Source organism: Mirounga leonina, unplaced genomic scaffold (genome assembly GCF_011800145.1).
Source record: "Mirounga leonina isolate KUSES-001 unplaced genomic scaffold, KU_Mleo_1.0 Mir_114, whole genome shotgun sequence".
Classification (NCBI taxonomy): domain Eukaryota; kingdom Metazoa; phylum Chordata; class Mammalia; order Carnivora; family Phocidae; genus Mirounga; species Mirounga leonina.
Window position 1 is genome coordinate 46161716 of NW_023270265.1, and position 71113 is coordinate 46232828.

At 52.5% G+C, this 71113-nt stretch overlaps 1 protein-coding gene across 1 annotated transcript; it reads right to left on the reverse strand.

Moving 5' to 3' along the window:
* Positions 1-24977: 24977 nt before the first annotated feature.
* On the reverse strand, positions 24978-60354 carry CHST15 (carbohydrate sulfotransferase 15). The gene is made up of 7 exons (XM_035030824.1): positions 58740-60354; positions 57707-58046; positions 55549-55695; positions 52333-52489; positions 37284-37440; positions 29463-29610; positions 24978-27847 (listed from the first exon to the last, which is right to left on the reverse strand). Exons 1-7 carry the CDS (start codon positions 59283-59285, stop codon positions 27657-27659), a joined length of 1686 nt encoding a protein of 561 aa, XP_034886715.1. The 5' UTR covers positions 59286-60354; the 3' UTR covers positions 24978-27656.
* Positions 60355-71113: the final 10759 nt, after the last annotated feature.

Genomic DNA, 71113 nt, shown 5'->3' on the forward strand with positions numbered 1-71113 from the left:
GTGTAGGTTCTAACCTTACAGGATCACCCACACCCCCTCCCAAGTTGTCCCCACCCTCCATGACCACAGAGGCACTCGTCTTCCAAGGGGCGGAGCCAAGGAGGCAGGACGGAAGCTGTGGGGTTCGCCTTCTGTGGGCCCTGTCTTCTCCGGGGACACAGCATACTCTCGGGCACAATCAGTTAGGTCTTGGTCCCCCACAGTCCAGACACTTCTGTCTTCTTGATGCCAAATGTCCCTACGTCAAACTTCCAAGTTACACGGACATACATTCTAGTCAGGGAGAGAGTCGGCGGTCTAATCAGCGGTCCTCAGGCTTGAGGATTTCAGGAATCTGAAATTACTTCTCATTTTAAGTTGAATCAGGGACTGATACTGGGTTGTCAGCTTAAAACAAACAAATATACTAAACAAAGCAGAGCAAGAACGGCCAGAGCGCCATCCCATCACCACAATTCCACTAACCGATGCCCATCTAACAGCGACGGAGAAAGGAACAGTGCGCTCTCCACGCAGAGGGCGCGCCTATAAGTTGGAAAACTCAGCTTTATGAAAAACTCATTATATTTTCTCTATTTTTCACATTTTGCCTTCGAGCAGGAAACGCTTGATTCTTCATTATTCCCGCATAGACCACTGTTTGGAAGTTACTTCTTTAAAGCATGAAAGAGATAAAAATTCCCAGATTCCCAGGGCCGTGATAGAGCAGAGGGGAAAGAGGGGAGAAGAGGATCTGGAAGGTGCGCCCATGGCCGTGGCTTGTCCCAGTTCTGTTGGAGGATCCAACCACCACCGGCTCAGACTGGCCCGTGGTCCCGGCTCGCACTCGCTCCCGCACTGGTTTCTTTTTTTTTTTTTTTTAAGATTTTATTTATTTATTTGACAGAGAGAGAGAGAGGGAACACAAGCAGGGGGAGTGGGAGAGGGAGAAGCAGGCTTTCCGTGGAGCAGGGAGCCCAATGCGGGGCTCGATCCCAGGACCCTGGGATCATGACCTGAGCCGAAGGCAGACGCTTAACCCTCTGAGCCACCCAGGGGCCCCCTGCACTGGTTTCTAAGCTCATCTCCCCCAGGTGGTGTCTAGATGGTAAGCTCTTCGGAAGGACAGGCTTTGCTTTGCTTTTCTTCTTCTTGTCCCCAAGGCCAGGACGAGGGTGGAGTTCATCTCTCATCTTAACTTTGGGCCTCCGCCCCTTCCTGCACTCCCCCGGCCACCTGCCCAGCCTGCACGGCCCTCAGCGCCCTCCCTCCTGCCTTCCCAGATGCTCCGGAGCCCAGCCCGGGGCCCCTCCCCAGGAAGCCCCGGGAGCCTCCCTGATCCCTGAGCCAGCCCCCTTTCCTTCTCAGCTACCTCCAGCCATTCTCAATCGCACCTCAAGTGTGTCCACCGTGCTAGTGAACTCACGCTGCCTCGTAGATGTGGTTTGCGCTTGGGGAGTGAGATGCTCCAGGGTTTCCTGGGGCCCGGGCTCCACTTCCTCCCTGGGGCAGGGCTGGGCACGATCAAGCTCTTGGACGAGAGAGAGACCCGGGACCCCAGATGGGGTCCTAGCTCGGCTCCTTGGCGTGTGGGGCCCGCTGTGCCCCCTGCACCCTGCCCAGCGGAGCTCTGCCGCTGTGGGCCGCACCCCACCCCGGGCCACGGCTGCAGGCTCTCTGCCCTTGATTGCTGCGCACTGATAAATATGCAGCCCCGGGGCTATATTAAGGTTTTATGAGTTTCTTTGTGAAACAGATTAAGAGATTCAGTGTGAAATTCTTCTCCTTTTTAAAAGTGGCCCCTTCCCCTCCGCTCCCATCAGTCACACCTACACGGGCTCCAGCTGCCTTCCCTCTGTGTTTTGCAAGTTAAAATAAAAGCTTCTTTTTCAGAAACAGATGGGATGAGCTTCCCTCCCCTTCCCATCCAGTGTTACTACTGGATTGGGTTACTGGTCCCATTTTTCTTGGCACATGGGCATCAAGGAGGCTTTCTAAATGGTGTGTCTTTCCCTCCCCCAAAGATAAGCTGCTTCAGTAAGGACATGATAGGGTGGCCAACTGGTCTAACTTATCTAGAACATTCCAGGTTTCAGTACTGAAGCCTCAGTCCTGGGAAAACCAGCATGGTTGGTATCCTAGAAGGAGGGCTTGCAGGAGAATCATCGAATGTTCGAGCTCTAGATGCGAAGATGTCCAAATGATACGGAGCTGCAGAATCCTTACGTCAAACGCAAACTTTCTGGAGCACCGTGGGTGGACGGCAGGTAGGCGGCAGCCTGCAGCCCGAGGTGCCTTCGTTCTGTGCTCCCGGAAGAGTAAGCCTGGGACTCCCAGTCTCCCCTGCCATCTCCCAACCCCATCCAACCCCATCCAACCCCTAAGAATGTGGGGGTCCCTCCTCACCCCAAAGCACACCCCTGGGAGAGCCTTTGCCGTGGCTGTGATGAATGATAGCAGATGAGAAGTGGCAGCCCCAGGAGGGAAGTGCCTCTCCGAGACCACACGGCTGGCGGCGGGAGGACTCGGACTAGAACTCTTCTTCCTTAATTTCCAGAAGAGGCACCAAGATGCACCAGCCCACACCTTCTGGCAGCGCCCCCTTCATCCTTCACACATTTGCTTTCTAAACTTGGAACGGTCCCATGTGTTCCAAGCCCAGTCTGGGAAGCACTGTCCCCTAAAACACACACGCACGCACACACACACGCACGCACACACACGCGCGCGCATGCACGCGCACACACACACACACGCGCCCACCCGCGCCACCTGGGCCGTGGCTATTAAGGGAGGGAGGCCGCCCGCCCGCTATCAGGCACTCTGACCTTCCACGGCTTGCACTGAACAGACAGAAGGAAATGCAGCGCTGAGGGGCATGCTTCGCGTGTCGATGGGCCCTGCACACCCTGCATCTCCAGGATCAGCACCGACCTCTTCGAAAGGCCGTGGGTATTTACTAGCCACTACTCACACCTGGTGCCCAAATCCCCACATTCTCACCACACAGAGCCTCCGCGTGGGGCTGAGCCTGTTCTCCCCGAGCCTCAGCAGTGGCCGGGCTCAGTTTACCCTGAACCTAGAAGCCTCCACCCTCAGAAACTTGGGTTCCACTCCCCAGCCAGACCTGCAGGCCCTCGGTGACGAGAAATGGCCTGATTCATTTTGGGAGGAAGGGGCAGGTCTGCGCATCTGCCATCCTTCCTGATGCTGGAGGGGCCTGGCATGTGAGGGGCCCCCTCGGGCCACTAGCTACAGCTGCCCCCGGGGAAAGAGCAGGTTTTCGAGGGCGTTGTGCACAGGGGGCTGAAAACCTTCTCAGTCCCTGAGCCACTTGCCTGGGCGCCCCCTCCCCGTCTTCCCCTGGAGACCTGCTCTCCCCTCAGGGACTGCGGGAGGCTGACGGTGGCATGCTGTGCGACGTGCTTAGTGGTAAAAAGATAAACTGATGCACGTTTATGTGAGCATACGTTGATTTGAATCCAAAGGTTAGGAATACTTCACTGATAGGAGCTGGGGAGAGGTTTTTACAGAAGACGCCGAACAAAGCAAGGAAATGTATTTGATTGGCTATAGCTTTTTTTTTAAGATCTTATTTATTTATTTGACAGAGAGAGAGACACAGCGAGAGAGGGAACACAAGCAGGGGGAGTGGGAGAGGGAGAAGCAGGGAGCAGGGAGCCCGATGCGGGGCTCGATCCCAGGACCCTGGGATCATGACCTGAGCCGAAGGCAGACGCTTAACGGCTGAGCCACCCAGGCGCCCCAGATTGGCTGTAGCTTAAGTGGCCGCCTTCCTGGGGGAAAGCTAGTTGCCCGTGATCCACTGTTCTCAAGCTTCATTTTCTCCGATCGAGCGCACTGACTCAGCTCCGGTTTGGGTTAGCTTGCGGAGGCTGCCAACGTGCCAGAGCCACCCAGCCGAGCAGCCTCCTTGTTTGATACTTTAACGCTGGTGACATGGCTCTTTCATTCCCCACTCTCACCAGCCAAACCCACAGGACCTGTGCGCTTGGGTCATGAAAAAGTCATTGTTGGCTCCTCTTGGACCTTTCTTGCTAGTAAAGGCTCTCAGAGATTCAACGTTATCCTTACAACACTGTGAAATAAACTGTTAGCATCGCGGCCCCCTTCTGTGTGCAGATGGGAAAACTGAGGCTCTGATCTGCCCAAGGGCCCCGGGCACAGCCATGAGTACTGCTTTCCTGGTCCCCCGTCCTGCATGGGCCAGCGTGGCCACTCTCCAGCGGGGGCACTGGCCGCCAGCGCCCCTCCCCTTTCTGGTCTGAGGGCAGCCTCTGTGACAGCAGAGCCCCGATGTCACCCATCCCCCCAGGGGGGTCAGGGGCGCTGGGATTCCCACTCAGTGAATGACTGAAGCAGGAAAGAAAGAGCTCTGTGCCCCCTCCCCTTGTCCCACACCTGCAGCAAACAGTGGGTACACGCCACTCCAGACCTCCTTTCCAAGAAGGCCTGAGCTCCTACTGGGGCCTCCTGAGTTCCCGGGTCATTCTAGTGCTTTGCTACTTGCAGGGAAATCAGTGCTGGAAATGCAAGCTGAGTCAGCAGCAGCATAGAAGAAAGCCCTGGGGACCAAGGAAGGGGCTCGGGAGACCTGGATTCAAGCCCCCACCCTCCCACTCTGCCAGGGTTGGCAACCTAGGGCAAGTCACTCCTTGGGCCCTTTTCCTCCTTGTTTATGAAGGAGCCAGACCAAATCACCTCCATCCAGCTCTGTGCGCTGGGCCATCTTTTTAGAATTGACATTTCAACTGATGACATGAGTCAGAGGAAACCCAACAAAATGAAGATGATGAGCCCAAAGAGGTTTTGTATGGGAATTCACACGACGCACACATCCTATTAAGCTACAGGGAGACGCCACAGAAGCCGGCCATGCTGTTGAAGCCAGAAAGAAAGCCATTCCCAGTGGACTTCGTCGGAAGGAATGGCCTGCAGGATGGGCTGGGGTGGGGCGGGGGCCTGGGGTGACCTGGAGCAAACTCGGGGCTGGGGTTAAGCCTCGTGCAGGGGCCGATCTCCTGTGCTGTGACCCAACCTGGGGACATGAGTGTGCCCTGGGCAGTGTTGTGTCCTCCGCAGCCCGCCCCCCTCCTCCAGCCACATGCGAATCCGGGCTCAGCATCCGCCACCTGTGCCCGGGCCGCCAGTGAGGGCCGTGAGGAGGCTTTGCAGCTCCTGGTAGCTCTCTGCAGTCTTGCATATCTCTGGGGGCTTCTGGAATGATCCAGACCTATATAGAATTTCAGGGTTTCCTTACTTTTCCAGGCTGGCCCTGAAACTCAACCTCTAAGGATTTAAAAGAAAGAGCTGGAAAACTCAATACCCTTTCCTTCCACAGCACTTTGCAGTTTCATGTCTCTTCCAAAGAACATAGAGCATGAGACGTGGGCCGCCGAAGCCGAGAGATCCAGGAGGGCTGCGACGGCTGCCGGCCCTGCCTGCTGACAAAGCTCGGACGCAAGCAGGTTTCTGGGCCTGGGCAGGCACCTGGCCTTGGGACACTGAGGTCACTGAAGGTTTCAGGTGGAAAAACAAAGTGCCCCACAGCATAAGAAAATTATGTGTATCATCTCTATTGCCTATCATCTATCAGGTATCTATCTCAGACACTCTTCTCAACGGTTCTCCAATATTAACCCATTGAGTCCCCTTTTACAGATGAGAAAACAAGGTGTGGAGAGCCAAGGTCACTTAACACTACCTGGGAGAGCCCGGGCTGGTCTAGAATGCAGGTTCCTCTCCTCTGTGCCGGGCTGTCTGGGCAGGAAGGCGGGGAGCTGAGGTGGGCTATGAGATGGCCCAGGGCTGCCGTGTGGGCTCAGCAGGCCCGGAGCTAGCTCCAAGAGAGCTGGCCCTAATAAAGCAGCAGGAAGGAGGGAGGGAGGCAGCCTTCTCTCAAGACCCGGACTCCAAGCCCCCAGAACCCCAGCGCCCAGGAGACAGGTGAACCAGGACATTCCTATTGATGGAGCAGGGCAGGGCAGTGTAGGAAGGGAGGGGGACCTGGCTGAGAACTCCCAGAGGTCTTCTCTTTGATGGGGAGTAACTTCGGTCCTGGCAGGGCCCAGTGGGGAGACAGCCTTTGGAGGGAGTCACAGATTCAGGCTTCCACGGGCTCCTGCTTGGGAAGCTGGCGCCTCCCATTTGGAGTGCCTCTAGCGCATTCCCAGGGCCAGCCTGCCCTCTGCTGGGCCTGTCAAGGGACCGGAAAATGGAGTCCACATTCTCAAGCTGGGGACTCAGGTGTCCCTTTCAGGTCCCCGCTCCTAACCTGGGAGCGACAATTCACCAAGTCAGTAAGAGAGTCCCGCGTATCCCTGTGCCATCCATTCTACCCACGTATTTGGACCGAGAACGTTCGTTCATGTCCTGCTTGTTAATGAAATCGCTGCTTGCTTGAATTGCACATGCGTGAGCGGCATAGCTGGGGGCAGGGAGGGGGTGCGGAGGGCTGGGGGTGAAAGGGCTGGGCTCCAGGTCACCCCATCCCCGCACACCAGGATCCATTCATGTGTACGCGGCAGGTAAGAGTGTTGCTCTATTTTCAAAGTTAGAGCCCCTTGGCCAGCTGCCAAGAGGTCCTTAACAAGGGCCTTGGGATACAAGCCGTAGCTCAGAGTCCAGAGGCCACTTGGAACTCAACACTCAAGACCAAAATGCCTAAAACATTGGACTCAGGGCTTAACGGAAACCCTCAACATTTAAGAACAAGTGTTGAAGTGGGTTGAGAAAACTGCACGAAGAAAACTGTTTTTTAATGAGGGGTTTTCCCCCTCTGCTCATCCCCCTCTGTCAGTCAGTCTAGATATCTTCAAAGCCTTCATCGGCTGCCACAGACATGCTCTCTGACCCCAGAGGACAGCGACAGAGGCTCAGAAATCCAGCCAATTTGCATCTTTCCATGACCCCAACTTAATCACCAGTAAAATCCCAGCCTCCGGTCAGACTGGCTTCTCATCAGCGGCTTTTCCTGGAGTATTTGTGGGAGAAAGTCTGCTCTCCCCCAGCCGGGTTTTGAAGCTCGTGGGCCACCATCTGTAGCAAGGATGCACCTGACAGGCCACAGCCCAGGGGGCAGGATAGGCATTAGCTCTCTGCCTCTGGACTTACCTTGGGAGCCCAGCCCCCCTTCCCCTAATAACAGCGAGTGGAATCCAGACCTCCCTGCAGGCGCTCCAGACCCGTGCAATAGAACAGAAGTGCCGTTCCCATCCACAGCCCTCCCGCTAAGCCCTCCCTGTCTGACGCTCAGGCCAAAGCCTCCCTCCCTCCGCCCGAATCCAAGTCTCTGGGGTCCTTCTCCCAAATGCATCGCAAGTGTGGCCTCCTCCACCGGCTGCCCTGTTTCCACCCTTGTCCAAGATTCTAGAACTGCAGTGTTCATACGGAGCCTCTAGACACATGTCGCAATTTAAATTTCAATGAATCAAAATAAAGTGAAATTTAACACCCAGCTCCTCAATCACACGAGCCAGGCTGCAGTGCTCAGTGGCCGCAAGTGGCCGGTGGTCACTGTTCCGGACAGCACGGGTACAGAACATTTCCACCCTGGCAGAAAGTCTGTGGGAAGCGCTGCTCCAGGACCTCCCAGGGAATGAAAATGGCCAGGATCCCTGCCTGCTCCTGGGTGTCCCGCCTCCACCCCAGTCCATCTTCCACATGGCAGGCAGGGTTCTTCCTAAAGCATAAATCCGCTCGCATCACACTTCTGCTTAAACCCTCCTATTGCCGATTGCAGTGGCCAGAGAAAAATTCAAGTTCCTTCCGTGCCCAACCAGGGCTCAAGTTCACCCAACAGTGAGCAGCATCTATGGAGCACAAACTATGTGTCAGGCACCAATCTGGGAGCTTGCGATAGGACACACAGGGAGCAAAACCTCAGAACTCCCTATGTCCCTGGAGCTATTTAGGGGGAGGTAGGAAAATAATAAGCCAACTGAATAAGTAAATGATAATTGTATGGAAAATGAAAAGTACCATGAGAAAAAGAAGAGCAGGAGGGTCACAGTGGCTTCCTTGCCAGGTGATGGGAGTGTCCCAGGCAGGAGCATCCCAGGGCAGAGGCCCCCAGGTGGGGGCAGGCCTCGGGTTTGAGGAACAGAGAGGGTCCCGTGGGACTGGAATGAGGGAGCAAGGGGACATGGCAGGAACCAGGTCACAGAGGATGAGAGCTGGCCACGTAGGGCCTTGGGAGCTGTGACAGGGACTCGGCGTCCATCTGAGTAGTGGAGAGTCTGGGCAGGGTTTGAGCAGAGGGATAGCCTCTAGCTCATACTCAGAATGCCTCTTCTGTAAGGAGTCCGGGGTGAGGGCTGAGGGTGTGGAGACCATTGTCCAGCCACTCACCAGGAGGATGGAGGCGTGCATTTGGATAGCAGCCACGGAGATGGTGAGGTGGCCAGAGTCTGCATTTAGTCACCCAATGGAGTGTGGGTGAGAGAGCCAAGCCGAGGATGGCTCCTGGCCGGGGACCCAGGCCTGGGGGAGGACGGAGGCATCGGGCTCTAAGGCAGGGAAGGAGGTGGGCAGCAGGTTTCCAGAGGTGGTGAAGGTCAGCCAGGTCAGGAGTGTGAGGTGCTCATGCACATGCTAGTGGTGAGGGCAAATGGGCTGCTGGATGTGACAGTCCAGAGCTTTGCAGAGCAGTCTGGCCGGGGGAGTGAGCTGAGGTGATGCCCCCTCCTCTCTCACCCTCGGCGTGACCACCCCTGCCCATGCTCATTTCCTGCCCTGGCCTCTCCAGGCAGCACTGCCAGCCCCCCCCCCCCAACACTACCCTGTCTCACGCTTTCCGTGGCCCAGACCGGCCCTGAAAGGACCTCGACTGGTTCTGCGTTGTCCAGCCTCTTCAGGAGGTGCCCGGAGCTCCTTGAGGACAGACACTCATCTTGCTCGGGGCTACGCTCCCAGCACTAGAACAGTCCCCGGCCCTGGTGAGCACTCAGTATCTGGAACACGGCTGACCAGCCCCCCATGGGCCTCTTCCGCCCTGGGCCCCCACAGCCACTTGCAGCTCTGCTAACACACTCCGAAGGTGGCAGTGGGGCCCCACTATCCGGGGGCCAGGGATCCAGGCGCTCTCTGCTGCTCTGGGGGACCCTAAGGGAAAGGAACATCCTTCCTGCACCTTGCAGGACCCAACCCTGAAGCCTCAGGGTACAAGATATTTGCACACGCGCGCACGCACGTGTGCGCGCGCACACACGCACACACATGCACGCAGACACACGTGCACGCGCGTGCATGCACACACACATGCACACAGACACGCATACACACATGCATGCAGACACGCGCACATGCGTGCATGCGCACACGTGCACGCAGACACGCACACACGTGCGTGCGCGCACGCAGACATGCACGCACGCACACATATGTGTGCGCTCATACACGCGCGCGGACACGCACATGCATGCATGCAGACACGCGCACATGCAAGCACACACATACGCACACACGTGCGCGCACACACACATGCACGCAGACACACGCGCACGCACACACATGCATGCAGACACACGCGCACACAATGCATGCACACACGCACACATGCATACAGACACGCATACATGCACACACATGTGCACACGCACACATGCACGCAGGCACACGCGTGCATGGACACGCACACACATGCACGCAGACACCCGCGCACACACATGCACGCACACACGCACAGAGGGTTTGACTCTTTTTCTCCTCCCTCCTCCCCCCCATCCATTCCTGGCTGAGAGTTTTAGGCAGGGAGCCCAGGAAAGCCTGAAAAACCAACTCTGCCTATGTGTACTTTTTAAAATGCCCTGCAGTATATTAAGTATTGATTATGAATATGATTTGTGATGAGGAGCGACTCTGAGACTTCCTTTTTAAGCAGCGGGACCAATCAAAAGGGATATAAGGGAAGGCACAAGCTTAGCTCATAGGAAGCACATCTTGTCCTGATTCCTGAGCCAATCCCACGAAGCTCTCAAGTTGTCAGGAAAACGCTGAAAAATGCTGATAAGTACCATAAGGCACAGTGGCAAGGTGTGCGTGCATTTGTGTGCGTGTGTGTGTGTCTGCATGCGTGTGTGCGTGCCTGCGTGTGTGTGCATGTGTGTGCGTGTCTGCGTGCATGCGTGTGTGCATGCATGTGTGTGTGTGCGCGTGCATGCATGTGTGTGGGTGTGTGCGCGCGCCACGTGTCTGCGTGCGTGTGTGCGTGCATGCATGTGTGTACGTGTGTGCGCGTGTCTGCGCATGTGTGCGTGCGTGTCTGCGTGCATGTGTGTGTGTGCGTGCATGTGTGAGCGTGTGTGCGCGCGTGCATGCGTGTGGGTGTGCGCGCGTGCACGTGTCTGCGTGCTTGCATGTGTGCATGCCTGCATGTGTGTGCGTGCATGCATTGTGTACGTATGTGCGCATGTGTGCGCACCCTTTGGCGGTGGGGGGAGTGGAAATGACTTTCCTTTTGGTGCTGAGTTTCCATGTCCTGGCCTCACTGCACACCCCTGGCCAGGCAGGGAAGGAGGCACAGCGCCCAGGCATCCCGCTCCCAGGGAAGGAGCACTCCCTGGAGGAGGCTCCGTGCCCCTCAGCTCCTCCCCAGAGGTCCTGGCCACGGCCACGCTGTAATAGTCGGTTGCTCCCTGGAGCCCTGAGGTCAGTTCCCTGCGGAGAGTGGCCTGGTTGGAGGACAGCGGGCTTCTTCATCTTCTCTGCGGAATATGGATGGATGGTCAAATCGTTTGTGTGCTATTTTAATATTTTTAACAAACGTCCTCTAATTCCCAGTCCAGGAAGCAGGGTGGGGGGGGAGAGGCAGTCAAGAGGAAGGGGTCTTCACCATCCCCCCCAGTCCGTCCGTCATGCAGGCACGCTGGAGCCGCAGTGGGGGGGGCGGCTGGCACGGGGCGCGGTGGGGGGTGCCAGGCTCCCCACCATCAGCTGCACCCGGGGAGGGGTCCTGGCTGCAGACCCCCCACCCTTCTCCCTGCTGCTCTGTGTTTATGGCTGCTTCCCATAGCGTTCCTGTCCCTCTGAATATACTTGGGGGCCACAAAGGTTTTCCTCCAGGTGTCAGATTGGAAACGGCGGGCCACAGGAAGGGGAACCTCTCTCTCCTGTATCTCAGGGACCAGGCTGGCCCCGCAGACACTGCAGGTGACCCCAGCTGTGGGGTCTGCACGGAGGCCTCACCCTCGCCTCCCGCCCCACAGCTCAGGTGAGCAGGACTCAGCGGAGGGACAGAGTTCAGGCCCCCAGCTTCTGGCTCACCCTGCAATTCCAGCCCACCTGGCCAACTGCGGAGCCCAGGACCAAGGGGCGGGGTGTTTCCAGAAAGCAAGACTTTCGGTGCTGAAATGAGGGAAGTCCTACGTAAATCAGGACCAGTGGGTCACCCTGATAAGGTCAGCCCCACCTCCAGTCACCCCAACGGCAACTCTCCAGAGGTTTTAGTTCGTTGTCTCCTTGTGTGACTGTTTCTGGATCTTGACATACTCTTCGGGGGGGCGGGGGGGGGGCAGGAATATGCTTTTGATTCTTGTAAACCCAGAGTTGCTTGTGAATTCCTAATTTGGGGGCCAGCGGGTCTCCAGGGCCGCTACTGGCGCCAGGCCAGGTCAGCACCTTGAAGGGCAAGGTCACCGCAGACGGTGAAGGACAGCCACGGCCCCGGGCCTTCTTGCTGGGTTTTGGCAAGTTCTCAACCGTGCTTCTCCCGAGTGCCACACACCTTGTCACCGTTCAGATGCTGCTGCTACCTTTTGTCTTCAGTGCTTTGGCTGATGCACTTGGAGGAGCTGAGGCTCGGTCCGTGAGCACCTGCTCCCCACTCAAGCTCTGCTGCGGCATATTCCTCACCCCACGCCCCCCAGACGCTCTGCTCCTGGCCATCTGGCTTTGCCTTAGCTGGAAGGGAAGGTACTGTTCATGACGGAAAACATTTTTGCAGAGCCTTCGGAATCTTTTGTTTAGCATTAGACCTCAGCTCTTGAAGTTACAAGCCAGGGACAGGCCACCTTCCAACTTTGTTTAATTTGTGACATTCTGTCCCACTGCCCCAGAATGTGATGGTCCTCCTAACGAGCAACCCAGTTAAAGGGGTTTGTGGAATTAGAAGGAGCCCATCAGTTCATTTTTCCCAGGTCATCCTGCAGGGTTAAGGCAGGTGGATTCTGCTTGGTCCGCCCTCCTGGCTAACTGGATGGTTTATGTGTCTTCTCCTCCCTGAAACATACCAAGCGCATGGATGTTCCCCTTCCTGACCTTCCCTGTACCCTCACCCTCTGCCCTGAGACTTTCAGGCCCCCCACTGTGCGCACAGCATTCTGATTTAAAACATAGGTAGAATGAAAATGCTTCACAATAACAGAAAACGGTGGGAAAATACAGTGTTCTAAGATCTTCACATTGCGTGGAAGAAATAAAAGTCTTAAATTATATTAGATGGTAATAAGTAGGGGATATATATTGTAATATCCAGGACAATTATGAAAACACAAATAAAAGTATAATTTAGCGCCAAGTTTATACAGGGAAAACAGCGATAAACCCTTAAAGAAAACATGAAAACAAAGGTGTGGAAAAGCAACATAAAATAGGTGCAACAAATAGAAAATAAATAGTAAAATTGTAGCTTAAAAAAAATCCCAATAGATTAATAATTATGTTAAATATAAATGGACTAAATACTCCAAGTAAGACTAAAATTGTCTTATTGGATTTTCAAGAACTTGATCATAAATTAGTTATGAGAGATTCAAATAAGAGCAAAAGATGATAACACCAAAAACTATGCCAGAGAAGTACCGAACAAAAAGGAGGAAGAGACAAACAGACAATAATTTTAGCAGACATTAGCACAGTCCTCCCAACAGACATAGAAAAGCAGTAAGGATAGAAGGCTGAACAGCACAATTAGCTTGACCTAATTAACACTGTATCCAACAATGACAGAAGACACCTCTTTAAGTGCACATTTAATAAAATGAACCATATGTTGAGTCATAAAGCAAACGCCAACGCGTTTTAAGGGATTTACATCATTCACAGTTAAGTCAGTCCTCTGATCTCTGCAGAATTAATCTAGGAATTAATAACAGAAAGTCAATTCCCAAAATTCTGATCACCTCTGCCCTGCTGATCATCTCTGCCCCCAAATCTATGTCAAGTTCTTTGTAAATCAGAGGCAAGCTTGAAAGAAGGAAAGGGAGCACTTCTCGAGCCAGACATAAAGTAGGAACTACAAGCCAGAGGGATCATTCATGAGCCAAGAGCACCTACGCCCAGGGAGGCAGGAGATGCAAGTGTGTGTCTTCAGGGCTGGGGGTTATTTATTTATTTATTTATGAAGATCTAATCGGCTTTATTAAGCAATTCATGAATCACGTTGCATCTCATTTGACAAGTAGAGGGGACCTCCCTGGGGCTGGGTTTTAATGCTCGTAGGAGGGGAGATACAGCTCTGACATACAAGAGACGGAGGTGAACTGAGAACTCTGAACAAAGCCAGGACCCTGGAAGCCTGGCCCTTCTTTCTAAGAGAGACTAGGAAAACCAGAGCTAAATCTCAGGAACAAAGCTTGACTGCTCAGAAAAGGTGAAGGTGGAAAAAGGCTCCCGTTTGAAACTGAAGCTCAAACCTACCCCACCCCAGTCAGATGGAAAGTTTCAATATATCCCAAACCAAAAAAGTCATCGCAAAATTTGGTTTCAGAAATGTGACCCCTTGGATTCAGGCCAAAGCAAAGACAAATGCTTTCCTGGAGACATTTTCCACCGCAGAGAACATGAGGCCCCCATAGCAAAAACTGGTAACACCAGCTGAAGAAAGACTCACAATAATTTCTTTAAATCACAAACTACACAAGGAAGCAATTACCAGTGAGTAAAAATCAGCAGATAAACAGGATTAGATCCCCCACGCACTTGCGATAATAGACCGGTTCAAATGAAATTATAAATCATACTTAAATTTATGACTTACATTTGATAATGTGTGAAACTACAAATCATATTTAAATCACACATAAATTTAAATCATTTATAAACCACATTTAAATAACAGAAGAGTTCAGTTGAGATTATAAATCAAACTTAAAGCATGTTTAAAATGATTATGTAAAGAAGAAATAAAAACCATATGGAAGGAACAAGATTCTGTGAAAAAAACGAGATTTGAAAATGAACCACATTGAAGTCCCACAACTGAAAATGATCCAAAAAAAGTCATTTAAAACCTAAAACCAATAGTTGAGCTCGCAGAACTGGTGGCTTAGACAAGCAGAAAGATTTGGTGAGCGAGGAGATAAATGTAAGGATATTTCACAGAGTGCGGTGCAGATATAATGTGGGGTGCTACTAGAATCTGGAAGGGAGGAAGGAATGGGGAAGGCGGTGAGGAGGGCCAGGCCGGGGGCAGATGGGATTGCAATGAAATGACTGACAGGTGCTCACCAGCAATGGGTCTCCATCCGGGCACTTGCTAGACCACCTGCCGCAGGGGGCTCTGGCCATCGCAACATCAGCCAACTGTTCTTGGCTCACTTCTCAGAGGAGGCAGGGGTGAGGTCTCTCCTCTGATACCCAGCCCAGAAGCTCGAGTGTTCCAGAAAGAGCAGCCCCCAGCTGGTGAGGGAGGAGCCCTGGAGCTGCTGGGATTGTGTGAAAGCCCATGAACCCGAGGAGCCAGAGGAAAGTGTCTCTTAGCAGATGCTAGTAAACTGGGATCATTTCCTATGGTGGTTGGACTGTTTCTTTGAAGATCCTGGTGATGTGGGGCACGGGGATTTATATGGGTCATGATCTGCCCTTCAGAACCCTAGCTCAGCAGGGCACCTGGCTCAGTCTGCCTTCGGCTCAGGTCATGATCCCAGGGTCCTGGGATCAAGCCCCACGTCGGGCTCCTTGCTCAGTGGGAAGCCTGCTTCTCCCTCTCCCACTCCCCCTGCTTGTGTTCCCTCTCTCGCTGTATCTCTGTCAAATAAATAAATAAAATCTTAAAAAAAAAAAAAAAAAGAACCCTAGCTCAGCCCAGCCCAGCTGTGCCCAGTCTAACCCAGCCATGCTCAGTCCAGCCCAACATGCCCAGTTCAGCCCAACATGCCCAGCCCAGCAAACTCCTTGCTGCTGGAGGGACAGCAAGTGGGGAGGAAGGGGGAAAAGGGAGGGAGTGGGAGGAAGAAGCAGAAAGAACTCAAAGGCACGGGGGACAGAGGGGAGGTCAGGTCTGTTCTGTTAGATTGGGTCAAGCAGGATGAGTTCCTGCTGCCACATGGAGGTTCCAGACCCCAGTGTGTCTAAACTGAGGCAGGACAGGTGCTCAGTTAGCACAGGGAGGCCCTGGGAAAGGAAGCGGGCGGGGGGGAGCCCAGTAGCCCCCTGGACCCACTGAGCTCCTCCCTCCCCATCTAGGAAGGGTTGGTCTGAGGCTAGGGGTAGGAGAGTCTGCCTGCTGGGGCCAAGAGATCACAGACACAAGACTTAAGGAGGTGGGGCCTGCAGCCAGGCAGGCCTTTTGCAAGGAACAGAGAGGAGAGCACAGCCAGGAGAGGATGCAGGGGAGGAGCGAGAAGGTGGAAGCGGGACAAGGATGGGCAGGGATGGAGTTCTGTATGTCTGTGGGCAGAAGCTGCAAGCCCAGGCCCTCCCCATCTCCTACACCCCCACCTCCGAGCCTGCTGGGGTAGGTGATGGCTTCCTCAGGGCCCTCCTTGGCCACGCGCAGGCTGGCTCGGGACTGGATGCTTGGAAGGGTCAGTTGGGAGTGAGGGGTTGGTAAGGGGAGGCATCCCAGGTGGAAGGACCAAGGTGGGGAGGGGCTGGGGAGGAGGTGTCTGCACCACGGCCAGGTACAAAGAGGCTGGAAGGGTCTCAGTTCAGCCCATCAAGAGCTGTGTCCTGGAGTCTCCAGATGGAGTGGAGGGAGCACTGGATGGGGAGTCAGGCCGGCTCCCGAGGAGCCTCAGCTCTGCGACTGACCCTCTCCCAGCCTCCCTTTCCCTGTGGACACTTGGGGTGTGATCATGCCTAAAAGCCTGGAGGCCAAGAAGCAGGCAGGGTGCACCTCCGGGGACACCCAGAACCACCCCTTCCTCCCCCATCCAGGTGCCTTCAGGACAATGCTCCTAATTGGCTGGACTGAGACCTGGAGTCCTTCCACCCTTGGAAGCCCTGTTACTGGGGTTACTCTTGGCTCCTGGGAGCTCCCTGGCCTTCGTGAGAGGTGAGTGGGAAGACAGTGGGGGTCCAGATGGGTGATGGGACATGGCCAGGGCCGTCCTCGCAAAGATTGGCTGAAACAGGCTTCCAGGCTGCAGTCCCCGCGCGGCCACACGGGGGCAGCACGGGGCTGAGTTTCGGTGCCTCCCGTGCCCCAGGTGAGCTGTCCCCAGAACCCCAGAAGGTTGGGGAGCCGGTCGCCAGCCCCCACCCTCACCCCTTTCTCCACCTCCTCTCCACACACTAATCTGCAAAATACCTGAGGATGTTAAGTGTCAGGGGGAGAGCGGCAGGTTTTTAAAAAGCAATAACAAGATTAGCAGATCTGAAAGGCCCCCTGACATCCTCCAGGCCCCTACCCTGGTCCGCAGCTGGGGAAACTGAGGTTCAGAGAAGTTAAGCCACTTGCCCAGTATCGTCCAGCTCCTGGTTTGGTTTTCTCTCCAGGCACCTGCTGCCTCCCTCACTCCACTGCTGGGTATTGGGGGGCGGAGGGTCCCCAGGCTTCGCTGTCTGGATGGGAGTGGGAACACACAACTGGCCACAGGGTCAGGTAGAAAGCCATGAATGCCGCACTAGGTGGGAGAGGGACCTCGTCATGCAGGTGAGAGGGAGGGTGGAATCCAGGAGGCCATCGTGGAGGAGGAGACACTTTAACTTGTCCTTGGGGTGGAGTAAGACGCTGACTCAGTTGAACAGTGGGGTGGGGGCACTGCTGGTGGAGTAAACAGCTTGGGCAAAGGCAGGGAGGGAGAAAATGAGCATCAGCGAGATACATGCTCTTAGGGGAAGGAGGAGATTACAGGCGGGACAGAGAAGTTTGCCACATCCTGATGTCTATGCAGGCTGCCTAGGTCTCTGTCTTTAGAATTGGGGGTTGGCTTGGCTTTGGAATTTTCCTGAATTCCATTATGTTGAAAGTACAGAAAATGGCAGTTCTCCAGATTATCTCATTTGGAGGTAGGAGTAAACAAATGGTCTCCATGGCGACTGTGGGGCCTAACTTGAGATGTCTGGCTGCCCCCTCTGAGCTCTGGAGGTCAACCCTGAGGAGGAAGGCAGCCACTCCCCATTCCTCAGTTGTGACTCGAACTCACAGCGGAAGGAGCTACTGCCGGCCGCAGGGGGGCTCTTCCTAACCTCAAAACTGGCTGCTGGGACAGCCCAGGATTCCGGGGCTCGGAGAAAGCCTCAGACTGAGGTGGGGGGGCCCATGGAGCAGGCAGGCCCTCCTGCTCCCTCTCCCGAGAAGGCAGGGGCTCCTCAGCTCACTTCCCCCGGTCCAGGTGGATGCAGGACACAGAAGGCGATGCAGGAAGTGGGGGCAGGAGGCCAGGGTTGAGTCTCTGCCTCAGTGTCCCCAGGAAGGCTGGGCATCAGGGGGCGGGGGGCACGTAGAGAGAAGGGGGGCTGTTTTGTGGATCCATTCAGCTGTTTCCACAAGGAAATGACCTTGAAGATGCCCCCTGGGCCTGCCCACAGCCCCCGTGCCTGCATCAGCCTCCCAGCCCAGACTCCGGAAGGCCATGTGACCACCCCTCTCCACCAGAGGCTCTGCCCTCTCCACCCACCTCTTTGGAAACTCAAAGTTCAGGGACTCAGAACTGAGGTGGGCAGGTAAAGACTCAGGTCCTGGAAACCAGCAGACCTGCGGCCAAGGACCACCTCCGCTGCTTAGTCGCTGGGGGCCCTGGGGCTCCTTATCTGGCCCCTCTCCTCCCTCTGTTCCCCCATCCATATAATGGTAGGCCGGAATGATGACAGGACCTCCCTTCTGGGGTGGAGGTGAGGATCCAAAGGGCCTCTCGAAGGAGCACTTGGCACAGGGCCTGGCGCTGGGCATGTGCTCAGTAAACAGCTGGTGCCACGATTACTCAGGCTACCGCTACCTATCCGGCCTCCCAGGGACAGATGTCCGTCTCTGACTCTCCGCCCCCACCCCCCATCCTGGCGGATTCTCAGGGCAAGCTCAGTGCTCCTGGCCATTCTGCAAAGTGCCCTCCAGGAGGTTTTGCTTACCATCAATCAGTCATGTTTGTTCCCAAATCCGTCCTCGGCCACTTGGGCCCGACCTCAGAAACGACGATCTCGTTAAACAGACAAAGCAGCAGTTCTCAACTGTGTTGGCTTCAGACTCCTTTGCACTCTTAAAAATGATGGAAGATCCCAGAGAGAGTCTGGGGACGTGGTTTCCGTCCATCCCTATTGACCGCATTGGACATGGAGGCGGATGCATCTGTAAAGCCCGTGCGTGCTCGGGCCCCAGCTGTGGGAGGACCTGGGGCCGCAGAACGTCGTCCCTTGGACATTCCAGAAGGACTGGGAGCGCGGGAGGGCAAATGACATCTTGGTAGGATCATGACACCGGTTTGGACAGGGGGACCTCCTGAAAGGGTTTCGAGGGTCCCCAGCACCCGGACCCCTGGGGAACCCCTGCTGCAGACTAACCACGTGCGAGAGCAAAACATGGGCTGCTCTCGGCACACCAGCCCGGAGGCTTTGAGGAAGTCCCAGCACAGATGAGGGAGATAATTTGAGAACAAGCACATACGTGAGGAAGGACTTCCCACTGCCCGGGAGCTGCCTCCCAGGGCCCGCGCCCCTTCAGGGAGCCCGAATCGGAACCCAGCACTGATTCATCACGACGCTGCTTCTGCAAGCCCCAGCCCTGAGCTCCTGTCTGCACACTCACGTGTGCAGGAAAGGCTCTGGCCCTTTTACTAAAGACAGACAAATTAATGCGCTTTAAATAGTGTAAGTAAAAACAACATGTTTAAAAATGCTTATATGGCTCAGTAGGATTTCCCACTGATCCAACTTGCCGGATTAATCCCACAGTTACAGATGCTGCCAGAATGTGGACCCCACCCAGCCAGCCCGTGCTCTCCCACCGCCGATTTCCAGGAGGTGAAGACGCCAGCCTTGCCAAGGCCCGGAAGGGTGTGCCCCGGGCAGGGGACAGTGAAGGCATGGGGTGCAGGGCAGGGCTCGGCGTTGTGAGGATGGCTTCTAGGTCAGCGCTGGCCCGGAGGGGTGAGTGGGGGTGGCTGGGGGCTCAGGGGTCAGTCAGCAGGGCGGGTCAGGGAGGGCCTCGGGGGCATTGGCAGGGCTCCGCCTTTTATCCTAAGCGAGCTGGGAGGTTGAGGAGGGTTTCCTGGCAGAGAGGGACATGGTTGGAGGGATGTTTTAAAAGGTTGCCTTGGCTGCAGATTGCAGGGAAAGAGTTACAGTGGGAGGCCTGGCGGGGCTCCCCCCACTGGGGGTGGGATGTTTTTACATGTAGGTGGTTTTTTTTAAAAAAGATTTATTTATTTACTTGAGAGAGAGCGTGCATAGGGAGGGGCAGAGGGAGAGGGGGAGAGAAGCTTTAGCAGACTCTGGCCCAATCCCATGACCCTGAGGTCATAACCTGAGCCGAAACCAAGAGTCAGATGTTCACCCAACTCTGCCACCCAGGTGCCCCTTCATGTAGGTGACAGAGTGAGGCCCACAGACCAGGAGATAAGTGCCACTGAAGAGTTTGTTATTCACAGCTCCCAAGAGGAGAGGGCACACATGCCACGCAGGGCCACGTGGGGGACCAGCAGGTGGGCCAGGAAGAAGTGGTTTCCAGGGAAGAAATGGGTGCAGAGGGTGATCAGGCTAAGCAGGGTTGGGACCGGCCGGTTTGATGACTTGGCTGGGCTCCAGGCTAAGGGCTGTCCTGGTTGTCTGGCACCTGGCCCTGGGGTGACCCATAAAGGAGGTGGTCTGGAGGAGGGCGCTTGGATTGGCTGGTTTGCATATCAGAGGCTCACGCAGAAGGGACTTGTTTGCCACCTCTAGGACATAGCTGCCCCCCGGAGGGTCAACGAGTTCCCAAGACGTCAAAGAGTCATGAAATACAGAAACTGAAACCATGATTAATACAGGGCTGGTGGCGAGGAGTGGTCAGAATTGGGGGGCAGAAGCAACAGAACGGTGGCTTCTGGGAAAGAGGAGAGGAGCAACCCCTGGGGTAGGGGGAGGGAGTGGCTGTTTAGTCAAGCTCGTCGGGGAGGATGGGACACAAGGGAGGACCTGAAGGAAGCAGCCAAGGGGCAGAGCCTTCTGTGCAGGACAGACAGTAAGAGCTGGAGTGCAGGGCAGGTGGGCTCCAGGGTCGGTGAGAGACACAGCAGTGACTGGACGGGAGCTCAGAGATTCGGTCTACACAGGCTGGCCACTGTGACTGAGGCGGGACACGGGGGCAGGGTCAGACCCCAAGGGCTCTGGGTCGCTCAGTTAGTTTGGAGATGCTGTGACCCGGTAAGACACACACCGGCACAGGGCCGAGGTCTGGGAGTCATCACATAGAGGTGGCGGTTGGGGCCAGGGACTGGGGTAAAGCTAGCTCAGAGGGCTGAGGACAGAGTGTGGGACACCCCCCAACGTTTCAAGGTCAGAAACAAGAGGTGGAGCCAGGAAGAAACTGCTCTGGAAGCTGGAGTCTAGCGTTTCCCAAGTGGAGGGTAGCGGGGCCAGGAGACGAGCTAGGAACAGTCTTTACGGATGAACTTCCACAAGGGATGTGATAGGGTACATGAACTTTGAATCTCATTAAGTGAAATGTTACCCCCGAAAAGAATTCCACCTTCTCACGGGTGGACCTGTATTACCAAAACACTGGTATTATAATACTGAATTATTTTATGTAAAATCCGATCAGGAAATGTTTGTGGAAATTTGTTCTTTCTGCTGTTAAACAGGAACTTGCGTAATCTCTTCTATTTTGCTGGTTCCCAGGAGGATCAGGAACCCCAGCCTGGGGGCGCCCTGGCCAGTCGGAAGCATGCTGGGATTGGTGCCCATGCCATTTGGGGGAAGCTGGGTCACCCATTCCGACTGGGTTTCTGCCACTGATGGGGAGGTCACACAGGGTATGCAGTGGCCTCGGGAGGGGCGGCGGTCACCGCAAGAACAGGTCACTGTTCTCAGCACCTCTCCTACGTGGCACCCGAAGCTGCTGCAGTTCGGCATTGCTTGGGTGATGCTCTGACTCGTATCTGTCTGCTGCACGAGATCCTGGGTCCACATGGACAGGGACCAGGTCGGCTCTCCTGGGAGCCTCCAGTGCTGGGCACCCAGGCAGCACTCCGAAATCACTTGGGGAATGAAGAGGTGAAAAGCAGCCCCCAGCCCAGCCCAGCCCAATGTCTGGCCCAGTGCCTTGCGCCAAGTAGATGTTCAGGAAACATTGGCTAAAAAATTAAGTTTTGGCTCTTGCACACTTTCTAGCTGAAGTGTGTCCCTTGGTGCCTTTGAGACGGCGGGGCAGGGCTGAGCCCAGGGGTGGGCAGCCCACTTCTGAGGACTCTGCTGGCCCCTTGAGCCAGCCCGCAGGCCCTCAGCCTGTAGGTGGGAGGTCAGGTGACTCCACCGCAAACCCATTGGGCAGAACAAAGTCATGTTCATTTCCCTTTGTTTTCCCCAAGAAGTTCCAGTCACCACCCAGAGCCCTAGATCGGGAGGTGTGCGGAAACCACGGCCCCATCCCTGAGGGTCTTCCAAATGGGGACTGAAAGGGGAGGAGGAGTTCTGGTACGTGAAAGGCGGACAGGCTGGGGAGCCCTGCTGGGGGGACCGTGGGTATACAGTTGGCACGGCAGGTAAAAGCACTGACTTTGAAGTTAACAAGTAAAAAATGAGTTGCCCTTCTGCTGTCTCTGGGGATCAGAGCTGTGTGACCTCTGGCAGGTGGGCAGCCTCTCTGATCCTGTTTGTACTTCTGTGTACCATTGTCTCACTAATTCTCACACACACACGAGGCCCCCAGACCTGTGGATGGGGGAAGGGCCAGTGGTGTCCCCAAGGTGATGGGGTGGGTGCATCTCAGGCCCTCCACTGGGGAACCCAAGCCTTGAACCCAGCCCATCCGGCTCCAGGCCCAGGGCTTGTCCTCCTCCCATGCTGTCCCTCTCTGGGGGTAGAGTTTGGTGGGTGCAAGTCAGCCCATCCCTTCTGGTGGAAGAATGGCTCATGACGTGGGGAGAAGCTGGACGCTTTCCCATCATGATGCCCTGGACCCGGCCTTTCTCTGCTCCACTGGGTCCCCGCTGTTACGTCACCATGTGGCCCTGGGAAAGCCATGCTACTCAGGGAGGCCCAGGAATCAGCCTCAAATAGACCTCCTTGCTTCTAGAGCCTTCCTTAAAGGGGCCTTTCAGAGCAGGCAGAGCAAGGGTGCATGCCAGAGAGCCACAGGAGCGCCAGTGGCCTCTCTGCTAGCCCCATGCTGTGCCCCAAGTAAGGAACCCCCACTGTGGGAGAAGGGGTCCCCTTCATAGTCTCCTCCGTGCCCCACTCCGTGGCTCTGGGGGAGCACAGCACTAAGAGACCCAGGGGAGACACAGCCCTCAGAGACCCTGCGCTGGAGCAGGTCAGCAAAAGAGGGGGTGGAGGGTGGCAGGGGAATGGCAGGGCGGGAGGGCTGGGGACAGGGTCCAGACTGCCAGGGGCTTCAGGAGCAGTGACAGAGTAGAGGTCGTGGACTTGAGTCCAGCGTGGGGCCAGGAGGCAGGGCCGAGGAGAGAGAGTTTGGAGGTCAGCCGTCCCATGCCGCCTCTGGAGCATGGACCCACAGAGGTCACGGCCCCCCAGGCTCTCGTAGGGACCAGAAACCGTGCGAACTATTTTTGTAGCTTTCAGAAGCTGCTCCCCTTGAAGCATGACTAACTCAGAAACAGCTGAACTTCAGAAACTCAAACCTGCCCACGTGGCTGGTGTGGGTCCCCTAGGGAACTGAGAAAGTAACTTTAAAGAAAAAAAAACTTGTAAGCCCTCAGAAATCACTTCTACCCAGAGAGGGAGAAATAGTTCTATCTGGGGCTGGGGTGGCCCTGGGCTCACCTGGAGAAACACACTTAAGAATGACTTGCAATGTGACTTTGGGAGAAAAGTAGGTCTTTGGCCCTGCCTGGCCTCCCCCTATCCTGCTCACCCCAGCCACAGGATCCTGCTGGACAGGAAGACGCACCATCTCAGGACGGACATGTCACAAAGCTTGGTACTCTGCTAGGCAGCCGCCTGCCCACTCACATCTGCTTGGGCCCCACAGGGGACAGCTGCAAGGGACAGGCCAGGGGCAAGACTCCCTTGACTGCCTGACTGGCTCGCAGGACCACCCTCCTATGGGCAGCTGAACAATCACCCTTCCCAAAGACATCCACACCCTAATCCCTGGAGCCTGTAAATAAGTCACCTTACGTGGCCAAAAGGCCTTTACAAACATGACCGAGATGGGGAGAAGATCCTGCATTATCCGGGTGGGCCCAGAGTAATTACCAGAGTCTTTCTGAGGGGAGGAGGGGGACAGTCAAGAGAAGGGCGATGTGACCGCAGAACTAGAGTCAGAGAGAGATTTGAAGATGCTACACTGAGGACGGGGTCAGTGGCCACCAGCGATGGAAAGGGGAGGCCCCCAGAAGCATCTGCAGAAGGATCAGAGCCCACACCTTGGCCTTAGCCCCATGAGACTGATTTTGGATTTCTGATCTCCAGCACTGCCAGATGATCAACTTGTGTTGTTTTAAGGCGCTAAATCTGGCATAATGTGCTCCAGCAGAGGAGGGGTACTAATCCAGGTCCCCAGGGCCTCTGCTGCTCACGCTGCTGGGGCCCTGCCCTCTCCCGGCTGCTGGGCAGGAGCCTGGCCCTGGGGGGTCCTGGGAAGGTGATTCTTCTTGCAAGTCTTAACAGGATCTGCCTCACCCACAAGCAGAGTGGCTACCCAGAGGGTGAGATTTCTGGAGCAACAGGGTAATACCCGCCTACACCCGAGACCTCTCTCCCTCCCTGCTGGCTGAGGCCCGAAATTCCTCCAGAGCACAGCCTTTGCTTTGGTTCCCAAATAGGGGCGCTTGGGAAGAGGTCGTTCCAAAGGGAGGTTCACGTTAAGATGCAGATGACCTGCATCAGTATGTTCCCTACGAGCTGGTTCCTGAGTAGGGGTGGGTGTCCACACAGGAGAGAGGGTTTCCGGAAAGTCTCCTGGGACAGGGACTCAAACAACCCTCCAGACTCACCCGTCCAATCTGCCCCTCATGTCCCACCCACCCCCCTTTCTCCTCTCAGGCCCATTTTTTCTGCTGAGCCAAGCTGTTCCTGGCTCCCTCATCAAGAGATGCGGTTCCTCCTCTTTCCAGGCCTGGACTCACTGGCCCCCTACACAACACACCACTATGGGGGGGGCAGTGCTGGGAGAGAGACTCTCCCCAGGGGGGTTCTTTGCAGAACTAGGGGACCAAACCATGGGCCACAGTGGCCCCAGGATCACCCAGGCCTCCAGAACCCCAAACTTGAGACCCCATCTCCTCCATCTCAGTGCAGCCAGGGGACCCCGAGTATCTAGGACAGTGACACACACCCAGTGACACCAGAAGTCTCCAACTCACTGCCCCCGGGGCCAGGCCTGGCCCCAGGAATGAGGGAAGCAGCCAGGCTGAGCGCAGCCTCTGGGAGGAGCAGGGCCTGTGATCAGTCACCCCAACCTTCTTCACAGAAGTCCATCTTCACACGCACACACCCATGTGAGGCAGGCCGCTCGTGGGGAGTCACTGGTCACGTCAGAGCCCTTTTTTCTCTGCTCTTCTCTCTCCGTCCCCATATGCAGGAGGCCCCCTCACCCAGTGCACGCAGAGAGCCCACAGGTTAGACCCTGAACGATTTCCCAGACTCATTTGTACGTGGCAGACGCCATGCGGAACCTACCACAGGTGCTCAGGAGGGCGAGGAATGGCATGCGCTCCCGGGACGGGTCACAGGGTCCACATTTACTGTTAAATATGAATACAAATACAGCGTGCCCACGGCTCACGAACACCCCTGCTACTACTTAGGGTGTACAACGGAATACAGTCCGACACGCGGCTTTGGGGACACAAAGTCACTTCAATACCAGGTCATGAGAAATGCTCCCTTTCACTTTGGTTTTGGACGACAGGTTCGAGGGCCGCCGTCTGGAACGGTGCCCGGGCCGCCAACGAGAACCGGGCCTGAACGCGACAAAGCAGAGGTGACAGATACGCCCTCCAGAGAAAGGCCCCTTGAGAGGAACTGGATGGCACGGATGGGCACGAAGGGCTGGGCCTGCATATACAAAAAGATTTGTAGAATAAACCAAATAATATTGGAAATAACACCTCCGGTAATACTTCTGTAAGAAGCAGAATTACACTACACGTTATTCACATGCATAGGAGTGCGTAGGAAAAATCCTTTGTCGTCGTCGTGGTTGGAGTAGAATAGCAAAATGTGTACTGGAAATGACAAGTTCGTAGGCAGAGAAATTAATCCACAAGAAGGCCGTGTCCGGAGCGGAGGCGCCTCATCAGCAACAGACCCGGAAGGGAGCCCACTCAGAAAAGGCACCCACGCGCACGCACACACCATCCACTGCAGATAGGTACACATGCACGCGGAGTGGTATCTCCCTGCAGCCCCCGGGCTCAGGCCAGACTCCCCCGCCGGCCCCGCTCCACCTGCTGGCTTGAGGGAAAGGGAAAGGGGGCACTGTCTCACAAAGCGGGTCTCAGGGCACACAGCCCCTTTGGGAGCAGAGACGGCTCAGCCGTCCATACCGATGGCCCTCTGCATGCCGTCAGACGGGCTGCGCGTCCCACCTCCTGATGGCAGAAAGATAGTGGTGCCAGGGCTGGACAGCCGAGCGAACCTGCACGTCTGCGAGCGATGGCTGGACACGAAGACACCTGCACTTTCTGACTTTGGCGTTAAGGGACCTTGACCGGAGGGCTCTGGTTCGCAGGAAGCTTCCCTTGGAAACCCTCCAGGGCGAAGTCTCATCGAGGTCCCACCTGGGGCTGGGTGCCGAGTGTGCTCCACTGTCCTCTTCAATCTCTCCCCTTCACTTCCAAGAAATGATGAGACCTTTAGTCCATCTATTGGGAAACCAAGTTGCAGAGGAGCCTAGAAATTTCCATTAAGAATCCCAGCATACCATGCATGGCCCATGTATAGCTCACTCACTGTGTTTCTGAAACAGAACACAAGCATCTTGTAGTCTGTGAACACAGTAAGGGCCTCTGGCCACATGTGGTGGAGAATGTGGGAAGGCAGAGCACCGGAATGTGTCTGTGGCCAGAACTAAAACTTAAAACACCCTCCAGGCCTGGTAGTGACCTTCAGTGCATGAGGAGGGTCCAAGATACCCAGATTTCCCATGAAGAGTTCAGTTCCTGGAAGTCGCTCAGTCTGGCATTAACAGCAAAAACTTCCCTTCCAATTATAAACTGAATAAGCTCTGGAGGAAACACGTTAAGAGGCAGAAGAGAGAGCTATGCCTAACGAAATGCAGAAAGCGGTTTTAAACATCCATTTTCTAGTTAAACCTAAGAAAAGCAAGGACAGAACGGGAGACGGTCCGAGAAACCAATGGGCTGCCAAAATTCGACTGTTTTTTCTCTCTCATACAAGTGAAGTGAACAGGGTTTACATCTGAAGAGAATAAAGGGTGGACTTCGGAGTAAAAGGAAGAAAGGAAAGAGCCTCCATTCTCTGCCCAAATGAAGGTATTGATCTGAATTGTGTTTCAGAACTGAATGGAAGTATAAGTGACCTCTAGCGTGGGGCATGACCTCCAGCACGGTGACGTGACTCCAGCATGTGGCATGACCTCTAGAATGGTGACATGACCTCTAGAATGGTGGCGTGACCTCTAGCATGGGGGCATGACCTCCAGCATGGGGGCATGACTTCCAGTGTGGTGACATGACCTCTAGCATGGTGACGTGACCTCCAGCGTGGTGACGTGACCTCTAGCGTGGTGACTTGACCTCCAGCGTGGTGACATGACCTCCAGCGTGGTGACATGACCTCTAGCATGGTGACGTGACCGCTGGCATGGGGGCATGACCTCTAGCATCGTGACATGATCTCCAGTGTGGTGATGTGACCTCTGACGTGGTAGCATGACCTCCGACATGGTGACATGACCTCCAGCGTGGTGACATGAGCTTTGGCATGGTGGCATGACCTCCAGCATGGTGACGTGACCTCTGATGTGGTAGCATGACCTCCAGCGTGGTGACGTGACCTCCGGCATGGTGACATGACCTCCAACATCGTAGCGTGACCTCCGGTGTGCTCAATCGGATCCCAGCATCATCAGCCCCCAGCCACGCCTCCCCTGAACCCCCGTGCCTGGCGCCGCCCGCCTCACCCCTGCAGCCTGGCCGCTCTGGTGCAGGAGGGATCAGTTTCCCAAGTGGAGTTTCCAGTGGCCTTGGATTGGGGAGCTCCGTGAAGGGTCAGTTGCCAGGTTATTTCACACCACAAATGCTTATACTAAACACGTGCCTGGGAGGGGAAGAAGAATCTCAGGGTTTTCTCCACGCTGTGAGTAAAAGGGCCCCCCACCCCCAAAGAGACTCTTCCATCATGGTACAGTGGAACCCGCCGCAGGAGCTCGGCCCTCAGGTCTTCCTCCAGGCGAATGCCTCGTCGGCGAGCACCTGCGCCAGCCTAGTGTTGAAGGGCCCATAGAAGTCCTGCAGGATCCTCTGGGTGACCGGCCACATGGGCCCCAGGTTCCGGTCCTCGGGGCGCCGCGCGTTGGATGCGGGGCTCTTTGTCATCAGGGTCTCTTGTTTCTCACCTAAGGGCCCTGGAACACAGAGAAAAACTCCCATGAGGCCGGAGGCGTGGCAGGAAGGAACTGTGCGAAACTCCCAGTCATGCTTCGTGTTGAGATAGGAGCTCCCCTGAAGTGCTGGGAGATGAAAATTCTTTGGCTGGACCCCTCCTGGAATTGCTGGGGGTGGAAAGCGGAAGTGCCCTCATGAACGAGCAGGGACTCTCCAGCCTGGGGTTGCACACCTGCCCTCGGAAGTGCGGCAGGACCTGGGGGATGCAGCCTCACCCAAGCCTCACGTCCTGCTTTTGTGGCCACATCGCCACAAAGGGCTGGCTCTCGTGGCCGTCAGCCTGTCCCTGGATAACCGTCCGACCTGCCTGACACGGTCCGTGTGCTTAGATTTTCCTGCTAACCAGCCTGCTGGAATTCTGCCAGTGTCATTTCTGCTTCAGGCTGCTGACGCAAAGGGCCTGTGGCTGGGCCGTATTTCACCTTCCGTATTGTGCTGTATGGTGGCCATGGGGGCCAGGGGGAGGCCACCTATGCTCAGAGACCCCATGAGCTGAACCTCCGCCTGCAGCAAGGGGATCAGTGGGGAGGGAGGGCCGGAAACAAGCCAGCCACCCCTATCCCAGCCCTCTGAACCACAGGCCTCTCATTGGCTTAACCAACCGGATCACTGCTCAGGCTCTCGGGATTTGGCCAAAGTCCTGAGCCTTTACACAGAAAACCCTATTCCAGTGTCCTTGGGTTAGATGTAATAGAAGGAACAGAACTGGTCTTCACTGTCTCAGGGACTAAAAACAAGCTCATCAACCCAACAGAATCCACCAGTGGCCAAATCAAAGAAAAATGGTTCTGGGCCCTCAAAGGGAAAAGTAATCACACTCCCTCATATCACCAGCTCACCCATGACAAAAGGGTCCAAGACCAGTGGCGGGCAAATATACTTCAAAAAATATTCCACCAACAAAATTCCCAGGCCAGATCATTAGACGGGGCCATGGGAGGAGTCCTGGGAAGGAATCTGAACTCTGCTCTAGACTTTCAACAAGCAGTCCAGGGGTGCCCATCCGCATGGGCAGCACTCCATGTCCACATTCCCACCCCTACTGGCCATCGCCATGCCCAGGAGCAGCAGACCTACCCCAACGTGCCACTCAGCTACGTGGCCCCGACTCCAGGGGTCCCTAAAAACCTGAAACGATGCGATGACCAGTCCATTCCCTCCTCCAAGCCTGGGCCTCCGCAGGATTGTTCCAGCCACACACTGACATCTCACCCCTCCCCAAGGCTCAGCTCACAGACCATTCCTTCCATGAAGCCTTCCATTCCAACCTTCAGCAGCTGGGACCCCAAGTCATGTGTACGAACCTATGGTGAGGGCACTATCCTTCCCCCACATTCCTTGGTTACTTGAGCTGTGCCTTTCCCCTCTCCCTCTGCTGGACTCAAAGCTCCCCGATGAGGGACCCCCTCACCACCTCGGCACCAGGCCCTGTGCCTGGCAAACAGCTACTGAACTAGCTGCCCAGCTCAGCCTGGCCCAGTGCACGGAGTCTGCACGTGACTCAGCAAGCACCTCGGGCGGCCCGGGTGCACAGGGCCCATGGCAGCTCCATGGTCTCCCGCGTGGTATTCCTACCGAGGTTGAGAAACTGGAAGACCCTGTGCATGGTGTATTTGACGTTGGATGCATGGTCTTCCAAGCGAAGAATGAGGAACTGTTCTTTGTTAAAGACAGTGAGCCAGTCCAAAAGGTACACAGCATACAAACCGACCTGGAGCCTCACCTAGAACCAAAGAAGAAGGCAGGCGTTACTTCAGGAGTTATCCCCCCAATACTTTTCCCCAAGTATTACGGCATGCGCACGAGCCAACACCAAAAGAGCTATCCGAGTGAACAGCTGCCTTCAAAGGACGAATTTTAAACACCATGCATTCTTGAGTCCTCATGGAGGGTTCTGAGCTCCCCACACCAAAGGTTCCTACTCAGAGTCGCATGGAATCCTCCTGACGACCCTGTTGCTAGCGGCGTGACCCGTTTTGGAACGAAGACTTGGGCGAAGGAAGAAGCCAAGACCGCACACATGAACAGTGCGAACATTCTTTGCACAATGACCTGGCTGTTTCGGATCCTACCCCAGCACACGACGGCCATGCAAAATGCCTCGGGCACGAGCCAGGTGAGTGACCTGCCGAGTGCCTGGGGCCACCCTAACACCCGTGACCAGGCGCCCGTGTGGACACCCAAACAGCAGTGTACGATGTGGCCACTACATGTCCGGGGTCCCCATCCTCCTGTGCCTTCTCTCACACCCAGCTGCAAGATTGCACACTGAAGAATTAACCTTACCCAGAGGCAAGTCTGGCCCCTGTCCTCGGCTCCTGGGAGGTGACCTCTAGGTCCCCTAGGATGTCCTACCTGATAAGTATCTTTGCTCGCCTGGGGCATCAGGCTACCCCACGGTAAACAGCATGAGTTATGACGGGGACTTTGGGTGACACAGGATCAGTGTGACCTACGGCAGGGGCTGGACAGTAAAGGTGGTATGTGACTGAGCCCCAGGAAATAGTCTAGCCACCAAGGCTTGGCTGGGCTTCCCTCGTTGGCAAGGCTCCGTGCGGATCGTGTGCTTCTTCCCTGCGCGGGTTTTAACAGGTACCCCTTCCCTGCTGTAAATTGTAACCATGAGTACCACAGTCTTCAGTGTGCCCCATGACTCCTTCCAGTGACTTACTGAACCCCAGAAGTGTTTTGGGGAACCCCTGACTTACAAACGAAGTGAGAGCGGTCTTGGCACATCCCAGCTAACTTCACAGTTGCTGCTAAGCTCTTCAGAGTTTCAGGAGAGAACAGCCCTCTCCCCTTCTGCCCTGAGGCTCCTTCTCCCACCCTCCCCAAGTCCTAGGGACCCTGCTCCCCTTCCTGTCTGCTGCTCTGTCTCTGTGGCCTTCCCAAATGTTTCCCTCTGCTGCCTCTGCCTCGCTTCACGCCAGCCCCCCCGGCAGGCCCCCCGTCACGCCTCCTGTGCTCCGGTCCAGCCTCCGAGCAGCCAGCCCTCGCCTGCCACCAGTGCCAAGTGTCCCCGCCAGTGGCCTGGCCATGCCGTCCCATGCCCAGCCCGCCCGCTGTCCCAGCGTGGAAAGTTCGAAGTCTGGCGTGTGTTCAGCCCCCAGGTGCCCCCTCCGAGCCTCGCTCTTTAAGCCGAGGGCTCGGACCCCTCCGTCATCCCCTGCCGCACAAGGCCAGCCAGGCTCCGACTACCTCATTTCCTCTCCCGCTATTCTTTTCCCATTTCATTATTTTTCTAATCATGTGGGAGGATGCGGAGGAAGAAAAACAGTGAGGGGGATAAGCTGTCTCCAAAACTCATGAGCTGCCACAAGCCCCCAGGTTGTCGCTTCCTTGTGCACCAACCCGTAAAGAAGACTGCAAGCTGGGCCAAAGCCACGGAGAAAATGAGTATGTGCCAGCCTCAGAAATCCTGTGTGTGTCGCCTCTAACACAGACAGACTGTTATGAGCAGGCCTTCCCGAGCCATCAGCCTCACAGGGCATTTCAATTCTCTGTCAGGCTCACCGCCTCCCTCAGCCTAATGAAGGTCATCTCTTCTAGAGAACCTGCCTTTGGGGCTTGAGACCTTCCTAGAATTAAAGAAACTGGTGTTGGTGACAGGGCAGGGCCCTGTATCATCACTGGGAACCCACTCCTGACCTGGCCACAGGTGACAGACTATTTCTCTGCAAGCCTGTTTGTGCCCATTGTGGGCAGGGCCCCCCCCCGCTCCCAGGAAGAGGAAGACCTGCTGGCCGAGGCCCTCCTGCAGTGGGGTCTTCCCTCACAGGCGGCGATGGCCCCAGCGGGGGAGGGGGGTCTGGGGAAGGGAGGTAGGCTGGCTCCCACAGCTGCAGGCTCCCGGGTCCCCTTGAACACCCCCTCTTCTGACTCGCCTGCCCTCTTACCACTGCAGGAAAACTCTGGCCGCCCCAAGTGACGCTCTCTGGTGCACGCAACATCACTACCACAGCTGGGAGCCATTAAGACACACCTAGGACAGTCCCCCTCAGAACTGTTCTTCTTTGCCTTCCCCCCGCAGAGGCCGGAGAATCAAAATGGACTAAAGATAAAAACGGTATTTAGGAGAAGAGTCTGATAGATTTAAAATTACAAAACATCAGAGCTGAGAGAATTCTTTGCAGTGATCTGCCCCAGCCGACTCTTGATGGAGAAAGGGAAGCCCAGGAAGGGGTGGGGGCCGGCCCGGGGTCAGCTGGGAGCACCACACGTAGGAGAAGCTGGTGCCAGGGTCCCTGCCACCGGGACTTTTCCCCCACGTGGGGACAGAGCAAAGGAAGGGTGGGTACAGGGCTCTTCCCAGACAGGCGCCATGCCAAGCCTCTCCGTTCCCAATCGGGGGTTCAGGTGGAGCTCCCCACCCAACCCATCTACTATCTGCTAGTGTCGAAAACTCGTTTGTTCATTCTGCAAATAATCGAGTGCGTGTGGCATGCCAGGTGCCCCCCAAGCCAATGGAGATGTACTGCCATGTAACCGACATGGCTCCTGGCCTCCTGGAGCCTGGAGGCTCGTGGGGGACACAGAGCTAAGCTGCTGAAGAAACCAACATCTGGAACCACCGGCTGTGGCCCATGCTACAGGGAAACAAGCAGGGTGGGGACAGAGAACAGAGGTCAGAGGAAAGTAAGACCCGAAGAATGAGAAGCCCTGCCACACCCAGGAGAAGGAAGTGGGAAAAGGCACTAGAACCTGTTTCTCCAACCCAAGGGGACAACAGATCTGCCTGGAGGGGGCTGTTAGATATATTGATGGGCCCACCCCCAAGGTGCTCGTTTCTGGGGTCTAGGGTCAGCCTGACCAGTTTGCATTTCTGACAAGTTCCCAGGGGACGCTGATGCTGCTGGTCCAGGAACATGCTTTGCAAACCCCGGCTCTGAGGCAAGAAGCTGGCCTGAAGACCTAGGAGGAGAGTGTGTGGCTGCAGAACAGTGTGTGGGGGGGCAGGTGGGGAGGAGGCCGGGCTGGCTCATGCCTTCTGGTGCCATGGGAAGGCAGTGAACGTCTGCAGAAGGGTAGTACCAAGGTCCACCTATGTTTGAAAAAGATCGTCCTGCCTGTGCTGTGGTTGAGCTGGGACTCACAGCTGGAGGGAAATCTGCTTCCCTCATCCCAGAATTGATGATTCCCCCCTCAAAGCAGGGTTTCCCACTGCTCCTGACAGCCTGGCTCTTCCTGCTAAGCAGGAACTGGCCAGGGACCGAATCTGCGATCTGTGACGCCCACCACCCCCGTCCTATCTACCCATCCTGCCCCTGGGCATCTCTCTCTGACCAGAGGTGTCTGTTAAGCCATCATCTCGTCAACCTCAGCAAAACCTGAGACTAAATGAAAAAAGCCAGTTCAGACCTTTGCTTTTGCAGATAGCCAGCTAAGGTGGACATGCCTCGAGTCTGCAAGGCCACAGGACCTGGGACGAACACGAGGCCTGTTACCAGCTCTAAGTCTCTGGGTGGGAGAGTTAATGTCTGTGAGCCTCAGTGTCCTCATCTGTAAAATGGGCATGGATTTCAGGGCAGCATGGAGGACAGAACATGATGTACCAGAAAAGCTCAAGACAGCACCTGGTGCAGCATTGGGAGTGAACCAAAGTGAGATCCATCATCCCGATCTCACTGGCAAAGGTGCCAAGGGGCTGGAGGCCCGGCAAGCTCGGGGGGGGGGAGGGGGGGCGGTGGCGTGCAGAGTGCCCGGCAGCACAGACGTCCACTTTGTATCACATTTATGTCAGACGCTCATTCTTCTGTGAGAGACACACAATGTGAAGCCCCTGAAATAAGCTGTACCTCCAGTCAGGAGCTCCACCTGGCACTGCCTGGCCTTGCCCATCCAAATCCAGCATGCATAAGCACTTCCTCGTAGAAGGCCCTGGAAGTAAAGCCCACACCTATGCCTCCCTTTCAGAGTGTCTGCTAGATAATCTCCTCAAGAGAGAACTCAGTAGTCACGCAGCCTGGGACGTGGGAGCACAAGACCTCAGTGGGCAAAAGAGACAATAAGAACAGGAACACACATAAATGACAACAGCTCTATGCGTGTGGCAAAAGCCAATTCTTCCCGTCATCGGTCTGCGCTGAGAACAGTGATGACAAGAAGACCCAGAGGCTTGCTGAGCTCAGTTCTCCCAACCGCCACAGCCCCCTTTAAGACCTCACTAGAATCCATGCTAACAGTCTTATACACGGTTCCCGGCTGCCCCTCACGTGACGGCTTTCTTGAGTTGTTTTTCCCTCCCTGCTTCCGCATACTTTACATTCTACGATAACAATAATAAAACCAAGAGTCTACCTGCACTTCTTGCTGGTGCCAGGCCGTGCAGCCCCTTCGGGCCTCTCTGTTCCAAATTACTGGACTCTGAGTAACCATCTAGTCTCTCGATAGTGTGCTACACGGCACTGGGACAGGATGGTTCCAGCACCTTCTCTGAAACACGCTGGCTGGATGAGTCACCTCTACTCTCCCTGTCCTGCCTCGTGCCCTCCCTCCCTTCCAGGCCACGCCCTGGCTGGGGTTTCTTAGCACTGAGCACGGTATTGAGCACAGAATGGGCACCCAGTGTATGCCCTTGGAGACGAATCGAGTCTCAGCTGTGAGTGAGGTCAGTCCCCATTTCACTCCACGCCTACGAGTTTTCAGGAAATGTCTCTGGGAAGTGGCTCTTCTCTCCAGCAGGCCCTGCATGGATGACCCTCATGGTCATAAATAATCATAATAAAAAGCAACAGCTAAGGGCCAGAGCCATCTTGAAGCAAATAGTGTACTTGGCACGTCAGCCAGAAAACACGTGGTTTCCCCTCTGATCCCACCACCTCATCTAATCCATCTGCACATCCTTTCCACTGTTCCTCCTAATTGTTTCTAGAAAGCTCCATCCTCTCCTACCCTGACTCCGCCACCAGTTCTCTTCTAGAAATCCCATCCCACCCCAACCCTGGCCTCCCTGTCTCTGGGACTCAGGCCCCCTCCCACCCTTGAGGACCCCGGACACCAGGCATCTTTCTCAAATGCAGAACTGCTACAACTATCCTTTCCTTAAGCCCTTCTGGGGACCCATCTCCCTCATCTCTCCCTCAGGATGAAGTCCAGACCTCCAAGGCTCACCACATCCTCGGTGATGCAGGATCATGCCATCACCCCACCACCCACACAACCACGTGCTGTAGTGGCTGTAGCAAATACCCTCCATGCTCACCCCTCGGCCTTTGCACATCCTGCTCCCCTCACCTGGACATCTCACTATCTCCATGTCCCCGGGAGACTTATCCTTTAGGCCTCAGCTCAAACGTTACCTCTCTTAGGAAGTCCCCCTGATGCCGTGTCCAGGTGGCCTCTGCTGGGGGCCACAGCTTCTATCCCAGCCTCTATGTCACTCACGCTGCTAGAGCTGGGGCTGCACCGGGACCCAAGGACATGCCTGTCCTGCCACGGCTGCAGTCCCAGCCCAGGTGCCAGGCACAGACACAGCGAGACAATGAATGCACGTGAAGGGTGGCAGAATACGCTGCCCTGAAATATACCACTTTGGTATAAGGATTGTTTTGAGCTGAAAGCAACTGAGAAGAAACACAGATATAAGAAAATCTCTCTGCCCTCACCCCATTTGCCTACAAGCAGTACCTAAATTTGTAAGGGTACCCCTCTCTCCACCAGGATGGACCAAAGTTTATCACTGCAGACAACTCTAGACCTTTGTCAGCCTTAAAATAGCACCAAGGATCTGACGTAACAAACCTCACTAAAACTCGCCCTTACCAGCCATTAGTTCCTCATACGTTTATTCGCCTTCTCACAATTTGTTGCCCTAGAAACTCAAAGTCCTTTCCCTTTGTCTGGTCACCTCTCTACAAATATATTGTTCTCCTGTTAAGACATTATATAAGCCTGAGTTCTAACCATCCCTCTGAGTTACTCGTCAGGGATGTGTGTATCTGCAACACACACGTTAATAAACTTGTGGGGTTTTTTTCTCTTGTGAATGTCTTTTGTCAGTCTAATTTATGGGGCCCCAACCAATGACTCTATGATGGCTAGAAGAAAAGGATTATTTATTTCTCCCCTCCATGTGAATGAACTATCGCTCTGATCCTTACAAAAGCCTGGTAAAGCAGTGGTATCACTCCATTTTATGAAGAAGCCATTGAGTCTCAGAGAAGCTGAAACAACTGCTCCGAGTCATGCGGCTAGTAAATGCCCAGGCTGGGAACTGCACTGTCTGGCTCCACAGGCCACTCCTCTACCCTACACCCCCCGCCAGATTCTGTACGGATCTGTGCCCTTGTCTGCAGCTTCTCTGACAAACTAAAAACTCTGGCAGGAGAGCCTCAATCCAACTCGTTGCCCGATGCATCCTGCCAGAACTAGTACCCTGCCTTCCAGAGAGGATGACCTCGATAACAAGAAAGGGTATGAAACCGGGGCGCCTGGGTGGCTCAGACGGTTAAGCGTCTGCCTTCGGCTCAGGTCATGATCCCAGGATCCTGGGATCGAGTCCCGCATCGGGCTCCCTGCTAGGCGGGGAGCCTGCTTCTCTCCCTCTGCCTCTGCCTCTCTCTCTGACTTTCATGAATAAATAAATAAATAAGATTTAAAAAAAAAAAAAAGAAAGGGTATGAAACCCCCTGACCTTGAACTCCCCACGCCCAGGGGGTTCCCAGCCTCTACCTCCAGCACATCTGTCTGCCTTACCACATGATGCGCTCCACAGAGCAGCGCTCGTGAACCACACCCCGGGACTGGAAGGCTTTCTTGCTGCACAAACGTACTGTAAAGGCACTCACACAACCCAGAGCTGTGCAGCAGAAAACCACCCTTAGCCAAAGTGTGCTGAATTCACCACCAGCTGCTTCTTTTGCATAAAACAAGGCAAGAATGTATAGCTATATTCCGGAAGGCAAACAAGAGGAAAGAAAAGAGATCAAGGGAAAATATTTTTCCATTCAGGCTCTGCCGAAGACACTGGAAGTCACCAGTGGGCAATATTTTAAACCACCAGAACAATCCACCACTGGAGAACATGCTTAAGACTGTTTGAGAGTTGGGTCCCCATGTCTGCCAATCCTAATTGCAGGGTGCGTTTTCTGAGCCTCATTACATGGTAATCTTCCTAAATGCACCCTCATTCCCTGCAGAGGGAGGAGAGAGTATTGTACCAGGGAGATCAGCAGGGAAGAAAGCCTGGTGCCAGCTGGAAGGGCCCATCCCTTTACAGTTTTTACGTCCGTGCATGTTTGTGTGTGCATTAGCCACCACTCAGGGGCGTGGGGAGAGGCGTCTGCACATTCAAATGCTTCTCTGTGTTTCTATGCTCCCATCCCATCCACCATGCCACCTGCATAATAAGCACCAAGGCGCCTGTTCTGAGGGGGGCCGGGCTTCCAGGATACGCACAGGCATGGCATTGTTGAGCGTGTTGTTGTAGACGCAGGCACGCAAGGAATAATCGAGCATGCAATTTTCAAACAGCTGCAGAGCTTCCGTCACTTTTTCATGAAAGTCATCGGCAGATTTATTCGAACTTGCGAAGTAGAGATAGTCAGAGTATAACCTGTAAATAAAATAAATAGATATTTTTACCACCTGAGAATGAGAAATCATGCTCCTTGGATGACAATTACAATCAACATGCAATCACTCGATCTCATCTTGTACATCAGGACCCTGCCATTTCTCTTTGTTCCCTTGTAGATGGGCCACTTCCTACCGCCTCTCACACCTCCCCACCTCTGCCAGGGCCACACACAATCTCTTGGACTCAGACTTGTCTACACTGGCCCCAGACAAGCCACCAGTACTTTCTTTATTCTTTCCAGCCTCTTGACCATGCTGCCCTGCTTTCCCTGAAAGCTCAGAAACTGTATAAGAGCGAAGACAGGCCATGAAAATGTTATGCTCCTTCATATCTCTCTCCCTCCCATCCGAGGCAACAAGAACATCTGTTGCTCTTACAACATTACAGTTCCTCATAAAAATTCCTGCCCATTCCACAGACGTTCCAAACATTAAAAAAAAAAAACTATAAGATGTATCTTTCTAGATTAGTAGGGACTTATTTTTTAACACAATATAAAAACCACCCCCACATATGCATGCAGTCACCTGTAACCCTGTTTGTCCATAGGTCTGTTCACACAGATCCCACCACATGGATGTGCCATGTCTTCCTGCGGTGCCACTCCTTGACCAAACTTTACTGGGGCTCCTCTAAATCTTCTTCCCAAGTAGGCCTCACCTTGTAGATGACCACATCCATCCCCAAATTGCCCAATTTCAGCAAGAATCCTGCTAGGTCAGTTTAGCCAGAATCCCCCACCCTCTGTTATCTGATCACCCTCAATATGTGGTGGGTTCCTGGTCCCCCACCGCCCCCCAGGAGATGTCTAATCCCCCCAGCCTGTCTTCAGCCAGAATCCTGCTAGGTCCGGTTGGTCAAAACCCCAACCTACTTACCCCGATGTGTCTTCTCAGTAATTTCCAACCCCCTGACCCCCACTCCTCCTTGGCTATAAGTCCCCACTTTTCCCCACTATACCCGGAGTTGAGGCCAGTCTTTGTCCCCACGCCATGTCCTGACCCCCCTCCAATGGTCCTGAATGATGCCTGCCTTCCAGCCTTGAACAAGCATCAGGATAAGGGTCTGCTTCCTTGCTTGCTTTCTCTTTCTTTCTAACCTTCCTCCCTTCAATAAATCCTCTGCAAATATATTTTACTGGACTCTTTGCATTACAGATAGATTTTCTAAAGCATGGGATATTTCTTTTCTTATATCACATAAACAACCAATAAGACAAGATGAACCGTAACACCACAATAAATGCAGCATGGAGAGTCTTCCTGCCCAGTTTCTCTGGTGGTCCTAACTGGAAGTCCTGCTCCCCAAAGATGACCTTCGTTATCAGTTGCTGAAATAGCCTTCCAGGAATTTTCTGTGCCTACTCAAGCACATATCTGCATATTTTATATTTTCGAAAACAAAGATGGCATCAAGTTGTATCGGATGGAGTCAGGTCACAGACCTACCACAGTGGCACTTTTCCAATCACCTCATTTGGAGGATTCTGAGCACCCATAAAAGCAGGTGAGATGGTACACTGCAGCTTGACAGGCCCGTGATTCCACTGTCACCCCATAACTTCTTTCTTTAACACAACTGAGTTGTGAATTCCCACACTGAATCTTCCTGCTTTCTGCTTGCAGAGAGGGTGAGTCTTCATCTTTTGTTTTTCAAAAATCCCTTCTTCATTTCTGCCTGGTGCGTTTCCAATGCCCACTCCGACATGACCTCCCTGCTGCACCTTTCCCTCATACACCATCCTCTGCCTGCCTGTGGGAACATGGGGCTGACGCGGGGCGGCCCCCGGGCTCCAAGGACTCACGTTCTCTCACCTGCTAACACCACACTTTCTTCCCCCCCACCCCAACTTCTCCAACGTGGCTTCACTTATTCCAGTGAAGGCAAGTCAGTAAATCTTTACTCCGTACCAAATGTCTGAGGAGTACACATCTGTCCTGCCACTACTCTCTGCACTCCGGCCGACCCGAGCGCTCAGCACACCCACTGGGGCGGAAACCACAGGGCCCCCATGGCCCAGGCCCACTGCAGATGTTCCTCCCACGCCCCTCCCTCTAACGGGAGGGTATGCAGATATATGGATAACACGAGCATGGCTTCTCAGGGACCAGAGCTGCTTCACTTCAGACATTTGGCACAGGGCCTTTGACCCCTTCAGAATCCATCTACAGCCAGTGTCTACAGAGGACACCTGTGAGAAGTCTGGAGATGCCTGGGATCTGCCCACAGATGGCCTAAAGTCTACACACACCCCTGAATGGGAGAGTTTTGTAGACCTCAGCCTGTTCGGTTAACTCTTCAAAAGACCCTGTTTCCAGACCCGTCATTGTGATGCTCAGTGACTGGTGAGTCCATGCCCCCCAGATCTGTGCCCACCCGGGCACATTACCCAGGATAACACTACATCCACCTGTTACAGTGTCCCCCAACATCACCTGTCCATCGCAGCACCCATCACTGCAGGCTGGTCGTAGTATAAGCTAGAGGCTGATGGGTAAAGGCCAAAATCAGATTTCCATGGGCCTCAAAAAACAATTCAGTTTATGTGCCACCATACCATGTGGCCATGAGTCTGATGGGGTGCCTTTCCCAGCTCACACATTTCTTATCAGTCCCACTGATATTATGGCCCAGGCCATGAAACCATATCCATGAAAAGTGACACCTTTGAAACTGTCATCAAAATCTGTGTTTAATAGTAAATCCAAGACCAAAGTTCTTACCAAGGACTCCTACAGGACTATCCACATTCTCTGGTCGAACTGGAATTCTATCACATAAATTACTATCTAAAAACCCAACCTCTGGGCCAAGCTTTCCATACTGAGAGTTGATTTTGTAGTAAGAACATTTCCTGTGGATGTCTGGCTCATAAATAAAACAAGAGCCCCGAAACCTGCCTCAATTTTAAACACCAAGTAACTTCATGCTGATTCCATACAATTCTTTAGAGATCAGGAAGTAATCACAGAGCATAAACTGGAACACGGCTGATGTTCCAACCAGGCCAGGCCAGGCCAGCCCTGATAGGGGGCAGGAGGACTACGGATTTTCATCTGTTTGAGGTGAGGTGAAATGAACTCAGGATCCCACCTTCTATGAGGCAGGTTCAAGGCCTTTTACAAACAGGCCAGGCTCACTTCCTCAGTAGAGCGGAGGGGGTGTCCCTGGCCTCTCAGACCCTCCAGGAACCCTGGATCTGCCCACAGAATGTGCGCTGGGCCTCGGGACTCCCTTGAGCCCACGTGCATGTCAGGATGTAGATCTTTAACTATACGTCCTTCACGCTCCTCTTTGTCAAAAACATCTGAGCAGAGACTTTATTCATCACAACGAACGGCCATCCCTTCTGTGTGGATTCTGTAAATCCCCCCAAAATATGTCCCGAGTAACTGTGAATAGGATCTTATTTGGAAGCAGGGTCTTTGCAGACAAAATTATGTTGAAGATCCTGAGATGAGATCATCGTGGATATAGGGTGGGTTGTAAATCCGATGACTGGTGTCCTTACAAAGGAGACAGAGACACAGGGGAGAAGGCCACACGAAGGCGGAGGGAGAGGAAGGGGTGACACCGCCACAAGCCGGGGACCACCCCGGGCTGTCAGCCACCAGCAGCAGCTAGACACAGGCCTGGGACAGTCCCTTCCTCAGAAGTCCCAGAAGGAACCTACCCTGCTGACACCTGGCCTTTAGATATCTAGTCTTCAGAACTGCCAGAGAATAGATTTCTGTTGCTTTAAGCCACCAGGTTTATGGAAATTTGTTGCAACAGCCCCAGGCAATGTGTGTGGGTTTTAACCTCCCGTTGCCAGGAAGGCTGAGGAGTCATTTCTGCCAGCACCTCCCTCCTACCCTGCAACCCTGGCGGAGTCCTGAGTGCGCAGCTGGATGGGGGGCACAGGGTCGCTTTCCCACAGAGATACAAGAAGGAAGGCAAAGGAGAAGCATGAGCTCTCGCTTTTGGGGGAGTGCTATTTGGGTCCCCTGAAGAATGAGGCTCATGCTTCATAAGAACGTCAGCAATACTCACTGCTATGATTTCCCCGCAGCTACTCTCTTGGGGGGAAAGGACCAGGTAGTGACCAAGGATGACTGAAAGCCACTTGGATAGTTTAAAGTCATTCAGAAAATGTTGAGAAGAGCAGGAAATGTATCAAGAGTAAGGATCCAAAAGCTGGAGTAGGCACACCCATGTAACAAGAGATAAATCTAAACATCCACGTTTTTGTTTTTAAAATCAACTATAGAAGATGAAGTAGGGGAGAGAAGCCAGCAGGGATAATACACAACAGGTTTAAGCTGACATAAGCTCATAACGAATCACCACAGAACTGCCTGGACACTTATGCAAATCTCGGGATGCATTAACAAAGGTAGGGCACTGGGAATGAGGAAGGGTGTCGCTCTGCTCCACCCTGGCACATTGGGACCCCAAAAGATGCTTGCTTGCTTCAGTGCTGGGTACCGAATGTTGGGGGGAAGGAGCTGTTCCATCTGAAGAAGCAAGACTTAGAAGGAAGAATAAGTTTCAATGGCTATACGGCTGTCCTGGGCTGGAAGGAGACCTGAACCATACTCCTGAAGGACTGACCGATGAGTAGAAGGTTCAGGAACTAGTTTGAAGGGAAAAAGTCTCCAGCTGGGACAGTCCAGCATGAAGCAAGCGGCCCCGGCAGCAGGAGCAATCATGGCTGGTGGGGCTGAGTGAGAGCCAGCTGACCCTGAAACCCAGCCAGCCCCCTGGCAGCTTAGGGGCTGCCAAGCCCCCTTCTGCTGAACCACCTAATTTTCTTCCTCTTCAACCATCCCAGATGGGTGTTACATTTGGCCAGGACTGTTTCCAAGAGCAATTCCAAATATAAGTCCAAATACATTCCGGGCCTTCTGTGCTATGGCTATTTTAGAAGGCTCCTGGGCAGCCCCGTGACGGGGGGGGTCGGCCCTTGTGGAGGTGCGGCTCAGCTCCTGCCTGGACAGTGCGGGGATCCTGGGACCCAGCACTGCTGCGAGGGGGAGCGGGAGAGAATGTGTGTGCAAGGGGTGGCTCCCTCAACCTGGTGCCTCTAGAAGGGACCACATCTCTCCCATGGGGACAGAGGAGTGGCCATCAGGGCCATCACTGTAGGCCCCACCATGTAAAATCGAGACAGTTATACCAAGGCCAATAGTGAATCTCTTCAACGACACTGAACCTCCGTGAGCGGGGAGGGGGTACCGATCGCCACAACAACGGGGGCAGCCATGACTCCGTGGTCTGCCCCTGCAGGCCAGGCTTGTGCAAGTGCTGTGGGCTTCAGCTGCCTCGGTCCTCACGGCTTCCATCCCTGATGGGGCTGCCCCTCACCAGGCCCTGTGCTGGGTACTGCACGCATGTCCTCGTTCTGTGTTCACAACCTGCCCCGCAACCCGAGACACAGGCTGAGTGTCGTCGCCCTGTCTTAAGAGGAGAAGACTGGCTTCTGGAGAGATTAGGGAGCTTCCCAAGGTTATACAGCCCGGGAGACTTTGCGGCTGGGGCCCAAACCAACCCAGGTCTGCCTGAGCCCAAAGCCCTGTGACCCAACAGGCCTCAGCCCCTGGCCTCCAAGTTTAGGGACTGAGCCAAATCAACAGCTGACGAGAGCAGGGTGTTAGCCATCTGAGCCGATGGGTTTGGGGTTTTGTTTTGATGTTCTGATTGTTTGAGGTGCACAGTGATTTGGAAGGCTGTTAGAAAACTAGTTAATAAGTTACAGGAGACAGAAAGCAATCACGACGCGTAACAGAACAGCAAACAAACGCTCAGGATAAACACGACGGGCCTCACTGCCACGATCAGGAAAAGCCGATGTGGTTACAGAGCACCGCATTGGGCATCCAGAAAATGATAGCAACAACAAACAGGATTCAGGTACTTATTAGAATTTCAGAGCTCCCAGAGTGACCTTTGGGCACCTGCATAAGCTGATAGTCACTGGCTGTTTCAACGATTTTAGCACTTAAATGATGATGCGCTTGTCGGTCGGCCTTCCCGCAATGAGGAGACCCAGGCAGGTTCTAGCTCAAACGTCACCTGTTAGGGAAGCTGGTTTCTCCTCCTTTTGTCATGGTTGTGTTCATACCATTTTAAAATTGGGATGTAATCCACATACCAACAATTCAGTAGTTTTTAGCAGACGCACAAATTCAGTAGACCAGCCAATTCCAGAAGATTTTCATCACCCCAGAAAGTCGCTGTCCGTTTTAACCTGTCAGTTCGCAGGGAGGCTCACGGGAGAAGTCACGGAGATCCCACGCCCACAGGGCACATGGACGGTTTGATTACATCAGCTCTGTCCAGAGAGCCTAAGCAATGCCTTCTCTCCAGCTACTGCTCCGTGCATCAGACGTCTCAGAGCCGGGCTCTGAGAAAAGATTGGGGGCGGACGCTGAGGTGGTGGGCGGCGGGGAGCAGCTGACAGCTCCTGGAGGGGCTCACTGCAGGCTGTGCTGGCCCCGACTTCGCTGAGCGCCCAGAGCCCCCGCCAGCCAGCTTCTCAATGACACGCATGTGAACGGCCTATTTCCTCCACCAGGAGCCCCCAAGAGGTGGGCACGCTCTTGTCTTCCGCTTCAGCCCCCCACTCCATGACATCTCCACTGTCCTGCAGCCACCTGAAGGGTGATTACAAAAATGAAACCCAGGGCGCCGGGGTGGCTCAGTTGGTTAAGCGACTGCTTTCGGCTCAGGTCATGATCCTGGAGTCCCGGGATTGAGTCCCGCATCGGGCTCCCTGCTCGGCGGGGAGCCTGCTTCTCCCTCTGACCCTCCCCCCTCTCATGTGCTCTCTCTCATTCTCTCTCTCTCAAATAAATAAATAAAATCTTAAAAAAAAAAAAAATGAAACCCAGAGAGCCCCCTCATCATTCTCCATTTGCTGGCATCCACATTCAAATCACTGATCAATAACTCCCTGACCTCTGATATGGTGCCATCAATAATGATTATGTATATTTTTCCCTACAAGGAAATAAGGCCATTTAACATGGCCAGGAAGGAGGCCCTTCTGTCTCACTGAATCATAAGCTGTGAATTTCTCATCATGAGGAACAATGAAGCAGGACTGGCCGGGCTAGCTCACTTGTAGGCAAAGTCGAGAGCCACCCAAGCCCTACACATGGGTAACACTGATGAGGCTCATTTTCTGCCAGAGAAGAACATCCAGGTTTGGACCTAAACATGTCCACAAGGATGCAACATCTCCAGCTCACTGAGCTCATTTGGGCTGGGTCGTCTCTTCCCCCTGAGCAGGAGTAGGGTTCTGGGTTCACCTTTGTTTCTTCCAGAGCATCCAATCATGGGTCCTTGGTCAACGTTCATGGAACAAAGGGTAGAACCTCTCAGAGACGATACCAAACATCCCTTTGCTCTACAAGCCTGGCATCGTTTACAAAGCACTTTCACACAGTTTCCTGGTGATCCTGATAGCAGGTGTCTTCTGGTAGAGAAGAAAAGGAAGTGCACAGGATCACTAAGCTACCCCTGGGTAAAGCAGCAGCAAAGCCAGGTCTGGATCCCAGGCTGTGGGACCCCACCACAGAGTGTGGCCACTGTCCCACCCCCTCCCTTGAACAGCTTTAACTCGCCAACCTCACTAATCGAGGTCCCTGAAGTGACCTGGTGGTCCAGAGTGGACTGAGCGCCCTCCCCCATGCTGGCCTGGTGGACCCACAGCTCACAGCCTCTGCAGACGGAGCAACGAGGCGGCCCTCTCCCCGGTGTGCCTCGCCCTCCGCAAACAATCCGTTTGGGAATACTCAGGACTGCCGATGACTTTGTAAGCATTTCCCAAAAAAATAAACTGTGTCAGACACACGGGAATCTTCAGCATGACTATTTTTCTCTCCCCAGTAACAAGATCTGGCCCCTCACCAGGCGTTACTCCCGAATGACCATCGGAGCACCTTCACAAGGGCCCGCGCTGTCCTGGCCGGGGCCTGGCCGGCTCACCCTCCCCTCTCTGATGTCTCAGGCCAACCTCCTGGCCCTAGGGTGGCTCCCAGTTCAGCCCTATGAACGTGCCCTCATGCCACTTTTAGGGCTCATTACAGGCATGCCAGTGACACCCAGACAGACTGCTTCTGAGACGCGAAATGTCTCAGTTTGCCAGGAAACAGGCTGCTGAGAGACACTCGACTATAGTCTCCTGCAGGCTGCCACTGATCCTTTATCCTCCAGGGTCGTAAACACAAAGGTGAGAGTAGGAGCCGGAGGGAGGGAGGCAGGGCATGGACTTGATCCATGGCCGTCATGACCTCTACGCTCCACGGCCTCTCCCCCTACTCCAGCTCCTGCCCACAGAGTTCTCCGAATTTCCCTTGAAGATCACGGACGTTAATGACCGATCCATCAGCGCTGAGGAACAGCCTGCCCTCTAATCCTCGTGCAAACGTGTGAAAGAGAATATGGCACAGGACGCTGGCGTGCCAGCACCCCTCTCCTGCCGCAGAACATGTCTGTGGTGAGACGTCAGTGCTTCCAGGGACCTAGAGAAGTTGAGCTGTTTGGAGAAGATCCTCAGCACAGGCTGAGCGACGAGAGAAATTCCTGCCGCAGGTCAGAGGTCTACAGCGATTCAGAAGCTTCGGTCGGCACGGCTTCCTGCCATCTGAGCACGATGTCGCCCTGGGATCGGCATCTGGCTCTTGCTGATGCGGAGTCCACATTTAGCCACCCAGGAAGACAGGGGTCCTTACCGCTCACAGAGCTTTGCAAAAGTGGGGAGTCATCCTGCTGATGGCTCACTGTCCTGTCCCGCCCAGCATCTGCCCTCAGCTGGAAAGACCTGCTCCACCCACGGTGAAGCCTCCCCAGGGCAGACTGCGCACAGTGGCTGCTGGATGGGAGAGGCCTCACTGGCGACAGCTTGGAAGAGCCATCCCAGCCACATGGCTCCCGATGGTGTGAGGGAGACCTCTGGGTGACTGCGTCACGGCCTGACCCTTTGCACTGCCTGGCTTGTCCCACGATGGGCCCCATAAACCTCCTGCACACACACTGCTGTCTCCACATTTGCATCCAAGGACCAGCCTCTGATAAGGAGGACAGCTCGACTCCTCAGTCAAACCAACACGGGCTCAAATCCAGCCTGGCCACTACTAACCAGGTGACGGCAAGTAGGTGACTTAGCCCCACTGAGCCCACACACCTACTTGCCAAGTGTAAGTGAGGCAATGCCTGAACAGGGCTTAGCAGAGAGGCAGCCTGGAGTTAACCCTGAGGTCACTTAATTGAGGGCTGTCCCCACTTCCACTGGACATAGGCTCCAGGAGGGCAGACAAGGATTTTGCCCTCCAGTGTATGTCCCACATCTATCACTTCAAAAGTGTCCAATAATTGTTCAGTGAGTAAAAAGGAGTGCTCACCCTGGTTACTATTATTATTTACTACTACTGTGACCTAATAATAATAGCTAATGATTACATAATATTTTGTGTTTGTCCAGCACTGTTTAAATACATTACATATATTAAGTTATTCTCCCAACCCTAAAAGCAGGACTATTTTCCTTCCATCTCACCAATAAGGAATGAGACACAGAGAGGTCAAGCAGCTTGCCAAAGGTCAGCGGCAGAGCTGGGACTGTCTGGTCCCCCAAGGCTATGACTCTATCAAGGTGACCCTGGTTTGCCACTTACTACACACATGTCCTACCTTCCCCTTTGCAAATGGAGTAAAATCCATGAAACCAGGACTCCTGTCCAAAGGCTTAGCTTTGCTCATTACTCTGTCCAAATGACCAAATGCATTTAAATGGATGCATTTCATTAAATGCTTCATCCCCTCCCTTCCTAGTGCATCGTCATACATAGATTAATTATTGACCCAGTCTAGTGGATTAAAAAGTCAGTTTCTACAAGCAGATAAAGAAAACAAAGCCCCAGGAGTCAAGGCTCAAGGTGCCCGGGTCAAAATCAACTTCTCACTCTTAACTGAGCTCACTTCTCCTTCCCGTCTGACCCACCCGTCATAAAACGTGAGCACCAAGCATCCTGTGCTGGTCACCGCCATGCCTGGCATTAATATTACGCACAGAACTAAACCCAAAACACAGACACGGTAAAATCCTTAACAGATGGCATGTGACCCCACTCCAAGGGTCCCCTGAACAAACTACGTAAGAGGGCTCAGCACCTTCCAGCCATTTGTCCCAGTTAATGAAGGCGGCCTCTGAATTACGAGGCGAACTCTGTCAACCACTCACAAATGAAGAGGTGGGAAGCTAACGGGAGATGTGCTGAAAAGAACAGTCTTTCCCACTTTAGAATCAAATTAAAGGAAGAAAAATTCTGCTTTTTAATTACGCCAATTTGGCCTAGAAATGCTTCACTTTTTTAAATTGTCATTATCTCTTACGTAGAGAAACTTGCAGCGTGAAACTTGGCTGGCCCTTCTGGCCACAAGAACCAGCCTACCCGCCTTCCACTATTCCTCTGTTCTCCTCCAGAGCAGGGAACAACGAACGTACCATTTGCACCTTTCTCTGAAATGTAAAAGTGATTGATTTGATTCTGTGTGCAATCCCAACGTTTTAAAAACCCTCTACCTCGGATCAATTCTAGAAATAAAGGCTAAATGTGAATCTGAAACTAAAAATAAACTCCACCCCTGCCCTCACCAATTTGTAGATGGAAAGAACAGTTTAGCCTAATCCCATTGGCAGCAAGCAACCCCTAGATCCTTCCCCTGCAGAAAAGCAAGGTCACGGAATGAATCAAGTGGGCTGATGGCCTGGGACCCAGTTAGACTAATGGAAACAGGGGTTCCAAGTGTTTGTTTCTTCAAAAAATCTAAACATTGATATCTATCATCCTTTCTGGCTGGAATGGCGAATAAGCCAGACATTTAAGACAGGCCATGAGTCACGGGTTTCAAAAAAGAAATTCCTATTGTTGCATACTTTTTATCAACGTTTAAAAAGCAATGGAACAGCTGTTGCTGTCAGTAACCCACACAGAAAATGTGCACATGAACACACACCCTCCGCTGCACATGCGCAGGCGCTGTCTGGACATGGTGATGCACCGGCAGCTTCTCTGCTCCTGGTCACACCGCTGGGGCCCAGGTTCCTGGACGATCAGACAGGGAAATGGGGAGCAGGTGTGGTAGGCAATCATCCCTGTTCCCTGGCATGCAGACCCTGCCACCTCCTCCCCTTAAGTGTGGCCTGGCCCTCGTAAGTTGCTTCTAACCAACAGAATGTGGTCAAGGTGATGGGCTGACACTCCAGTGATCAGATTACAAAAGATCGTGCCTTCTGACCTGCCCGCTGATTCTCTCCCTGGCGGCTCTGATGAAGCAAGCAGCCATGTTGGCAAGACCCAGAAGCAAGGCATTGAGGGTAGCCTCTAGCCAACGGCCAGCAAAGAATGGACACCCTCCTTCCAACAGCCACTGAGGAACTGAATTTTGCCAATGAGCTTAAAAGCATGTGAGTGCGGAAGCAGAGCCTTCCCCAGTCAAGCCTTTGGATGAGACCCCACTGTGGTGAAGCCTTGACTACAGCCCTGGGAGAGATCCTGAAGGAGAAGATACAGTAAACTGTGCCAGATTCTGACCCACAGAAACTGTGCAATACTAGATGTGTGTGTTTTAAGCTGCTGAATTTTGGGGTGATTTGTTATGCAGCAGTAGATGACTAACATAGCAGGCAACCCAACAACTGGGTTAGCCTCCTGATGCAGGCTGTCACCATGGCATCCTGCCATACCCTCCTCGGCACCACGACATCCACCATTAGAGAGTAAGGGCCTCACTTCTAGGTAAAAGTGCCAGGTCCCAGAGGGTAGGCACTGGGTGGGCCTTCATCCTTCAGGGATATGTATATGCTCAGCACCCAGCACAGTGCCCAACATGTGGTCAGGACTCAATATCTGAATTGATGAACTAGCTCTGTTGAGGACCAGAAAGGTAAGAAATCTTCACTTTCAGTTCCTATAAGACAAAGTATTTGTTCCAAAAAGCAAGCAAACAAAACAAAACATGGTGACTACTTGGAAGTGCTATCTTGTGGCCCTTGATCCTCCTAAAGGAAGGCAGACTTTGACAGGTCCAGCTCCTGGCTCGCTGTCTTAACCTGGGCGGCACCATGACCCTCCCCATTCAAAGGCTTGCCTGATGGCGCTTATGTCCTCAGAGGTAGAATCAGGACTGCAGGAAGAGAGGGACACATGTAGGGAAGTTGACTCCACTCTCCAACAAGAGAACCCATGGTCTTTACCTTTGTCTTCACTGATCTCCCTGTCCAGAATGCTTCTTCCTTTCAACCACGTTCCTTCTTTGTTGACTTGGCAAACTCTTACTTGTCCTTCAAAACCCAGCCTGGCTTCAGCTCCTCCACCATAGCTTTTCCCCACCTGAAGCTCATTCCCTCTTCTGAGCCACTTCTCATCTTCCCTCTTGTTCCAGCTGAATCCACAGACCGTAACAACCACAGCAATTCCTGTCTTGCAACCAGCCGTGAGTTCCCCATGCCCGGGGCCTAGAACACGGCTGACACACACCAAACAAGCCCAGACACAGACCGGTTCCCACTGCTCTATACCCAGGGAGTGACAAAATGTCGCAGTTTTCGCTCTCTTGGCCCCCTGAGGTTGAGGCGCAGTGTGACCTTCTTCAGAATGAGGAAGTAGGGAGATGTGACAGGAAGACATTCGGTGAGCAGAAAGTGCACTCATGAGAGAATGTTCCAACCTTGTGAACTGCAGCTGGGGGCTCTCTGGGGGAGGGAGGCAGAGCAGCTGTGAAAACACCTCAGTGGGCGGCGAGGGGTCACTTAGTCACTGAGCCTTTCCTTTCAAGGCTGACAGTTACATAATCATGTCTACACAAGAGCACCACTGGTTTGTGTCAACTATTCTCAGACTGAGGGGGACCCGCCCACTCCGTGAGCAGAAGGGCCAAACTCCTGCCTCCAAAGCATGGGAACTAGCAGGTAGGATGAGGCGAGCTGCTCCAAGGTCAGTGTCTGCCTCAGAACTGGACCAGATGGATTCCGGAGGCTGAGAGGAGAACAGAACCAGAGTGGAACCATCTGGGGCATATAGATGTGCCTTATGGTGTAGCACCAAGAGGGCTGCTGGGATGGAGACGGAGGGGGATAATCCAGCTCCCCTCTGACCAGGTCACACTGAGGGCCGCAGGGGCCACTTTGAGAACTCCACGGAAGGGACACAGAGATAAATTCAGGGAGGAGCGAGCAGGGCAGGACTTTGAGGCATGTCCTTCCGGGGACAACAATGTGAAACAAACGAAGCAAGATGTAAGACTCTATGTACTTACAATTGTGTGTGTACACACACACACAAACACACCACTTAGCTGCACAGGTAAGCAGTCTGGGAGAAAATACATCCAATATAAAAAACAGCTATCTGGTGGGAGATTGTAGGTGCTTTTTATAATAGTTTTCATTTATAGCTTTCCAGTGTACTTCCTAAAATTTCTATAACAAACATGTCTTATTATCATCATTGGCAAGGATGTGAGGCCAGGAATGCATGCCCATCCAAGGAAGGTACTCACAGAGTCTATTAGATTCCTAGGGCTGCTGTAACAAACTACCACTATCTCATGGCTTGTCACTGCAGGAATTTACTCTCTGACACTTCTGAAAGATGCAAGTCTGCAATCCTGGTGTCAGCAGGGTGGGCTCCTACTGGGGGTTCCAAGGCAGGGTCCATCCTAGGCTTGTCTCCAGCTGCCAATGCTAGCTGACAACCCTAGGCATTCCTTGGCCTGCAGACACGTCACTCCAATCTCTGCCTCCACCATCACATGGTGCTCTCCCTGTGTCCAAATTTCCTCTTCTCACAAGGACACCAACCACCAGATCAGGGGTCACCCTAATCCAACAGGACCTCTTCTTAACTTGAGTCCATCTGCATAGACCCTTGTTTTCAAATAAGATCACACTCACATGTATGGGGGGGGTGGGCTAGAACTTCAACATACCCTTGTGAAGGGCCTAATTCAACCCGTAACAAGAGGCAGGCAGAAAAGGGAGACACAGAGGGTTGGGTCTGCTTCAACATCGGGCAGCCTCTCCCGCATGCGGAGAGTGTCCCTTGGGTCTATGTGGCTCTACGGGGACAAAACGGATCCAGGGTGGATGCTCCCAAAAGACAGACTTGATTTCAAAACAGGAAGAGTACTGTCACAGAGCTGGACTGGTCACCTTGGGTGGGGGACTCCCACTCGAGGGTCCTGGAGCAGGCTGAGGGCCCCTCTCTCTGATGGGATGGTATCAGGCAGATTGTTGCACTAAGTGATTTTCAGGTCCCGGAAGTCCCCAGCTTCTGTGATCCCCGCTGGCTTCATCATGACTCAAGCCTCGCCAGTGCTGGCCCAGCCACCCCCATGCTCAGTGCCTCAGCTCAGTGGGTGACCCCTGCTTTTTTACGACAAAGCAGCCCTGCCCATCATCTCTCCTCCTTTTGGTCTTTCAAGCAGGAGACCGAACTCTCAGAGCTGACAGGGACAAAGGCCTCACTCAGGTCGGGACAGAAGGAATCGTGGGAGCCAAACCCCTTGGCAAACCCTGACATCCCGATTCCAAGGGGGTTTCGTGCACCCTCACAGTACCCAAAGAGGTCCCCAGGTCAAACAGGCCGGAGGCTGAAGGCCCACAGGCCACGGTCAGAAGATCTAAGAAAACAATCCACAATTTGTTTAGACCCAGTGAAGATTGCACCAACAATAACATTTACATAAGAAATAGCAGTAACATTGCAAATTAAGCTTGTTTATTTAAAAAAAAAAGAAGGAAGATCTTGTTCATGATGAGAAGGCAGGCTGTTCTTCAAAACTGCCTTTTCGCCCCAAATCCGAGAAATCCAAAGTGCTCACCTCTCCACAGGGTCCCTGAGCATGACAATCAGTTTTGCGTCTGGCTGAAAGGCGTGGATGAAGTCCTGGGTCAGAAAGGGCGGCTCTCCATCTGTGCTGTTGTCATAGAAGAAGGTCCAGGCGTTATTGTCCCACATGGTGGAGGCGCTGGCCTCCCCTAGAAACACAGAACACTGCAGATGAGCAGCGCTGAGTTACGCGCTCCCACGGGGCAGCCTGTGCTAGGGACCAAACCCGGCTCCACCGGGGGCACACGGGACTCCAGGAAGGGAAGCTGACAAGGCCCCTCTGCCACAGTGACCTTCCCCACTCCCACCCAGAGGTCTCTGTCTGGAAATCAAAGTGATCCAGGCAACACTGAGCATCTGCTTCCTCCCAGCTCCTCTCCAGGATGTATTAAAAAAAAAAAAACAACGCTCTCCCAGCATCTGGCCTCCCAATTTCATGATATTTGACATTGCTCATGGTGCACAGATCTATGGCATTTTAAAGGCCCACTGAGAACGTACTAGATGGTTCCCTTCAAAAAGCACCAGGGATGAGGGAGTAGTTTGGGGTAGCTGACACTCCTTAGGAAATTAGATGCAATCTGCATCAGATTTTCCATGAAATCACAACCCATGGCTGGTCCCGGGCACACTCTGAGACCAAACGAGAGGAAGAGTTTATGGGAGGGTTCACAGGACCTCAGTCTGGAGGGTGCTGTGTCCTGCGTGCCTGCCCACCCCATGGCCCTGTACACAGCTGGCACTCACTCTGTGCTGCCTGGGTGGACAGGGAGTGGGTCCAGCCCTTTCTTATCATGGTCTGTATGAATGAAGGATGAAATGTTAAATACACATTCTAGGACAGCCATGAGGCCAAGATATACACATTTCAACATCTCTTGCTCAGATACTTGAACCAATTCCCTATTTTTTTTAGAAGACTCTTCAGAGATTTAGAAAGAAAGGTAAATCAATCAATTACATACAAATTCAATTTCCCGACATTTTACATGGGTATTTGATACATCTCAAACCCACTTATTCAGGGAAAATCTGAGCCAAAAGACTCGTGTCTTTGATCAGTGATGAGTGCATCACAATAATGCAGGGAGTTGGCAGGGCCTTATCTATTCTGTTGATGTGCAATCACATTCAGGTGAGCATTTCTGTTCTGGTCTTTCGTTTTTTCTTTTTTTTTTAAAGATAATACCTTAGGATACAAGAAAGACAAGTCAATCAGAAGTCCTTTGAAAATTCTACTCACAATGAATATAAGAATATTAGAACAAGAGAAGTATCTAAAATGAAGGCACAATTCTGTCAAATCTCATAAACAAAGTACTTCTACAACCATAGAAATATTTGTCCATCTGCTAGTCCATCTGTCCATCTGTCCATCCATCCATCCATCCAACCATTCATTCACCCTCTGTTCATTTCATATCCATCCATCCAGAAAGCATTCATCTAGTGTCTACTAGGTGCCTGGCACCGTGCTTGGCATTAGGGATAGAGGAGGGAAATAAGACAGACTATCCCGTCTCCTCTCCGACCTCACAATCTAGGGGAGGCTGACAACTCCATAAACAATCAGCTCCCCAGATGAGCACTTAGGGCAGAGCAAGGTGCCATGAAAGCAGAGGCAGGGGCCTTTCAGTGTGTCTAGAGCCCCATCTCTGAGAACCTGGCCACTCGAATCCTTCGGGACTCCAGTCATTAGCCCACCACTGAGGAAAGGCTCTCTCTGACCCCTGGGCCGAGATGAAGACCGACCCTTACGCTGTACCAAAGATCTAACCAGAGGAAGCTGAAGCAGAGCTGAATCACATTCCAGGGCAAGAATGGAGGTGGTCCGACAAGCCCAATGTACAGATGTGCAGGCTGAGTTCAGGAACAGGAAGAGAGACACGTGGCACAGAGCTGGCTGGTGGCATGGGCGGGGCTAGCTGCAGCCTTTCCCTACGCCTCTCCACTACATAAAACTCCCCAAACTCTGCTTTAGGTAAATATCAGAGCAGCGAATGTTTTCTTTTTCCTTTTTAAATCTGGAAGTAGGTAAAATTAGAAAACCAAACTAAGGCTTTCCTTTTTCATTCATTATCTTAGGCTCTATTTCCTAGCCTGAGGATGTATATTTTTAGCTCTTTCATAAGAACATGAGATTCTCTCAGAAGCATACGGTGTGGGAGTCACAGTCAAATATTAATTAGACTTGTGATCTGAAGTGTGTGGACCCAAGGCTGCAAGAAAATAGCTAGTAGCCAATTCACACCGGGGTGGGGGTGATGTCTAATCTCATCTGGCTCTCAGAACTTGATTTCTTTGAGTTAAAAAACAAAACAATAAATAACTCAGGGTTTAGGCATGTAAGCCTATCTCCTAGGAGAAGAAGAGTCAAAAGCAAAGAGCCATCTTTTGATTACAATTCCTCTTAGTTGCTAACAGAGTCACTGAATTTGGAGAATCAAAATATAATAGATTTAGGAAAATAAAAATACAGACTGCTGCCTCAGGTAACCAATTTAAGGAAACTATGTGGCCAGATTTCTCTCTTTCAGAAGGTATAAGTAGACAAATGTCTTCTCCTAAGCTGAATCCAATACAAAGAGTGAATAGTTAGGTTTTTTAATAAAAAACGTTCTTACGAATTAAAAAAAAAAAGATTATTAATCAAGCCACCTCATTTTGAATGTCTAAAGGCATTAACTTGACGGTGGCTAGGCTTTTTCAACAGCAATTAGTCGCCAACAATGCATTAGGGCTGTATCTGTTTCTGGAGTAATTGCCTCTGTCTTCACAGGGCCCTGGGGCCAGGGATTCCAAAAGCCACAGTATTAAATCAATGACTAATTGGTTACCTGTGCTTATGATCCCCCATCCAAACTTAGATCAGTATGTCATAAAAAGAAACCAAGCACGTGTGCTTAATTTAAATAAAAACAAAGAAATGTCAACTTTTAGAAAAAAACCATTACAGGTACATGGGAGTCTCCACAGACCTAAAAAGTCTGCTAAACATTTCTGCTTTACAGAAATTGTGTCAGTGATGTGAACGCTTTACACAGGGGTGAGAGCGACGGCCAGGTCGGGAAGGTGGCAGGCATCCTGCAAATGTTCCGCAGGCCAGAGCAAAAGCCGGGCCAGCCCCAGAGCAGAAGGGTCCCCGTGGGAGTGGGGGCCGGGCCCAGGGCAGGAGCGGCCCCAATGGGGAATCACACAGAAGCCGTACCAATAATGATTCTAGTCATCCTGCTCTGCTCCTTTGCAGAGCCAGCCTGCAGGCCTTGATGAATCTGGTGTGCGGCCAGGTCAAAGAGGTCCAGGTAATCTTCCACGGGGTAGCGGTCCCGAAGCCCATCTCTCAGGCGGACAATCCCTACAAGAACCAAGAAGCAGGAGTTACTGAGGACGAAGCGGCCACTGCTGGGGGGGTGGCCTCCTGGGGAGTGACCGAGAGGGATGTAAAGGCCCAGGGGCCCAGATGCAGCAGCCGAGGCTCCACCCAAGTGAGCTGCCGGAAGGGGCTCGCAGAGAGAATGTTTGCAAATTGGCTGTCCTCGCTAACCTGCTCACTTCAAAGGGTGGAAGACCACTATTCAGGTGCAAGTGGCGGCTTCCAGGATGGCACACCTGTTCAAGAACGATCAACGCATCTGCTTGGAGGGCCAGACTTTGGGGCTGGCTGAGAGGTGCACCAGGTGGGGCCCTGAAGTGGCTGAGCAGCAACAGCATCCAGAATGCACACACTGTATCAAACAGGAAGGGGAGGTTCTTTTTTTAAGATTTTACTTATTTGAGAGAGAGAGACTGAGCAGGAGAGGGGCAGAGGGAGAAGCAGGCTCCCCGCTCAGTGGGGAACCCGACATGGGGCTCCATCCCAGGACCCTGAGCCAAAGGCAGACGCTTAACCAACTGAACCATCCAGGTGCCCCAGAAAAGGGAGTTTTTATCTGAGCTTCTATCTCTGGCCTGTTTGAGCAAGCAGCTTGTCTGTCCAAACAAGGGGAATTGTCCCGGAATCCCGAGACAAACGGTTGAACTCACTAGTTATTCTGCCTTTGACCGATGCAGCCGAAATTTGCCCCTTGCCTTAAAAATGGGTCAATTTTGCATGCAACTCTATTAACAGCACACTACCCCAAACCACAGCCGCCACGGTTAATGGAAAGTGGAGAGAAAACGTCCACGTGCAGAAGAGCAAGAGGTTCGAAGAGACTCTGAGTACCGGATCCCAGAAGCACGCCCCCGAGCTTCCCTCGTCCCCGCCAGCGGGAGGCTGGTTCTCATTAGGGCAAATGGTGAGCTGTGCAGGGAGAGCACCCCACGTTAAACCATGGCTCCCACAGCTGCCTCTGCCAAACCACAAAAGACACATTTACACTCCTGTTCGTTCACTCCAGGAAGAACATCAAAGGGATTAAGTCAATTTGTCAGGAAACAAACAGGGCTTGGTCTAAACTTAGGCTCTATGAAGGCAAACTTTTAAGATGCCCTTCAAGCAACCTGGTCCTTTACATGAAAACACGCCCTCGAGTCCCGCCCCAGCTTTGGCATTTGTCCAAGTGACCAAACGTCTCCTGGCAGAAGGGAAAAGGTTAAGAGGAGGAAACAGTGGCCTGAGGGCTGTGGGGTGGCTCGGGCTGGGTGGGGGCCATGTCCACAGTCGCCCCTGTGAGCAAGGGGTGCTGTGAGCAAGGTCGCCCAGAACCATGTCCATGGGATCTTCCTTCTGAGCTTGAGGCAGAGGGACGAAGCAGGTCAGAGAAAAAAATGAGGCCCAAAGCAGCTCGAAGATGTGTTCACAGCCCTCGGAGGAGCCAGCCAGAAGCTCGAACCTCACCCCGTGTGGCAGCCTCTCTTCCTACAGTGTCCCCCCTGGGGCGGGGGGATGCTCAGGAAGCCACTGTGCAGAGTTGGGGGGGGGCAGCCCCAGGAAAACGCCCACCTGGCACCTGGCACTGGCACTTACCACTCACCGCCGGCCCGTGTACCAGAGCTCTTCAGGACAAGAACGGCTGCCATTCTGCACCCTTCCCCTTGCCCTGCATACAGCTGGCACTTAATAAATGCTCTCTGGGTGGCTGGGAGCGGGGTCCAGCCCCGTGGATGTTTGTGCGGGCGGCGGGGGGAGGGGGGGCGGACTAAAGAACTGCCTGCTTTCTCTGTCTCAGGGTGTTTCCTCACCTTCTGCCCTGCCTCCGGGAAGGCCCTGAGCACCGCGCCCGGCGCTGGCCTCCCCAGACGCGCGGCGGCGGCCAAGCGGGGCTTAAGGACCAAAGGACTGAGGCAGGAGGCGGGACAGGAAGAGGCGCTGCGCGCGCACGCACGCACGCCCCGCCCCTCGCGGCGCCCCCCCCCAGCCCCCCCCCCCCCCCCCCCGCGCTCACCAAAGCGCTTCCGTGTCCACCAGTGGGGCTCCTTGATGGCGGAGAACTTGACTTCCGGGTGCAGCCGCAGGCGGTCGTAGAGGTCGGTGGTGCCGCACTTAGGCTGCCCGATGATGTAGAAGCGCGGCAGGCAGCGGAGGCGGAAGTGCTTCCCGCGGGCGTGGGACAGGTGGCCCCAGAAGGCCTTGCGCAGGGCGTCAAAGGTGGAGCGGAAGCGCTTGGAGTAGAGCACGTAGGAGTTGGTCAGGTACGGGTCGGTGGTGTTCCTGCCCGTGAACTCCTCGTACCAACAGGGGCTCTTGCTATTTGGAAGAAACTTATTGGGGATTACTGAAAACATCTGCGACGAAAGAGAAAGAGAGGGAGGGACACACGGAGGGGGGAAGTGAGCAAAATCACGTTCTAACCGTGACGCGGTCATGCCCTGATCCTCGCTAGAGCGCTCACATGTGAAGTTTTATTTGACAAGGGCTAAACACTAACATAAAGCAAAACGTGGCACGTGGCCAAGGCCATGTTTTTCCTTAGCCCAAAATAAAACCGAAATTTGGAGAGAATGAAGATAAAAGCTTACTCAAAATCCATCCTACATGCACACGCCAGCGCACACAGCAATCTAATTAAATTTCACAGTTGGAATCTTTTTACTAGTTGCGTATTTAGACGACCATCAGAGACAAAAATACTAATTAGGACACAATAGAAACAGGATGATGGTGATCTACAAACACAAGTTTAACCACCATGGCGGCGTTTCAAGGCCTCCAGTGGAATTACGAGAAGGGCGGTCCCTGGGTAGGTCTAGCTTCGCCATTCAGTACCTCGAATTTCCTCCTTGGTGTAAACATGGTGAACAGACAGCCCTCTTCCGGGGCCTTCTGAGCTGTGAGGCTGTCACATTATCCTTGTTACACCTGAGACATTTTTTGGTCATTTCTCTTTACTGTGTTCCCAAAGACGGTGACAGAAAAGGAAGCATCTATTTTTAAAATTCAATCTGTCAGTCAGCTGAGATTAGCACAAGGCTACTCACGTGCAATTCCTGCTTCTTGAGATCTTCTATGTCTGGGAGCTGCCTGGTCGTGAATTCTATCCTGGCTGTGATGCTGTTGATAATTAATTTAATGCTTGGGTAGTCTTTCACGTATGAAATATTATTTACAGCGGGTTGGTGATGATGCTCTTTCACGTCACTAGGGTTTTCTCCGTCCATCAAGCTGGGATTGCTGGGGAAAGCTCCATAATGGAAAGGCGAGGAGATCAGAAGCTCTTGGTGGGCCCCAGAAAGGATGTACGATGCCATCACCAAGGTCATGATCATCAATCCAAACACGAGGCTACATCGCTTCCCCTTCTTGAAGCGCAGAAACCTGCCCCAGCTCTCATTCCCCTCGGCCCTTACCTCGAGAACAGCAAGCAAGTTCATCTGTTTACCGTCCACCCGTAGCACAATTTTGTTCTCTCCTTTGCACGCAGGGCACTCCGGGTGACCGTGAAGGGGGCCTCCTCCGCAGCCGACCTGCTGTTTGTGCTCGTTGTTGGGCAACAACTGTATGCAGCAATTAATGCAGTGCCTCATGGTAATGCCCTTGGACGGCTGGCCCACAGAGCCATGGGCGAGGCCCTGAGGAGCCCGGATGCATGCAAGTTGTGCTGGAAAAACTTATTTAAGGATGTCTTTCGATTAGATAAGATGGTTTTAAGGCACAAGCAATGGAAACAAATAGAATATAAAAATGAGCAGGCACCAAAGCCCTGGAGAATGAGGAAGGGCCTTCTTTGGTTCAACTCCAAAAGACAGCAAAAAGAAGTGATCTCCAACTGTCATGTTCTGTAAGAGCTACTGCAATCTTAGGGGGAAAAAGCCCACATGTGTGGGAGCAATTCTGCCTGTCCTTCAGGTTTTTCCCATGGCACAAAATGAAATGGAAGAATTCTCGCTGGAGAACATGGAGACACCCAGGAGATGAGAAGAGATCATGATCTCAGCAAGGGATGGGTTGGCCTGCCATCCTTGGAGAGGCCCGTGAAGATTTCTTTTTCTACATCCCGTGCTCCTTTAAAATGTTTCCTCTTCAAGGGGAGCAAAATCTTTAAAATGTCAGATTACCTGAACAACAAAGAAAAGAGGTTTTATTACATGATGTGATGATAGCCATAACCCTGGGATCACCTTCCCAGGAGAGAAGCTCTCTTTTCCACTCCTAGGTTTCAGTCTGCTGGGTCACAAGCAAGTCATAGAAAATCACATGGGATAAAAGGAGAGCTTTCTGGTCCTTGGTGCTTGGCTTTGGGGTTCAGTCTCTGCCACCAAATGTGGCTCCAGCACCAGCCCCACCAGCACCACGTCAAACACCTCATATTTTGCACAGCCCATATATCCTCAAATGTCCCAGCCATGCCAAAGCTAAGTACCGAATCCCCGAGTCTCAAGACTTCATAGTCATTCCCAGATGCATGAATGGTCAGTGACTGTAAGTTGAGAGATGAACTGAAGCATCTGCGCTTAATATCCAAAAAGTAGCCTGGTTAGGGTAGGAGCATGCAGAGAAAATGTTTTGTCTCTCCCAATAGCACCCATAGTCTCTTTTTATTTTTATTTTATTTTATTATGTTAATCACCATACATTACATCATTAGTTTTTGATGTAACAATCCATGATTCATTGTTTGCATATAACACCCAGTGCTCCATTCAGTACGTGCCCTCTTTAATACCCATCACCAGGCTAACCCATTCCCCCACCCCCCTCCCCTCTAGAACCCTGTTTGTTTCTCAGAGTCCATAGTCTCTCAGCACCCATAGTCTCTTACGAGAACTAACCTTTATTATCAGTTTACGAGGAAAAAGTTAATGAAAATTTAGAAACACTGGAATGATTCTCTCCTTCAGTAGAGTGCATCATATAAAAAAACCATTTGACTTTAAGTTATTAAGCAATTAAACCCAACGTGCAGTATTCCCCTGAGTAACATAACACTCAGACCCTGAAATCATTTTTCACTTTCATCATCCTGGGGAAAACATGATTCTTAAAAATCCATTAACAGAATTCTGTGGTTATAAAATGTATTGTTGCCCAAATGATGACACTTATTTTTAGATGTTGTAAAAACGGCAAAAAAGGAGACTTAGTTTCCAATAATGGCAGACCACCACTAACTAGCTGTGTGACCTCCAGTGGGCCATATCACGTCTCTGAGCTTTTCCTCCCTGCCCAGTAAAATTAGGGTAAAACTACCTCCCTTATAAGCTTGCAGCAAGTACTAAATTAGTTAACACACATAAAGAGTTTGCTTAATGCCTACACATAGTTATTAGTGTCCCTTAAAAGGTAGGCAACATTAATAATAGCATCATCAATGACCGTTACGATTATGATTTTTAATTGTCGGTGAATGCCAAGAATGTTCCAAGTGGAATGAAAGATGGGAGATCCTATCACATTATTTTTCCTTAGGGCTTGAGAGTTACCCAAAGGCAGTAGACTCACCTCCAACTTGACACACACACACAGCCCTCAAATAATCCTACCTGTCCCCAGAGAAGATGGAATTAACCTACCCTGAGTTAAAACCTCCTTGTATTGGCTGGAAGGCTGAATAATGAGGACTCACCAGCAGGAAACTTCCCTTCCCTTGGACAGAAAGGCCTGTGCTTTATCAAAATACACTGATCAAGAAATAGCCAAGCAGTGCTTCCTAAAGTGTCTCCCACTGAGTGTTCTGCACATTGTTGTTATGTGTTCTGTGCTTAAATTACTCGGAGAAAAGGTAAGATGGAGGCATACAGACTTCTTTACAACAGGACTTTTGGGGGCCTTTAATATGCTCATGAGCCCTGTGAATCCACAGGAGAGGAATATAAGATGCAAAATTTCCAAAACATAAATGGCCACGGAATTCTCACTAATGTCGCAAGGAACCAGCTTGTGAAATGCTAGTTAGGGGAGGCCAATATTGGGGTCAGGGCAGTTCTGGGAAGAGCAGAGGAGTGGGGGCATGCGGGAGCAAACTGTTCTGGAACCAGGCCAACACCCAGGGCTCCGCCGCCCGCACATCTCTTGAGAGCAGTTGGAGGGACGTGACAGAGCCTCAAGGCTCAAATCCCTGCCTCCCATTCACTCAACCACCCTTGACCCATCACTTGGTACAAACAATTCTTCCAAACCAAAGAAACAAAAGGGCAAGATCCCCTACTTGGAAATCCTATCGCTAAGCCAAGAAAACATTTTTTTACATGTTAAAAAGACAAGGCCAGGCGGGGCTAAAAGAAGGCTCCAACCAGGATCTCAGTGGGGAGTGTGTTCACACCCTTCTGTGTCTCTGGCTGCAGAAAGTCTAATTAGATTTTTTTTTTTAAAACAGAGTCTTTGAAGCTCCAAGACAAGAATGTACAAAATCTGGACCCAACAGAATGGGCAAAATATTCCTAAACAAAAACAAAGCTTTCTTCTTAAAAGCCAAGTAAGTAAAGAGATGTGGGTCGTCAGGGAAGCTGACAGGCTCAACAGGGAGGCTCCGGGACATGGTGAGCCCAAGCATTTATACCCCTGGGCAGGCTGCACCCTCCAGCCAGACCTCTACTCCAGTCTTGCTTCTTAAACATAAAACAGCTCAGGAGCCGAGACCTGGGGCGACAACTCATTCACCTGTTTGTTCCTTTGTTGGGCAGATCTCTTCAGAAGGGGAGCTTGGAGCAGGCACTGCTGTAGATGCAGTGGGGTTGTGGAGACCCAAAGCCAACAGAAGATGGGGGGGCGGGTAACAGAATAAAAAATAAACGTGGTCTTTGTCCCCAGTTCCTGGCAAACAGCTTCTAAAACCCTTGGAATTTCCTAAGTGAAGGGGTGAGAGGAGCATCTTTTTTGTTCTTCATGACAAGCCTCATTCAACCACAGCTGAATTTATGCTAATGAGATGACTCTTGGGGGAACCCCTGATAGCTTCAGGATGGGGCTGGTGCCCAGAAAGCCTAAGCCTCTATTAGACAGAAGGTTGGAACTTACAGCCCCACTTCCCCAACCTCCAGGGAGGTGAGTGAGTTAATCATCAAGGGCCAATGATTTATTAATCATGCCTATGTAATGGAACCTCCATCAAAAGCCCCGAAGTGACAGGAATCGGAGAGTTTTCTAGTTGGTGAACGCATGGAGGGGCTCGAAGGGTGACTCCCCTCCCCTCCCCCCATGTCTTACCCCAGGCATGTTTTTCATCTGGTTATTCCTGAGCTGTATCCTTTATAACAAACTGGTAATAGTAAATAAGGCACTTCCCTGAGTTCTTGGGAATTATCAGACCTGGGGAGGGCCTTGTGAGAACCTCGAAATTTGTAGCCAGATCAGACAGAAGTTGGGTAGCCTTGGGACCCCATACTTGTAACTGGCATCTGAAGTTGGGGCAGTCTTGGGGGACTGAGCCCTTAACTTGTGGGGTCTGTGCAAGCTCAGGGTATTTCCTACGGGAACTGAACTGAATTGTAGGGCAATTCAGCTGGTGTCTGGAGAGCTGGGGCTTGTTTGCATGGGGAAACAATATAAAACTATCTTATAAGTTTTACCAAAACATATGACCAGTATCTAGTATGTAAAATACCCCTTGATGATGTCGATTAAAAATAAGTCCTATGACCATATCCCATACACAACTAGGGCCCTTGTCAGTGCAGGGCCTGGAGCTTTGAGGCTTCCAGACCAAGCCCTGGCTGACTGGACAGTAGTGGTACAGAAGAAACCACGACAGGGAGGCTTTTCCCCACCTGGAGCTTATAGCCCGCCAGGATTTAGGGGCTACAGGGCAACAGCCAATGAATGTGACAAAGGAATAAGATCATCTCAGACACCAATAAAGGCTATGAAGAAAATACAAAAGGAGAATACAATGAAACTATGACAACAGGCATTCTCTAATGCAGCACTAGGGCCAGATCATTCTTCATGGTCAGGGGCTGTTCTGTGTGCTGACCTCCAACCCCAGGTGAGACTTGCAGCCTGACAGGAAAGGAGGTCCAGCAGCAGGATGTCCAGAGAAGAGTAGTTGGGAGGGAATGCCTGAATGACGAGAAGGAAGCCAGCCACATGGAGATCAGGAGAAGTATTGTGCTGAGATTTGTCCGAGTGCAAAAAAGGATGCACGCCAAATATTCTCTCAAAAGGATCTTTACAAGATGTACAACTATCAACTAATGTAACGCAGTGAAGAAAAATCAAATTAATGTGACTGTATCGAAGCGAAAAGCATTGCTGTTCTACTCCTGAATTGGCCTTTTCCATATGCCACAAATCATCCTGAGAACAGTCCCGCAGAAGCCTCACACTCAGGTGGTTCTTCCTTAAAAAAATAAGCAACGCATGTCCCTTGCACTTTACCTGTCTGGAATGTTCCCGTTTTGGTGCCAGTCGACTCAGGTGAGTCAGGACCCTTGGCACTCCCATGCAGATACTAAACCAAAGTACTCAGGTATACATTTCAGTGAGATCGCTTCCCAGCCTGGGCTCAGTGCTGGGCCTGACGGAGGCAGACAGCAAGTGTGGGAACCCATACCCCTGTGCGAGATCAGATCACTGGTCCCAAAATAGAAAGCGTTCAATTACCCAGCCCTGGCTAGGATGCCCCCTATTAACCTGTGCACCCCAAGCATCATTAGCAAGCCATTTATAACAAAATTGTAATTGAGAGACCCAGAAATACCACTTTAGAGTAAGTAATTGAATGCCCCCTCAGTGTAAGATCGATAAAGGGCATCCAATTTCACCCTAGGAAAAACTTATTAAATTATTGTAGCTATGAGCTGATACAGCAGAAGAAAGATGTACAAAACTTCAAAAGAAATCTGGACGGATTTAAATAAATAGCTTCATTTAGGCAGACCATTTACAACTGCCCTCTGGGAGGAGAGAGGAAAAAATAGCTAATTACATTATTTTACTTGAATGTTTTAAGGAAAAAAAAAATTTGATGGGTCTTAAGTAACCTCTACTAAAACACAAGGCTTTCTTCTGATTAGCATGTCTAACTGCTGACATTTCTCTTTGGGCTATGTATATGGAAATACATTTCTTCAAGGAACATTCATCAACAAGTACAAGAAGGAATATTTTTCATATTTAACTCAAAGATGGAAGATCGTCTCTGTGACTGAGAAGCAGTAAGCCTGGAGAGTCCTGTACTAACAATAGATTACCAGATTCAACCTTATATCTGGAGTTTTATGCTTTTGATCACAATGCAGTCAATCAACAGAATAAAGCTACGACCCTCGACGATCACTCACTGGCTACAGCATAGCAGCAGGAAGCCAGTCAGCAGTCCTGTGGGCCAGGATACCAAAGCAGTGTCCACCTGGTGACTTTAGCTGAGTCACTTAAGTGATCTGGGCCTCTGGATTCTCAGAAGAAATCCTTGAGAGTAACAAATCACATACAGCACTGGAGCCTGGGTCCTGGGGCCAGGATACGAGGCTTTGACATTGAGCAAGTCATTATACTCCTCTCCTCCTGTTTCCCTGCATGTAAACGGGGAATACTTACAGGACCTACACCATAGCATTGCTGTGAGCAAAGTGGTCAATTCATATAAAGTGCTTAGAAGAGCAGCCCATAGTAAGTGCTAAATAAATCTTAGCTCTCTTGGGGGGCACCTGGGTGGCTCAGTCTGTTAAGCGTCTGCCTTCAGCTCAGGTCATGATCCCAGGGCCCTGGGATCAGGCCCTGTGTTGGGCTCCTTGCTCAGTGGAGAGCCTGCTTCTCCCTCTCCCTCTGCCCCCCCCCACCCCGCTCGTGCTCTCTCTCTCTCTCTCTCTCACTCTCGCTCTATCTCAAATAAATAAATAAAATCTTAAAAAAAAAAAGTTGGCTCTTTTTATATAGACATAGTCCCAGCCCACGAGAAGTATTTGGTAAGTAGCAGTTGATTACTATTTATGGTAGATTGCATTATTGGTTCGTTTATCATCCTGCCCTGTATTCTACCTTCCATCACATGAATGACTGTGCAGCTCCTTCAAGGACAGGAGTGGAATACATGTCTCCTTCCTTTGGCTTGAGTGTGGAGACTGGCTTTGGCCAACAGAATGAGGCAGAAGTGACAAGGTGCCAGTCCCAAGCCCAGGCCTTAAGACACGTCATGTGTACCCACTCGCCCTCTGCACCTTTGCCGTCACCATGGGAAGAACATGGCGGCTTGGCAGTGCTTGGGGTGGTTTGGTATGTGATAGAAGGTAACTGATATACTCTTTCACAGGCTATAAACACTAGGTGCTACTAAGTTAAACCGGTATAATTTTACGTTTATTAAGTTCCAAAAAGTGTGTTTATATGAGCAAAGCAAATCATGAGCAATTCAGGCCAAAGCAATTCATCCAAAGACCCAGTGCACCAACTGAATCAATGCTTTTGCCTAACAGAACCCCTTGGCTAACGCCAGAAACAGATATGCCAAAACAGTGCTGAAGACCCAGATGTCACCTGTTCTCGAACAAGACATAATGGCCCAAACGTCACGCACCAGGTTACTTTCTGGCAAAACGTGTGTTTATGACAACCGCAGCTGTTCTGCTTTGCTCTCTGGACAACTGACCCCATTCTCCCCACTTCCTGATAAAGACACCTTCCTCCTTGCCTCACTCTGGGGCCACTGTGATTTCTTCGGTGCTTCCTTGAGCAAGCCCTTCCTGTAGCCTCATCTTTGCCAGATTGCACCTTTCCTGATGACGGAGACCCCTCATCTGTGCTTTGTCTAAAACAGGGGTTTTCACACTGTGCAACCTGCAGGGTCTTCCCGGAGGGCCCAAAATGTGTGTCATCCGAAACACAGGCAGTTTTTAAAAATTATTTTTAAAGCATACTTGACTGTATAGTAAGTTCATCATCAACATAGTTGTTCATAATGACTACTTCCCATGCCTTACAGTACAGAAAATACATTCCCAACTACTCTTACATCCCATAAAATACATCCTTAAGAAACAGGTGTTTCCTCTGTGATCGGATCTGCACAGGATGCAGCCAGCGCCTCCCTGGCATCTGGTCTAGAGGCCCGATGATTTCCAACTAGGTAGAAAGTTGGGATGTAGCAAAAAATGTTTTCTGAGCAATCCAAACCAAGCGTTGCAGGCTTTGGAGTCAGGCAGACCCGCATTTTGGTCCGACTCATCTCCCTGCCAGCTGTATGATCTCAGGCAACTGCCCTGACCATTCTGTGACTTTATTCCCTCATCTGTGAAGTGGGAGTAAAACCATCTGAGTTGCCTAGCATGGATATGAAGGGGAAATGAGATAATAGATACAAAATGGTTCATCCGGCATCTGGCACCTAGCAAGCCTCAATATGTGACAGGTGTTCTTTGCATTCTTCAGGGGAAGCCCTCAGGCCCTCACTTCAGGCCTACTTGCTTGCCATGTATACATAATTCTAGGCACAGGTGTCCAATTTTCCTCTCTGCCACTAATCTGAAGTAATGAGTGAGAAGAGGCAGGTGGCAGCGAGGGGCAGCACAGAGAAGGAGGAAGGAAGAGCCAAGTTTTACAGCAGAAATAAGATGCTAATGAGCAGAGCCGACTGGGATTATTCGGGTGCCCCGGTAACAAGGGTGGGGAGCCCTGGAGAGTCTGAGACAGCTGGGGGTGCAACTTGGGAAGAGCTGAGCCCCTTCAGAATGATCATCCATCCATAACCTGCTCAGTGCTTGCCACGGAGGGTCAGTTATCCAGAAATGTGCCCGTCGCCAAAGGTCTAAAAGTCTGGGCTAAGCAAGCCGCTTCTTTACAGATGAGAGGTAAGAGCAGAAAGGAACTCAGGGAGGATTCCTGGGGACTTCTACTGTAAAGTCCTTCATCCTATGACAGACCTGGAACATCTCAAGAATGATGATGTGCAGTCAGGGCCCAGGTCAACACCTGGGCAGGCTCCAGTGAATCCAACCTGCGGGTACCTGTTCATTCAGGCCTGCATTTCACAGATGAGGAAACCGAGGCCCGATGGGATTCTGTACTTGCTCAAGGATGTGCAGCTCATCACAGAGATCCAGTGTCCTGATCCCTGTCTCCCCCGCCAAACACATCATCAACGGGGAGCCCATCCTCCCCTCCCCTCCACCCCATCATCCTGGCCTGGCCGCAGACAGTCCAATAGTTCCTCCCAGTCCCTTCCCATCCCTCCAGAAATTCTCTCCTAAAGAACAGATTTGCACAGAGATATAGGACAGGGGACCCTGGACATGCAGGAGGTGGACACAGGGAGAAAGGCAGGTACCTCCTTCATTCACCTTGTCGGCCTGGGTCACCGAGTCTTAATCTGTCTCAATTCAGACTCTGTTCGTCATGCAGGGGCATCTGCTCCAGCTGCAAAGTATGATGGGTACAACGGGCGGTGGCGGGGGTTGTGGGGGGGACCAGGATAGGGACAAGGTTTGCAGAGGCTGGCCTGGTGCGCCAAGTGTGCGGCAGGGGACAGAGGTGGGGGCTGATCCATTCTCGGAATGCTGAAGCGAGGACAGCAGGGAGGAATGGAAAGGGCCCCGTGGGGGGAGGCAGACGAAGAAGCCCTGTGCCCCTTTTGTTCTTATGCATCAAAGGGAAAAGCCTGGAAGCTAGACGGCTGAGGTGGCGACTTCCTCAACTCCGTGCTTTGAAAGAAACTTTCTAGCCACAAAAGTAGCACCTTCCGGACGAGGCAGCAAGCTACTGCACGTGGCCCCTGAGAACACAGGGTGTTCTCAATCCGGACCTGCTCACTAACCTGGCTGGTCACGCAGGGCAAGTCACCGCATCTCTGCGCCTGTTTCCTTGCAGGTAAAACCTGGAGCCGGCACTACCTCTTTCAGCCTGAGCACTCGCGGTGTATGACTTGAAGGGAAGGTTTCCCTGTTACAAACCCACTGCCATCATCTCTATGTCTCGTAAGGCTGCTAAGAAGCCGGTAACGTTGCAGCAAGCACGGACAAGCCAGTGCATACCTCCTTTAGGCTAGGCAAAAAAAAAGAAGCCGCACGATTAGCCCAAAAGACACAAAAGTGTTTTTTCCTTAGCCCACACCCTTAAGCACATGTTTATCAAGCACCCACTGCATTTGCTGAGACAACAAATATGAAAAACACAGCCCAGGCCCTCTGGAACATTCCCACGAACTCCAGAACAAAGTCTCCAGAGGCTCCAGAAACATGGCCACACTCAGAATCACATATCCCGTTTCAAGGGCAGACCACAAAGCCGCCCCTGGCCCCCCACTGGCCCCGAGAGTCTGCAGACCCCGGGAGAACCAGCACTGGTTCATGGAGCTGAGACGCGAAAGGTCTCTGTGACTCGGCCAACAATTTTCTGTTTCTGAAACCAGTTGGGGGGAAAAACGATTCCTGATGGCTCACTTTATTATTGCCAGGGGTAATGCAAATCCATACTAGATTTAGGTACTAGATTTTCCACTCAAGCTTATAGATCTATCGACGGTGGTTTTCTATTAAGGTAGAACCTACTGGAGACAAGCTTTCACGATTTGCTGTGAAACCTGCCCACCTAATGCCTCTTGGCAAGGAAGCAACAACAGTCGCATAAGGTAACACATTTCAAGGAAGCAATGTCCGGTCTGTTTTAAGGCATTCAAAATTCAAACTTAAATATCACCCTTTGTGCAGACCCAAAATACAGTTTTCAGGGACCCCAGAAGATGAGCGCACCATGTGAGGTCCCTTCCTTTTTTTTCTTTTTTTTTTTGAGAGAGAGAAAGAGTGGGTGGGGAGGGGCAGAGGGAGAGGGAGAGAATCTCAAGTAGACTCTGCACTGAGCGCGGAGCCCAGTGCAGGGCTCGATCTCACAACCCTGAGATCATGACCTGAGCCAAAATCAAGAATCAGATGCTCAACCAACTGAGCCACCCAGGCGCCCTGATGTGAGTTCCCTTCTTGATGACAACCTTCTGAGGTCAGCACTGCGACCCCTGTGCGTTACATGTGGGAGACTGAGGCACAGCTAGGGTGAACACATACTCAGAGCCCCCGCCATGGCTAGCCAATGGCAGGACCAACATGCAACTGAAGGCCTGTTTGGCTGCAAAGCCCATGACCTCTCTCCCACACCACACCATCAGGTAAGACAGTGGCTCTGGGAGAAACAGGCTCAGAAATCAAGGTTCCCAGGATGGCAAGAGCAACCATCACCCAGCCCACCAGCCATGTCTCCCTGTAAGCTCTTCAAGGGCAGTCAGTGACACTCAGCCCCGAATTCCAATCAGTACAGGCACTAGATCCCCCACACTAGCTTCGATATCTACCATGCCTGGCGCCGGGTAGGTACCCACTAAATCTTTTTATTTATTTATTTATTTATTTATTTATTTATTTATTTATTTATTTGACACAGAGAGAGATAGCGAGAGCAAGAACACAAGCAGGGGGAGTGGGAGAGGGAGAAGCAGGCTTCCTGCCAAGCAGGGAGCCCGATGTGGGACTCGATCCCAGGACCCTGGGATCATGACCTGAGTGGAAGGCAGACGCTTAACGACTGAGCCACCCAAGCGCCCAATCTTTTTTTTTTTTTAATTAATGAGTGAAGGAGCAAACTCCCAGCAGATATCCAAAACAAAGCTTTGGCCACTTAGTGACAACAATAAAAGTGACATAAGCTCAGATTTATCAGGGCTTTCTTGTGCCCAGACACCAGGCTGGGACTTTTTGGATTACCCTGTTTACACATCCTGACAATCTAAGAGGAAAAGCCCAATGAGCATTTCCACTTCACAGATGGGGAAACTGTGGCCCAGAGAATGGGATGCTCTACCCCTCCTCCTCCACATGACTTCGAGTAGAGAGAGAGCAGACCTGGGGATCAACAGGCCTGGGCGGAGCACCTGCTGCCCCCCTTAACCAGCCACGTGACTGGAGGCAAACCCCAGCACCACTCAGACCCTCATCCTCTTCTTCCCAAAGCAGACACATCACATGGTCCAGTGATCTCAGGAACCCAGCTATGGGATACAATCTGTTACTATTCTTTATGCGTGCTTTCAAGGGTTCCAACACCTGCCACGACAAACGCTGACTACCAGGAAAAAGTGACACGGTGTGGGCCAAGGGGCCATTGTGGCTCTTGTACCAGTAGCCCGCAAAGATGAGAGGCAGATTCTGGCTGCCCTTCCACAGTGTTCCCTTAACACAAATAGCAAAGTGAATACAAAGTAGCAGCAGCTCCAAGTATAAGGCACAGAGATGACATCTCAGGGCCAAAGGAGGAAGGCAGCTCTCCCCGCCCGGCTGAGTCCCCTGACCCCTCCCGCCTGCTCAGATAGGAATTCAGGAAGAGTAGGAGCCGTCAAAGAGCAGAGGAAGCCCAACCCAGATGTCCTTCAGTTCGGGCGAAGAAGAGAGGTCTTGCATAGACACACAGCTCACATGTTCAAAACCAAGTGCGAATAATG

What these genes read in the sequence shown, in the direction of transcription:
- CHST15 (XM_035030824.1), bottom strand. Translation starts at nt 59,285, where the DNA reads ATGAGGCACTGCATTAATTGCTGCATACAGTTGTTGCCCAACAACGAG. An exon ending in TCAAGAAGCAGGAATTGCAC is followed by an intron (nt 58,047 to 58,739) that starts GTGAGTAGCCTT and finishes CTTTCGTCGCAG; the next exon opens with ATGTTTTCAGTAATCCCCAA. An exon ending in CTCAGGGACCCTGTGGAGAG is followed by an intron (nt 37,441 to 52,332) that starts GTGAGCACTTTG and finishes TTTTATTTACAG; the next exon opens with GTTATACTCTGACTATCTCT.